Source organism: Selaginella moellendorffii, unplaced genomic scaffold, assembly GCF_000143415.4.
Source record: "Selaginella moellendorffii unplaced genomic scaffold, v1.0 SELMOscaffold_115, whole genome shotgun sequence".
NCBI classification, from domain to species: Eukaryota; Viridiplantae; Streptophyta; class Lycopodiopsida; order Selaginellales; family Selaginellaceae; genus Selaginella; species Selaginella moellendorffii.
Genome location: NW_003314376.1, coordinates 283,653 through 335,447, shown reverse-complemented (window position 1 = coordinate 335,447; position 51,795 = coordinate 283,653). Strand labels below are relative to the sequence as shown.

Below are 51,795 nucleotides of genomic sequence, written 5' to 3'. Positions count from 1 at the left end.
AGGATCCAATAATCAAACATATTTGGAGATGCTCGGTATCGATCCCGGTGCCTCTCGCATGCTAAGCGAGCGCTCTACCATCTGAGCTACATCCCCTTAGCAAAGAAACAAAAATGCTAATCTTTCCTCTTCACTATTCTACTACTCATCCTTGGAGTTTCTGGCATGTTTGTTGCATTTCAAGAGCCTTTTGAGAGATGAGCTTTGGAAAGACCACCATCTCCAGCAAGTTTCTATAGGCACAAGCAGCTGCATCTGCAGGTAACCATGAAGAATGTTACTAATGCTTATAATAATAATAGTAATAGTATTCACAAGAGGAGGACGAAAAGAGAGTGTTATTCAAGAGGATGAGTAAAGCAATTGGTAAAACCAACACAATATAAATTAATTGGTATAATCTTCAGTAGCAATCAAATTGTATAAACACTAATATTATTTGGTATTTTGGTTTGCTAGTAAACATATTTAGCTACATAATTGTATAGCTAAAAGTCTTTTAAAATGAATAACTTTTTTTTTCTTACAAAATTTCAAAATTGGAAATGTCACCTTCACATTTTTTCAAAGTTTATGCGCACTTGTTTTTGGTGTCTCATAGCTGAACAAACAAATAGAGATATTGGGCACTCTTGATCAATTCAAAGAAACTAATCATTAAAAGCTTACTGGATTTTGTTTCAAGGTGGCCTCTCTCCATTCCTTGTATTCCAAGCATGTTGCCTTTCCTGAATCTTGTATAAAAACCAAACTAATGCCTTTAGAACTTGTAACTTGTAACAAGGAAATCAATGCCTTCCTATTGACCTCAAGAATGTACAACTTAATGTAAGCAGATCTGCTAATAAAGAGAGCCAGGTCAACAAAAGGTAAAATATTTTTAAAATTTTCTGGTACACTAAAGAATATTTTCTTAATGTTTTAGTGGCAAACAGGTATTTTAAACAAAGAGTAATTTTAATAATATCTAGACCTGGGTAGCAATATTTCCTATTTAATAGAGGTTTTGATTTCTGAATTAATTTAAAGAATAAATTCACTATATTTAGTATTACTAAATATAAATTTATTACTATAAAATCCATTTGAATGTAACTTTAACAAATGCCATTTGTTATTTTATGTGTAATTTATGAGTAAAACTTTATTTATAAGTATATCAAGTTCAAATAAAATACTAATAACTACTTCTTATCCAATGTCTTTGCTGTTAAGAAACATTAATTTCTTGAGAAAAGTGAGCTTGTTGTTATAGTTGTAAAGTGTTATTTTCAAATTTAAAGCATGTTTCAACTAAAGCCTAAAGCTCCAAATTCATGAATTTCACCTAATTAACCAAATATATGGTATTTTTTTGGTTTTTGGATAATTGACACTACACAGACTATGTGTGCAGAACTTTCATAGGACATAACCATATGAATTTATCACATTGTTTTGGAGGATTGCCATATTGTTGTTATCCATGAAAACAATTAGCTAGAGTATGTAAAGTTTATATAATAATTTGCTTACCACATAATATTCCTCCAATCCAAACAAAACATTTGACTATAGAACTTTCTTTATATTGATATATAACTCATTAAATCTTATGAATCTTTTGTTATTTGATTTAGAAGTAGCTAGGCTTTTAGTTGCTCAAAAGCATTAGTCCTCCATGTTCTATAGTTATATACTCATGTTTGGGACAGTGTAAGTTTCTCGATTGCATGGGCTAACTTACTCATCATTTTCTTCTGATAATTTCAAGGTTTTTATTTGGTTTTATTGCAAATTAAATTCCAAGATCACTTAAAGTTAATCCCATCACTTTATGAGGTTGTGACCAAGAGGTTGTGTCAATGTTGTAGTAAATAACCATTCCACCAAATCCTTAAAATTAGGTTGACTTACTTGGCCTTTTATATAGGAGTGCATAAAGGTCTATTGTAACATAGAGATGACTAAGTCATTCTAGAAAATTTTATATTAAAATATGCATTTATAGTAACTTTTTTTCGATAGTCACATTATATGGCAACTTTAAGTAAGATTTGTTATTAACACTTGGGTAGCAAGTATTTTAAAACTCATTTACTAAAGAAAGAGAATTAATAAAGCAATCAATGTTAGTAGTTCCTTATATGAGAAATAATTAAATTCTTTAAATGTAGAAAACGGCTAAACAACCATGCTAGCCAAGTCTGTAGTTCTAAACTTATTTTCCATGTAAACATTACCTTCAACCCACTAAAACATATCAACTTGTATTACTTATTTGAATCTTCTATAGTGTTTATACCTTTTAAACTCTAGCAGAACCACTTGTGTTTATTATGGTATTCAACTTGAATGCATTTCTCTATGTGTTCATATAAACTTTACTCTCAATGAAGAAAGAAACTCTTCTTTCAAATGATTAAAACCTTATATATACCACCATTATAGAGAATTCTAATATCTCAATTTTTTTTTGTGTTTCATTAGTGATGAAACTGTAAAGCATTGGTACTATTTAAAATTTTATTCCAACTTAGCATATGTTGTTTAAAAAGGAAATTAAAATGACATCTCTCTTAAATAAATATCACCACCAAGGATTATACTCTATATAAAAGGACTTTCTAATAAAGAGAGCTAGTAAATAAAGGAGTTCACAAGAAGATTTTATACACTAAAGAATATTCTATTAAGGTTTTAGTTTTTATATTTTTATTAAACAGGTATTTAAAAAAAGGTATTTTAAATATCTAATATTTGGGGCAATAGTTGCTATTTGATAGAGGTTTTGCATTATCATCTAATTTAGAGAAGAAATTATTATTTAATATTTTATAATTAGTACTTATAATAATTATATAATTTATATATTTACTTTAAGTTTTTATTATTACTATAAAGTCCCTTATAGTGTAACTATAAGAAATGCCCTATATTATTTTCAGTGTAATTTATAGATAAAATTTATTTTAATTTCATATACAATATCAATATCTATTTTTTTCACCTCATATTCAGATGTTATGATGAATCCAAAGTTTAATATTTGGATCCACCCTATGCAAATGTTGAAATACTTTAGAATTTTAACATTTAAAGAATTATGTGTAATTGCAACTTTGTTGTAAAGCATCCCATTTATAGTATCACTTCCATAACTGAGAATTATATACTTGTGATGATAGTTTTGTTGTTTGATGTTGATCCTTTACTTTTAACTATAATGCCCTTGAGTATGTTATCTTTTCTTCCCTTAACCAAGTATTTGTAATTTTTGTATTTTTGTTGTTTCTTGTCTACTAATATGAAATCAAGAAAGATTTAAAGAACTTGAATGTAATTATAAAGTTTGTATATTTGTACAGAGCATGGTTGAAAGAAAAATATAACATCTAATCAACAACAAAATCTCAGAGAAACTTAAGTCCCAAGTTTTAATACAAAGAAGTTTTGGAAAAAAAGTTCTATATACTAATGTAAATACATTTGTGAATAAGCTTGTCTAGATTTAAAGTGACCAAACACTATAGATCTATATTTGGTTTGCTTGAGCAAACCTGTAGCAGTATTGAATATATTTAAATATGCTTGGATTCCATTCCAACAATCTAATAGTTGTTTTTCATTTAGATTAATCTTTTTATTTGTAATTTATAAACTTTCCTAAACACTTTCTAGTATATTCTTGTTTATTCTACTATTGATATGGAATAATATTAATCCTGAATTATAAATTATAACTCAATGAATGATACTACTGCAAATTAATTAAGAGATAAGTATTGTCTCTCATATTTTTTATCCTTCACCATAGTGTGCCAGCTAAGATCCTTTTGTGTCTTTTCAGGCACCATCTTTGTTTGGGTTTCATGGACGGCTCCATCAACCTTGCATCACACTCTTTCCTTGCAAAGTTTACCAACCTCCCGAGAAAAGCTTCTCTCTCATTGAGCAAGCATGCTGAGTAGTGGATTCCATTCAGATTTCTCTCCCAGATCTGCGAGTGGAGCCTCTTCTCTGCTAAGTCGCCGTGTGCCCTGAGTGCCACCGTGAAAGTCTGAGCATTTGGCTGCTGGCTTGCTCATAGCACTCAAGGGCAAAGGTTGTTCTCAGCATATCCCAGGAAACGATGTTTTGCTACCCCATGCAAAGTCTCGGCGTTTGGAGGCAGGCCAGCTTCTCATTGCATCTGATCGAAGACGTGCATGTCCCATGTTGATCGTGTTCCAGGCAACCAACGTCATGTTTATTTGTCCTCCTGAACACTTCTGATGCTTCCACATGTCCACGAGGCTGCTTGCGACGAATGCATACAGCTTTGTATTCACAATTTGCTAGGTAGACCAACCTATCCTGTTCTTCGTCCCATCCTGTTGAACAACCTGTGTTGCAAGCCGCAGTGTAGACTTCGACCATACTTTCACAATTGCACTTGCTTGATTCCCGGCTTATGATGCTCTTGACTCTGGAGAAACTTATCTGGCCGCACTGCCCTGTACTGCTTCTTCTCATCGAAGTTGAGATTTGAGCACCTGCAAGAACAGAGAGCAAAAGTAGTACGTTACCTTTTCTCAAACCTTTCGTCTCAAGCAACTTCTCTGGCCTTTGGAGGCTGCTCCCCCGTCACTCTAGAGGATAGCTCAGTCAAATTGAAACTTGGTAGGTTCTTGCTCTATTTTCCAGTCCATGTTCCGAGCCAGCTGTTCAATAACTTCCAAGTCTGGTGACTTCCACCAGTCGACCCTTGTATGTGATCTTCACCGTCCGTGAGCAAGACCCTGCTGTCTTCTTGCTCTGCAACTTCATCTCCTTGAAGGTTGTTATACACAATCTTCCATGTGACAACGCATGCAACATAGCTGACTTACGCGTCCCTGCCAGTGTTGGCAGGACACTTTGAGGAGAATCCCAGAGTGCCATTGCTGTGCGAACCACAAGTGTGAGCTTCTAGCTGTTTCTTCTCAGTCAGAGAATCGTCCACCACAACTTCGATCTGCCACCCGGGATCCTGAAAGATAGCATTACTGCGCTGTTTCCTTCGAGAGAACATCCATCGCACGAGCAAAAAGCATGCGAGCAGCACCAAGATCGCAACCAAAACCCAGAGAAGAAGCTGGAGCAGCGACCACGGCGTCCTCCGAACCACTGTAACTACTGCTGCGGGTGTTGGTGTGGCCACTGCTGCATCGTGACCCTCGTGACGATGGTGGTGGTGGTGGTGGTGTTGGTGGTTGTGGTGGTTGTGGCGTCCTCCATGGTGGTGACCATGGTGATGGTGGTGAACAACCAGAGGAGCTCCATCACCGTGATGATGATGGTACACTGCTGCTGCTGGAGCTGGATGGTGGTGGCGAGCATGATCAAGGATAGCAGGCGCTGGAGCTAGGTGAGCAGGGTGGCCGCGAGCAGGGTGAACGAAAGCAGCTGGCGCTGGGGCTCGAACTGGAGCGTCACCTTGAAGAACTGGAGCTAACTAGGCCTCCTCGAGGATGGTGTCCATGGTGGTCTGCTTGATGTGCTGGAGCTAGAGCTGGAGGTCACAGGTGTGAAGGTCGGTGATGGCCGCCATGCCAGGGCGCTGGAGCTCGGCGGGCAAGCGTTGGGGCAGCGTGAGTGCAAGAGACCATAGCTTACCTGACAAGAGCTTCGACAATAGAAAAATCCAGGTACTTTTGGTTTTGTGAAAAAAAAACGATTAGCTGGTGACACTGTGGATTGTCAGACTCGAATGTGGGAAAAAGAAACAAAAGATAAATATCTATCCATTGCTGTTTTGATATTCTCATGGTGCAACATTGATATTGATCCACAGCTCCTCTAGAGTAAAATCGGTCAAAACACTTGGAACGATCCAACAATCGAACATATTTGGAGATGCTTGTGTCGATCCCAAAAATCCAATTCTAGTACTCATCCTGGCATTTCAAGAGCTTTTTGAGAGATGAGGTTTGGCAAGTTTCTACTCCTTGCAAAGCTGTTCCAGATCATACCAATTTGATTTATATTGTGTTGGTTTTACCAATTGCTTTACTCATGCTCTTGAATAACATTGCAAAGCAAAACACTAGCCTTGTTCCTCCTCTTCTAGTGAATATTATTACTATAGTATGTATTATTATTATAATTTATAGTAACACTAATATTATTTGGTATTTTGGTTTGCTAGTAAACATATTTAGCTACAGAATTGTATAGCTAAAAGTCTTTTAAAAAGAACAACTTTTCTTTCTTACAAAATTTCAAAATTGGAAACATCATTTTCACATTCTTTCAAAGTTTAAGTGCATTTGCTTTTGGTGTCTTATAGCCCCTAAACAAACAAATAGAGATATTGGGCCAATATTAGCGTAATGGGATTTTAGTAGCGGTCGGATTGGTTTCAATTTGGACCACTTGCTCCTGTATATAAACTATGGTTTTTGAGATAATTGAGATATATATTTTCTATATTCTCTTTTCATATTCTATGCACTCATATTAGTAGAGATGAGGAGCACCTTTGATTGTCCTTGAGGAGTGCTTGGATTTGGGATTTTAGTTTAGATGTAGCTTTTGTATTGTCTAGATCTAACTTTTTCCATTTCTTTTCTTTTGTTTTTTCCTTTCTTAGGATTTTGGTTTAAATCTAGTTTTTGCATTGTCTAGATCTCCTTTTCCTTCAAGCTTTTTTTTCATTTATCTTATTTTGCTCTTTCCTTTTCATTCATCTTCATGGTAGATTAGTAGTTTTCTCCTTTGACTCTGGAGCAGCAGTGCAATTATTTAATGCTCTGCGATTGCAATTTGATAACCAAACTCAATTAATGGTGGCATTCATGGCATGTGGTATAGCTCCTCTTGCCCTTGATGCCAATCCTCGCCTTTGGCCGTGGGAATCTTTGGGATTATGTGTATTATTGGTTCGATCATTTCACAGTGATTGTCATATATCATTCTTGGGATGATGTTCGACATTTGTGTGAGTTTCCCACATGTCTCTAAGGAATGGCATTGCAGTGGTACAATGGTTTGAGCGCAGCCACTCGTGGGGTTTGGAGTGTTCTTCCGGATGTCTTCAAATGCGCATTCGGACATGGCAACAATTGTGATGATGCCTTCCAACAATTGCATCATCTTTGTCAAGGGCCATCTAAGTCGGTAATGGAATTTAACATTTGTTTCCGAAGCCTCTTGCTTCGTGCAAAGTCAAATATGTTAAAGCAGATCAAGCTAGAAATGTTGTGGCCAGCACTTCGTCAATATCTTGTCAGACTTGTGCATGCACTTGCTCTAGCCACCCTTGACGATGCTCTTCGCTTGGCACAACATCATGAGACGTTGTTTGTTTCACTTCTCTCTGCACATCCTTCAACTCCACTTCATGTGAATGGTGGTCCTTTTCCAATGGAGGTTGATGCTGTTGTTGCTTGAGTCTAAGGACAAGGGCAAGGATGTGGTTGTGGCCGTGATATTTATTGCTAAGCGTGTGATGAAGTTGATCACACTTATCGGTGTTGTCAGTGTTTTCTAGATTGGCGACTGCCATTTCTTGGGTGGAGACCTTGGCATCAATAACATTCTGTTGGTGTTGTTGCAGTGGAAGGTCTGGATACTAAGATGCATCCGAGAAATGAGGAGTCACACGAATAACAAAGGGACCTTGCCAGAATAAGTTAGTGACTCCTCCATATTTCTTTCGGGAGTATCATCAAGGGGTTCACTCAGCACTAGTTCATCCAGTGTTTACTTTCCAAGCTCATTTTTATAACAAGTGGTCTCCTATTATTCTCTCTGTCTTTTATTGCTCGACTTGTTGCCACATATTGCCGTCTACACTTGCACTGTGCGGTGGAGCTAGTTTTCATTCTTTATGGCAACGGCCGTACACATGCATGTGCACGAGATGAGGTGGACCTAGTTGTGCATGTAGGTGATTTTGAGCTTGAGTTACAGTCATTGTGGATGGTGCCGAATCAAGCTTTTGACCTCATCTTTGGTATAGATTGGTTGCATTGCAATCATGCCAAGTATGACTTTAAGGCTTCTCCCCTTTGTCTCATACTTCCTTATATTTCATCCATTCCTCTTACTTCCATACCTCTTTGTCCCTCTGCTTCTACCTCTACTTCCATTACTTTTGTTCCCCCACTACTTCCTCTTATATTTCTATATTATTCTACTCTTCCCTTTTCTGATCCCTCCAACAGTTTTTGTGTTGCAATAGTTGACCAGCTGTCACAAATGTGACTTTGGGTATCAAAAGTTACATGTCAGCTGTCCTTTTAGATATTTTTTCCTTACTGCCATGACGATAGAAGGTCGGTATTACTAGTTCCCTTTATCAGCCCCTCTTGTTCAAGTGTTAATAAACTAGGCTTAACACTTGTACTTAGCCAAATGGACATAAGGTAGGAACTCCTATGTGTTTTTAGCTAAGTATACTCAGCCAAGCTCTTAGTTCTCTTTTGCTCTGTCTTTCATTAGCTTGACAAGAACCCTCGCATATTAAGACTAATCCCTCAATATCGTTGAATGATAGTTTACTGTATTTGCTAAACACCCTCGCTATCATGCCTTTTGTGTTAATTTCATTCCGGTCCCAAATGCTATTTATGGAAAGTGTCTAAATTTTCTCATTTGGCATATATACGGAATGTAGAGATTGTCTTGAACATAATGGTGTTTGTCCTGTGTCCAAATTTACAATCTAGGGACATTCCATATTTAATAAGTTTTGAGTTTGTCCCAGAGACTAACTTTTTGTACTAAGAGAGACTTGAGGTGAAAGCCCAAAGCGTGAGTTCCTCAGGGGGTAGGGGAGGGGGGGTTATGAGGGTTTCCAAATGTATAGTAGGGATAGTGGGTAAGTTGGGCATGGCCGATAAACCTGAGGCATAGTTTTAGTTCACCAAGTTAGATCTTGCTTTTGGGTACTGGCAAGTACTAATGGCCAAAGAAGATATTCTTAAGATTATTTTTCATACACCATTTAGTTTATACAAATTCTTAGTGATGCTGTTTGGTTTGAACAATGCTCTAGTAACTTTCTAGAGGATGATGGACGAGGTTTTTTGTAATATGCTAGAGGTGACCGCTGACTTCATTGATGATGTCTTGATCCACTCGGAGGGGACGTGGGAGGAGCATGTCTGTATTATTTATAAAGTGTTGGATCGGCTATGGGATGTTAGTTTAAAGTTGAAGTGGTTGAAGTGCATGTTTGGGTTCAAAGACACAATTTATCTTGGGTACTGTATTTTTCATGAAGGTTTGCAAGTTAATCCTTACAAACTTATGGCTTTTCTAAAGTTCCCTACTCCGAAATGTATGAATGATGTGTAGAGCTTCTTAGGCAAAGTGCAATATCTCGGTCATTTTGTGGATCATCTTTCTGATCGCACTGCACTGTTGCGACCATTGCTAAAGTCATCAACGCCATTTTTCATTTGGTCTCCGAATTGTGAGCGGGCGTTCATAGATCTCAAAGAGCTATTGACAACTCCTCCAATGTTGGCATATCCTAACTACACCCGACCTTTGGGTGGATGCTTCTAATATTGGTCTTGGAGGTGTGTTGATGTAAGAAAGCCTGAGTGTGGTTGGTCAATGCCATCTTATTGCATATATAAGCCGTATGTTACAACTAGTGGAGGTGAACTACTCCATGATAGAGAAGAAGTGTTTACCAGTAGTTTGGGGTTTCGAGAAACTTCATGCATATCTACATGGTTCTCAAACGTTACTAAAAGGTGATCATGTTGACGTTACTTCATTATTGAAGCAAAAGAACCTGGTTGGTCGTACTGCTCAATGGACTTTGAAGCTTCAAATATATGATTTTGATGTTATTCATCGCCCAAGGAGTTCTATGGTTGATGCTGATGCCCTTTCTTGAGCTCCTCTTCCTTTTCCACTCTCTTCTCATGTTTCTGACAAGCCTGGTGTTCCAGCATCTATGGATTTTTTAGACAAGGATTTTGTGCCATCGGCATTTATATTCTCAATATCACCTTACAGACGGCCTTTTTTATTTTGTGAGGATGGATCCTGATGATCATTTACGGCTAGTGGTGCCTTCTATCTTTATTCCATGGTTTCTCCATGCCTACCATGATTCTCCTGTTCTAGGTGGGAATATGGGACATCGTCATGTAACCGAGAAGCTGTGCAGGTCTTTCTATTGGCCAAAGATGCAACGTGATATTATCCGGTATGTGCATAAATGCATTTGGTGCCAAGCTCGTAATACTCCCCCTCGTGCTGCAGAAGGACAATTAAAATCAATTTTAGTTTCCCATCTGTTTGAGTTGGTGGCGTTTGATCTTATGGGACCTTTTTCCACGGTCGGCTACTGGTAATGAATATATTATTATTGCTTCTAATTATTTAACTCGTTGGGTGGAAGTTGGTGCTCTTGTTAATACCTCTGCAACTACTGGATACTTCCTCCTCAATCGAGTGGTATTTCAGTATTCTTGTCTGGAGTGGATTCTTTCGGATAAGGGTCTTGCATTTACGGCTGAGGCATTTCATATTTTGACATCTTGATTAAAGATACGCCACATTTTTATAAGTGCTTATCATCCATAGTCAAATGGTTTGGTAGAATAGCTCGTTCAGACATTCAAAAGGATGATTGCGAAGTATGTGAACTTTTAGCATTCGGATTGAGATGGTTATTTGCCATCTCTTCGGTATGCATATGTCATAGGGGTGCAGAGTTCTGTTGGTGCTTCACCATATAAACTCTTATATGGTCATGATCCAATATTATCAATGGAGCTGGGTTTGCCTTCGCGATTGCCACGAGTTGCCGATGCTAAGTCGTGGGATCAGTATTTGACGAGCATTCTTTCACTTGTCCGAGCAAAGTCTACCGAACACTTAGGCCGTGTACAAGTGGGACAATAATAGCACTACAACTCCCATCATTGTCCATCTGCAAATACCAAATTGGATGACTTAATGTTATTCTGGTACGTGGTTTATCTAAGGGGCTTCTTGCTTAGTGGAAAGGACCGTATTAGGTGTTGTGGCAAGTTGGACCACAAGTTTATGAGGTTAGGCATGACGTCCAACAGGCCAATCCTCCAGAAATTATGCATGTGCAGCGGTTGAAATGCTTCGTACAAAGGGATCAATAACAACTAATACCACCTACAGATTTGCTAATGCTTCCTCCTAACGTTCCTCTATCTACAAAAGAACCCTAATGATCTTCCATTATTTCCGAGAGGAGGAGATGATCTAAAGTCCAATTGTATGGCTACGATGCTATATACTAATATTAGTGTAATAGGATTTTAGTAGCCGTCGAATTGGTTTCAATCCGGATCACTTGCTCCTGTATATAAACTAGGGTTTTTGGGCTAATTGAGATGCACATTTTTTGTATTCTCTTTCCATATTCTATGCGCTCAGAAATTATTATTTTAATATTTAATAATTAATATTATTAAATATTTAATTATTACTATAAAATACATTTGAATGTAACTTTGAGAAATGCACTTTGTTATTTTATGTGTAACTTATAAATAATATTTCAAATTAAAATACAATACTAATATGTAATTCTTTCTCAATGTTATGAACCCCTCATTGTGGTGAATCCAAATTTTAACATTTGGATCCATCTCAAAAGCATTAAATATATAAAATATATATGTTTGTAAGGGATTAAAGACTCACCAAAAGTATAACATTACAAAAAGTAATACAAGTGCAACTTGGGAATTAATTTATTGTGATGTTGTAAATCTTTGTATTTACAATATCTATTTGATAATTGAGAATTATATACTTGTAATGATGAGAAGTTTAACCTCCACCTTCAACTATAATGGTTTTGAGTATGTTGCCTTGCTTCCTTTGACTATGTATATGTAATTTTCACACATTTGTCTCTTTTTTATTTTTAGAAGTTTTTAAGAAAAGTGTTAAGATTGGGTTTGTGGCTATGGTTGTAAATTGTTTTTTTCAAATTTAAAGTTTGCTTCATCTAAAACTTGAGGCTCCAAATTCATCAATTTTACCCTTCTTCAACTAACTAAATACATAGTATAAGTTTTGGTTTTTGGATAATTGACACTACATAGACTATGTATGTAGAAATTTTGTAGAACATAACCATATGAACTAATCACAATATTGTGGAGGATTGCCATATTGTTATTGTCCACAAAAACACTAGAGTGTGTAAAGTTCATGTAGTAATTTTCTTACTATATAATATTCCTTCAATCCAAAAAAAACGTATGACTGTAGAACTTGCTTTAGATCAATGTATAACTAAATCCTATGAATATCTCTTAAATTAACTTGGAAGCACCTAGGCTCTTTGTTGCTCAAAAGCACTAGTCTTCCTCGTTCTATAGTTATATACTCATACTCGAGACAGGGCAAAATTATTGGTTGTATAGACGCGCTTATTCATCTCTTTCTTCTGACAATTTCAAGGTTCTTAACTGGTTTTATTGCAAATTAAATTCCAAAATCATCTAAAGTTGATCTCATCACTTTTATGACTTTGTGACTAATAGGTTGGATCAATGTTGTAGAAGATAAATATTTCCCATTCCAGACAGGTTCTTTTAGTTCGCTAGGTTGGAGTTTGTGTAAGTATATTACACTAAATATCCACAGAAACTAATCATATCTTCCACCAAACCCTCAAAATTATATTAAGTTTTTTAATAACTTGGCATTTTATATAAAAGTGTATGAAGATCTACTTAGGAACCAACTCCCCGAGGTGTCGAAGGCTAAAAGATCCCCAAAAGCACGACCAAAATGATAAAGAGTTCATCAGATGAGACCAAGTCCGAGATCGAGTCCAAAACCGACTCTAAGACTGAGTTCGAGACCGAGTCCAAGATCGAGTCCAAGACCAACTTCGAGACAGGTTCGAGACCGAGTCTAAGACCGAGTTCGAGACTGAGTCTAAGATCCAAGATCGGGTCCGAGATTGAGTCCGAGATCAAGCTAAGATAGAGTCCGAGGTTGGGTTCGAAATTAAGTTTGAGACTGAGTCTAAAGTCGAGTCCGAGATCCAGTCCAAATACTAATACAGGTCGTGGGGTGAAAGCCCAAAGCATGTGTCTCCCAAGAAGGGGGGCTGCAGGGGGTTCCAAAAGTATAATAGGGATAGTGAGGTCTAGAAACCAATCTTGAAAGAACTCTTTAGTGGTGCTTCCAAACTAACTTGAGGTTGAAACTGGGGCCGAGAGGCCTTGGGTGGGAATGAGCATAGACTCGGGTGGTGCCGGAGGGGCCACCTAAGGAAGTGCTCAAGAGCAACTCTCACTTCTGGAAGGGAAACCAATTACAGTGCTCCCAGCTCATATGGAGTGGTGCTCCACTTGAGTACCTTGTGGCTCATTGGTCCTCGCCCTTCCTAGGGGTTTGGACCTTCCCTTCGAGATGGAAGTGGGGGAGTAGGGGTACCCATACCGAGCTGTTAGGCCACAATGTTTCCCCCTGGCATCCCGAAGCAAGTGTTGCACATAAAACTTGGGATTTAGAGGGTCTCATGATCAAATTTTGTTGTACCAAGGGATGTTAGAAACCTAGAGGCTTGGTGTGCTTGGTTGCTTGTGCTTGCAAGGAGTGTAGCCGAACGTTAAGTCCAATTTAACCCGGGGAAGGGGATTGGGAGAGATTGGGAATTTGTTCTATTGTCGAAGCTCTCGTCAGGTAAGCCATGGTCTCTCGCGCTCACGCCTCCTCATGGATGGCTAATGCTCCATTGTTCACGCAGTGAGTAGTTGAGACTAAGTAGGACCAAGTAAGAGATAGTACAATAAGTGGAATCTTGGCGAGGGAACTTAGTTAAGACCAAGGCAGTGTTGGTTGAATAAACAAAGTAAACTGACAAATTGGAAAGGAAAAATTAATGGCTTACACTACTATAGCATAGAGACGACCAAGTCATTGTAGCAAATTTCATATTAAAATACATATTTAGAGAAATTTATTTTTTATAACCATATCATATGGTATATTTCAATAAGATTTGTTATTAATAATTGCATAGCAAGTATTTCAAAACTCATTTACTAAAGAAAGAGAATTATTAAAGAGATCAATGTGAGTACTTCTCTATTTGAGAAATAACTGAAGTCTTTAAATGTGGAAAACAAACAAATAACTATGTCAGCCAAGTTTGTAGTTTTAGAATTGCATTTTTATAAGCATTACCTCCAACCCACTATAAATATATAAATTTGTATTAATTGTTTATATCTTCTAAAGTGCTTATACCTTTTAAACTCTAGCAAAACCACTTGTGCGCATCATGGTGTTCAACTTGAATACATTTCTCTATGCATTCATGTAAACTTATTTCCCAATGGAAAAAGTAACTCCTCTCTCAGCTAATTAAAACTTAGTTTATACCACCATTATATAGAATTCTAATACCTCATCAATTTATTTATGCTTCATTACTCATGAAACTATAAAATGTTGGTGTCCTATTCCAACTTGGTATATGTTGTTTAGTAGTGTTTAAAACAAAATTTAAAATGGCATCTCTTTCAAATAGCTATCACCATCAAGGATTATGCTCTATATAAAATGGTTTGCTAATATAAGGAGCTAGTAAATAGTGAGCCAAGGGAGTCGACAAGAATATTTTGACACACTGAAGAATATTCTATTAAGGTTTTAGTTGCAAACAGTTTTATTAATCAGGTATTTAAATAAAATTAGTAAAGTACCACCATCTAATTTTTGTGGCAGAGGTTTTGTGTTATCACAATATTTTATAATTAGTATTTATATTTTTTTCACCTTATGTTTAAACATTATGATGAATCCAAACATCCTATGCAAAGGATGAAAAACTTTCAAAATTTAATGTTAAAAGAAGTATTTGCAATTGCAACTTGGGAATTGGTTGATTATGATGTTGGGAGGCTCAATTGGATTCAACCAAAATAAGGGTGGTGGTGATGGTGGTGATGGTAACACCAATACAGGTGCTATAGTCACCGTTTGCGATGGAGCAAACGACCTGGTTGATGTGAGCAACAAGGTGACATGCAGTGGCTTCCTCGGCCCAACCGAGAGGATGATGGAGATAAGCCTCGAAGATCTCTCCTAGGCATCCAAGGAGCTCAAAGTCAGCCGCACCGTGCTCAAGAAGCAGTGCCGCGAGTTTGGGATCCCCCGGTGGCCTCACCGCAAGCTCAAGAGCCTCGAGAGCTTGATACACAAGAGCCAGGTTAGTGTTCTTTCCTTGTTCTTGGTTGAAAGTTCTTCCGTGAACTTCTGGCTTTACTTGCCAGGAGTTAGCCAAGGATTCGGATGGAAACACTCCAAACCCGGTGATCCATGCGGTTCACGAGCTGGAGAAGCAGAAGAAGAAGATGGAGGAGAGCCCGGGGATGGAGCTGGATGATCGAACCAAGCGGTTCCGTCAGGCAATCTTCAAAGCCAGCTACAAGCAGCGGCGGCCAGCGGTAGCTCCCTGTAGAAACGGTGGCAGTGGCGGTGGAAACTCTGATTCTTCCCACAACGATGGATCCACGGAGCAGCAGCAGTTAAAAGATTCAGGGGCTCCCTTTAGTCCAAAGGTGACCATTTTGTGACCATGTTTTTTTCTTGTTTTTTCCTCCCCTTCAAGCTAACGGCAGCAAAGCTTTGGAATTTCGCAAGGAAGAGAGATCAAACCACGCAGTCCATCATAGAGAAGAATTTTTGTTCGCCTCTAATTTTTAACCAAACGAGAGAGAGAGAGGAGTACCTTTTCATTCAAGTTGGCTGTGGCGGGAACAAGGAAGTGTGCCCTAATTCGTTGTAAGAGGAAAGGGTTTTCGGTTTTTTCTTGCGCGATCGATCAATCAATCGGTGGCTAGCTATGAGATCGGCGAAGAGGAAGATCGTGGAGCAAGAGCATGAGTATGAGCAGCAGCAGCAGCAGAATGGACAGGTGGGTGAGGATCGTCATGAAAAGGATCTGGTGAGGAGCACCAAGCGGAAGAAGGCCTATCCCCAGCTCCGGCACTGCCTGGTTGAGGAGAGCTTGTTCCAAGACCTCGATCACAGCGAGGATGACGATCGGAGCGCCGGCGACGACGTCCAGCGGGCCGGGGGATGCAATGGGTTGTATGCGCTGAGGGCAAATCCTAAGAAGAACCTCAAGTTTGCGGAGGAGCAGATCAAGAAGAAGAAACTGAGCAGCAAGGGCAAGGATCACGAGTGCCCGGAGTGTGGCAAGGAGTTCGTATCGATCAAAGGGCTGTCGGGACACATGCGATGCCATCCGGAGTCGCGGATCGCGAGGGCCGCCGCCGCTATCGCTCCGCGCAGCCCCGCGAAGATCAAAATCAAGGAGGTGATCGAGGAGCCCGACTACGAGAGCGACACGAGCCTGGAGCAAGTCTATCTCCGGCACTGGGCCAGGGAGGAGGAGGAAAAGAAGAAAAAGATGGGAGCTTTGATGGTCGAGAAGGTGGCCATGGAGGAAGAGGGGGAGGAGAATTCTTCCAAGGTTGTGATCCATGACGATCCATTGCCGTGGCAACCATTGAAGGTTAGGATCAAGTGCTCCTCCCGGGCTCTTGATCCGACTGGCGGCGCCGCCGCCGCCACTGTGGCGGAGGGATCTCGTAAAGGGGATGGTTGCCGTCTTGAATCGACTGGGGGAGCGGCGGTTGTCGAGTGCTCCCGTTGTAAGCTCGCGTTTGAATCGAGCACGGCGCTGGCTGCCCACCACTGCGTGAGGAAGATGTCGCGCAAGAGCAAGATCATCAGCACCAAGATCGAGGACGCCTTGCCCCCCAGCAACGGCGATCCAGGCGTGGTCAACGTGCCCGTTGACATTATTGCTGACGAGGAGGACGAGGTTGTGTGCATTGACAAGGGGTTGACTGAAGGTTTTAAGTGCCTGAACTGCCACCGGGTTTTTGCGACCGGAAAGGCTCTCGGGGGTCACAAGCACAGCCCTTGCGGTCTAAAATGCTTTGTGTAACTTTAATTTCTGTAAAACCTCTTGCCAACCTTTTAGGGTTCTTCAACTTCTACTCATAATAATATTTAAACTCGCCTAAATATAAAACAGCTTAAACAAAATATAAGATTATTTCTTAAACATTTTCTAGAATTTAAATAGCTTCTTCTTACATGACTAATTTACCTATAATCTCCATTGTGAATTCTCCCATTTACAATATCACTTTCTTAACTCAAAACTATATACTTGTGATTATGGTATTGTTGATTGATATTCATATTTACTTTTTAACTATATTGCCTTTGAGTATATTGTCTTTGCTTTCTTTGACCAAGTATTTATAATCTTCATATGTTTGTTGTTTCTCTTCTACTAATATGAAATCAGGAAAGATTTAAAGAAGTTGAATTGTAATTATGAAGTTTGTATATTTGTATAGGGCATGGTTGAAAAAAGAATATAACATCTAATCTACAACAAAACATTGAAAAAACGTAAGTCCCATGTTTTTATATCGGTTTAATGATATAAGTTTGGGAAAAAAAAGTTCTATATATTAATGAGTACACAAGTTAATGAAATAGGTTTGTGAATAAGCTTATGTAAGTTTAAGTGACCAAACACCAATTGGTTTGCTTAAGCAAACTTGAAGATGCTTGGATATTCTAGGATATTCTATTATCTAATGGTTGTTGTTCATTTAGATTAATCTTTTCTTTATAATTTGTGAACATGTTTATAAGTTATAAAATTTCCTTCTAGTATATTCTTTTCTATTTCACTATTGATATAATCTTGATTTATAAATTATAAATATTTTTATCAATATTGCTCAATTAAATTATTACTACTATCAAGTAAACCAAGAAAATTATTTATGAGATAAGTATTTTCTCAAATATTTTTATCTCTTCACCATGGTTCCTTTTGCTTGTTTTCAGGTTGTTTGGGTTTGATTGACAGCTCCATCAACCTTGCATCACACTCTTTCCTCACAAAGTTTACCAACAAGCTCCTGAGAAAAGCTTTTCTCTCATTTTGATTAAGTTCTTTGGAATTAGAGCATATTCCTTCAGTGATACGATGGAGTTCCCTCGTTCTGACACAGCACTCTTAGTTCTCAGGCAACTCCCAAGCACCTAAATGAAAAGTAACCTTCCAAAGCAACATGAGTAACACCTCCCAATACCCTCTCCACAATAAAATTGTATGTCCATTCCCATCCTTGAAATAACATGTCATTGATGAAAAAGTCAAAAAAGATGTGTAAAGAGATAAGCTCCAAAGCCTCCACAGCTTTTCATTGCCAAGCTTCAGTTTCCTCAAAACAACTTAAAGATAGGGACTTCTAACTAGCTCGACCATCTTGGCCTAAAAATTGCATAAACTAAGTACCTTGTGAAGGCTATAAGACAAAACAAAAAAGCTATGAACTAGTGAAAAACTATAGTACCTATGACCATCATGCTTCGTAGGGCGCTCTCTAATTACTCCAAATGAGTAGTGCAAGAAGAAGTGTGTCATCGTGACAGTGACGCCAGAGTACTTCTGAACTTGGGGCGGAAAACTAGGCATATCTCCACACTGAGCGAGCACGTGAGTAGTGGATTCCGTCCAGATTTCTCTCCTGGATCTGCGAGTGGAGCCTCTTCTCTGCTAAGTCGCCACGTGCCTTGAACGCCACCATGAAAAGTCTGAGCGTTTGGCTGCCGGTTTGCTCGTAGTACTCAAGAGCAAAGGTTGTTCTCGGCATATCCCAGGAAACGATGTTTTGCTGTTCCATGCAAAGTCTCAGCGTTTGGAGGCAGGCCAGCTTCTCGTTGCATCTGATAGAAGACGTGCATGTCCCATGATGATCGTGTTCCAGGCAACCAACGTCATGTTTATTTGTCCTCCTGAACACTTCTGATGCTTCCACAGTGCACGAGGCTGCTTGCAACGAATGCATACGGCTTTGTTTTCACAATTTGCAAGGTAGACCAACCTATCCTGTTCTTCGTCCCATCCTGTTGAACAACCTGTGTTGCAAGCCGCAGTGTAGACTTCAACCATACTTTCACAATTGCACTTGCTTGATTCCTGGCTTATGATGCTCTTGACTCTGGAGAAACTTATCTGGCTGCTATGCCCTGCACTGCTTCTTCTCATCGAAGTTGAGATTTGAGCGCCTGCAAGAACAGAGAGCAAAAGTAGTACGTTACCTTTTCTCATACCTTTCGTCTCAAGCAACTTCTCTGGCCTTTGGAGGTGCACTAACGTCTGCTCCCCCGTCACCTCTAGAGGATAGCTCAGTCAAATCGAAACTTGGTAGGTTCCTGCTCTACTTTCCAGTCCATGTTCCGAGCCAGCTGCGCAATAACTTCCAAGTCTGGTGACTTCCACCAGTGGACCCTTGTATGTGATCTTCACCGTCCGTGAGCAAGACCCTGCTGTCTTCTTGCTCTGCAACTTCATCTCCTTGAAGATTGTTTGTACACAATCTTCCATGTGACAAGGCATGCACTGTGCTGACTTACGCGTCACTGCCAGTGTTGGCAGGACACTTTGAGGAGAATCCCAGAGTGGCATTACTGTGCGAACCACGAGTGTGAGCTTCCAGCTGTTTCTTCTCAGTCGGAGAATCATCCACCACAACTTCCAGATGATTCGTCACTTCGATCTGCCACCCAGGATCCTGAAAGATAGCATTACTGTGCTGCTTCCTTTGAGATAACATCCATTGCACGAGCAAAAAGCACACGAGCAGCACCAAGATCGCAACCAAAACCCAGAGAAGAAGTTGGAGCAGCGACCACAGCGTCCTCCGAACCACTGTAACTACTGCTGTGGGTGTTGGTGTGGCCACTACTGCGTTGTGACCTTCGTGACGATGGTGGTGGTGGTGGTGGTTGTGACGTCCTCCGTGGTGGTCACTGTGGTGGTGAACAACCAGAGGAGGTCCATCACCGTGATGATGATGGTACACTGCTGCTTCTGGAGCTGGATGATGGTGGCGAGCTAGTGAATTATTTGCTTTGGAGTGTTATTCAAGAGGACGAGTAAAGCAATTGGTAAAACCAACACAATATAAATCAATAGGTATGATCTTCAGTACCAATCAATTTGTATAAACACGAATATTATTTGGTTACTTGACATAATTGGAAAAAGATTTTTAAATTAATATGGTGCATTTTTTAGAAAAAGGTTAGTAGTACCTTTCTTAAAAGATTTAGACCAAAGATGCCTATGCCCCAATTCTTTTTCCTTTCCTTAACCTTTTTTTTTCTCCGCCTCCTTTTTATCTTTGGCGACTATTAATATTAGAGGGATCCCCAAGTTTAATTAGGTCTTTCTATGCGTCATGGAAAAGTTGGATTTTAGGGTATTTTTCGCTTGGGTGCTGTGTTTCTTCTTCATGGCCGACGATGACGATCGAGAGCGAGTCATCGGCAACCAGCGATCCTGCCTGGACGGACTCCTGGAGGAACTCGGTGAGAGCGCGACACACCAGATCGTCAAGGAGCGCCTCGCCAAGATGGCCTTCCAATGCCCTTATTGCCTCTCTCACGACACACAGTTCGAGTACTTCAACAACAAGCAAAGGGGGAAGGGGTTCCAGCCCAGATACCGCTGCCGGAGTTGCAAGAAGCAGTGGACGATCGGTGGGCGGCTAAACCGGAAGAAGGATTTCCCGGCGCAGAAGAACGAGGCGCACATCCACTTCGATTGCCCAAGGTGCCAGTCCTCCGACACAAGGTTCGATTACAACAACAATGGCAGCGCAAACCAGCCGTGCTACTTCTGCAAGTTCTGCAAGACGAAGTTCCGGCCTTTCTCCAAGCCAAGGGTGAAACAGGAGCCAAAGCGATCGCCTTTACCCTTTGATCTCAATCTGGATCCCGAGCCTGGGAGAGCTCCATCGCCGCTGCGATCCGGAAGCTTGGCTGATCAAAGGCCATCGCCCGGCTTTGTTTGTGTGAATAATAAGCAAGATAGTTTACATTGACACTATAGCAAATGCCTGCTCACAATCTTTTTGGGGAAGAACACTGGAACGAACAAGGGTAAAAAAGGATGCTCAAGGGTGTGCTATGGTTGCTCCCCGCCACCATTGAACTTTGGCTATGGTACTTCATCCAGCTCTCCACCATCGTGTGGATGATTCCAATCGCCGTGGTCTCCAGCGTTATAATACGGATACGATGAATTACTGTCCTCGATGATACTTTGGTCGTGCCATGGTAGCAATGGATTGTTGGGCTGTGGGATCATGTTTATGTCGATTCCAAGCGGTGGAAACAGCGAAGGGTGGTATGGAGCTGTGTGATCGATGAATGATCCTAGCACCGGAACAGTGGTGGTGGAAGGGAGATAGATGTGATCGTCCTGGTTGTGGATGTGAGGACTTGTGGGATTCATGGGTGGTGGTGGCAAATCAAAGCCGGGATTGAGAAAAGGGAGGAATGATTTGGGGGTGGGGAGCTCCTCCGCCAAAACGCTGCTGGGATCGATCGATGGGGATGGAATCACGAGATGGTCTTGCTGCTGCTCGAAGCAGCTGATTCGATCGAACGTACCCCGGAGCTTGTCGAGCAGGCAATCCGCCAGGCGCTTGAGCTCCTCCAGGTCGTAGCCATCGATGCGATCGTCCCATGCAAGGTTGTAGGCCCTCTCTTGCTCCAGCTTCCAGTTTTGATCCAGCTTCGCCTTGAGCTCCCGGCGGAGCTTCTTGATCTGCTGCTCCAGCAAGCTCGTGTTGTCCAGCTTCTTCTTGTCGCGCTCCTCCTTGGGCAGCCCCTCGAATTTGCTGATCACCGACGACACCCCCGGCATGCCCCAGCTGAATGGCACCGCCGCCAGCGATGGATTCGCGCTAGGCGGCGAGGAGGAAGACGAAGACGACGATCCCGCGGAGGATTGTGGCTGCTGATTGCTGCTGCCGATCGATCCCGGCGTGGAATTGGGCTGCTTGCTGGATGATCCGGCCGAGGAGCTCGCGGGGCCATAGCAGATCATGCAGACATCCACACCGCAGAGAATCGCGAGCTCCTCGGCCTTCTTCTTCATCCCTTTCTTGCGCTTGTTGAATGTAACCTGGCGCGAGGCATCGTTCTTGATCCAAGTGATGGGGATCTTGGACCGCCCCATGGATCGCAATCGCGCAATCGTGATGTCGATCGAGAGGGAAGAATGGAAATGGAAATTTAGGGCTCTTGGAGAGAACTGGGTGGTTTTTCAAACAGTGATTCATTGACTAAGTACCAGTTTCTATCTTGAGTTGGCATTGTCACTCAAACATTCTGTTTTCGCGTCGCGATTTTAACGGGCCCTTGTCACCTTTTAATCGTTACTTTTTACCATTGAGATGTTAGGGTTCTAGGGGTTTAGTAAAGAATTTTTAGGGTTCTAGCGATGGAGGAGATCGCGCTCGTGCCAGCGTCGCTGCCGGAGGTGGATATGGCGGCATTTCCCGCATCGAACTGGGTGCGCGCTAGCGTCGTGCAAGCGTCGACGATTTACGGCGACACTCCTGCAACGATCGGTGAGGTTTCTGGTCGATCGCTTTGGTTTGGGAATATTTCGCATGAAATGGATGAAATGTTGTGGCAGCCAAGGCCGAGAAGCTGATCGCCGCCGCCGCGACGCTGGGATCGCAGCTGGTAGTCTTTCCAGAGGCGTTTGTGGGAGGCTATCCTCGAGGATCCACGTTTGGCACTGCTGTTGGATATCGATCTTCGCAAGGCCGTGAAGAGTTTCGTCGATATCACTCGTGTGCTATCGATGTCCCAGGTGAGAAACAATACTAGATCTCCTAAGAAGAGGCTCTTTTCTTCCAAAGTTCTGGAAAAGGATCTTATCATTTTTCTCGCAGGTCCGGAGGTTGATCTTCTCGCGGCTGCTGCTGCCAAGTTTAGAGTGAACTTAGTCATGGGCGTGATCGAGCGCTCGGGTGGTACACTATACTGCAGCATTTTATTTTTCGACTCACAGGGTGTTTTCCTTGGCAAGCATCGTAAGTGCGTTCCTACCGCTGCCGAGAGGCTGATCTTTGGCTATGGTGACGGCTCCACTTTGCCTGTTTACAAAACCGAGCTTGGCCGTGTCGGCGGCCTTGTTTGCTGGGAAAACCGCATGCCTCTTTTGCGAACAGCATTATATGCTAAAGGTAACGGAAGTCCGATTGTCTTAGTGTGCTCTAACCGGTCTTTGTGTACAGGTGTGGAGTTTTACTGTGCACCAACAGCTGATTCGAGAGAAGCCTGGCAGGCTACAATCCGGCACATTGCTGTCGAGGGCGGATGCTTCGTTTTGTCCTGCAACCAGTTTTGCCGGAGAAGGGATTATCCTCCAAGCCCAGACTACACATTCGCGGGATTCGCTGAAGAGGCATCTCCAGACGAGGTGGTCTGCGCTGGTGGTAGTGCAATCATATCCCCGTCCGGCGACATTCTTGCGGGACCACACTACGAAGGCGAAGCCGTTTTATCAGCCGATTTAGGTACGTTGTCACCACTTCCTTGCGTGCTTGAATGCGGAACTAATGACCGCGATCAACTTTCAAGCAGACGTGGGAGAGATCATCAGGACCAAGTTTGAGTTTGATGTGGTGGGTCATTACTCGCGGCCAGAGGTGCTAAGTCTCACAATAAATGAGAAGCAATATGTGCCGGTGACTTTTGTTCCAGACGAAAAGAGGGCTGATTATAAGCTAGGCGAGGCGGGTAGTCCCATGCTACCATAGTTACAGGGATTACGACCCCGCTTCAGTTTTGTACAGTAAGTGTGGCTCCTGTCTATACTTGAATGACTAAACAGTTGTGTGTGACTACGTGCATTTGCAAAGCTTCCCAGGACACAGCAAGCATGGCTCTCGCGAGAGAGATCACTGACGGGAAACGTTTCCGAGAAGAAAGAAGCAGAGAAAAGAGAGAAATTTCAGCCCAGGTGTCTGTATCGGTGGTTACTTCCTCTGTGCAGCTTCACTGAAAACGACGACGCCATGGTGGTGGAGCGATTAAGAGCACTGAAAAGGCTTTTAACAGCTTACTATAGGGCCCGCGGCTTGGATTGGACCTGGTCGCCGGATGCTTCTTTCAACCACTTGCCGAGGTAAAGGAAGCCTTGCATTGCTCTTTGAGTTTGTTAAGCCCTTGCTAACTTTTTCATTGTTTTCTTTGGTTGTCCAGGAGGAACTCCTCCTTCCTCTGGTTTCCTGAAGAGTCTCCTTTCCTGGCACGCAAAGGCAGTAATTTACAAGTAGGTGTGTCCAACGCCTTGCAAACAAATGAAAGGTGGGTGGAAAGCTTCCATCTCTATAGAGGTATAGCATGTAGCAACTATATACAAACTAGGAGATAGACTGATGGTTACTTCTTTCTCAGGCAGGGGCCACGCGTATATGCCACTCACATGGCTTCGTAGGTAGGCAGTACCATGTACAGCGTCGTCCTCCTTCCCAGGTACAGTGCAAGCATACCAAACAGGCTTGGCTTGAGCTATGGCACCTAACTACAGCTTACCTTTAAGGCCTTCGGCTTTTGGAGCTAGCTCCTACGGCTAAGTAGTGATCAGATGAAAAATTCTGGCTCCTGGATGGATTGACTGATTGATTTCTCTTACTTCTTTGTCAAGAGCTTTCAGTCTAATCATTTAAAAGCAGGTCTCCTGGTGGGCGATCGCTGTCCAGGTAATCAGTGGTTCTCTAAATGACTTGCTCGTTGATCTTCTCTTTGGTTTTTGGCAGAAGCAGCATCCCCGCCGCGCTCGCTGGCTGTGCAATCACTGTCGAGCTGTTGGAGCATGGATTGAGAGGCGGGGGAGACAATCAAGGTGAAAAGCCGTTTTTTATTTGCTCTCTTTCTTTTCTTTTTTGAAAGAAGCTATGCGAAGCCGTCGCGTATTCACCGCTGCTTGCGTCGCACTGCACGGACTCAGAGAAGAACAGCTTTTTAAGTTATATCTCGCAACAAATCGATCAATCAGGCAGGCAAGGCACAGACAGACACGGCCAGCGGTGCTGCCAAGTTCGTTCAAACATCACAGACAGCATTGTTTATACGTTTTTCAAGCTATCACTCACTCACGAGTCACTGCGCAAGGTAAGAGAACTTCCATTCTCGTTCGCCCGCGCTCCGAGCTTCATTTAACACTCGCTTCTTTTTTGTATAGATTTTGGTTTTCGCCAGCCAGCTTGAAACTTTGAGCTCGCCAAAGTCAAACATAGAAACGCCCGCTCGCCTCGCGCTTTTTTCTTTGAATTTTCTTTGCTTTGCATTGCTTACTGAGCTTTGGTCCCGAATCCCGGTAACGACATCGGCGTGTGAGCGTAAACCAACGCCCACGAAAAAAAAAAAAATACTGCAAAGAAAGCAAAGATAACGCGGTGCTTGTAGCATAGCTCTGTCAGTATACATGCATACATACATGTACACATACAAGTTATGGTACTAAGATACATACTTGATTGAATGTATGCAGGACGTACACATTACGTCTCAAATCCCAATACCAGCCTACGAGCAGAGCACGCGTGTCCGTACATACGCTAGAGAGTATGTACGCTCGCTCGCTGGCGGTTGCGGACGGGAATCGAACCCCCAACTGGCCGGCGTACATACGGCTTTGGCGGGGTATATATACAAAAACGATGGGAGTTCTACGCTGGGAGGGATTTTTTAGGGTTCTTGGCTTGGCTATGGTCGTGACCGGCGTGCGGGCGTGCGGATTGTGCGTGCATGCGTGCGCCATGGCGAGGCAGCGCCAGCGCCAGCGCCAGGGCAGGGATTTCCTCGGCGAGAGGGGAAAATTCCCTCTTTCTCCTCTCTCTCTCTTTTCTCTCCTCTCTCTCTCTCTCTCTCCCTCTCTCTCTCTCTCCCCTTTCTCTCGCTGGCTGTGCTTGCTGCGGGGGACAGATTTCCAGGGAGCGCATTCATTGATTTCCATGTCGTAGTAGTATGCGCGTGTGTGTGCGTGCTGGGCAGGAGCTAAGATGTATAGGCGAGAGAGAGGGAGCTCCAGGCCTCCCAGGAGAGGCTACAACTGCTTTTTCTCCTTGATCTCTGTGTGCTTGTCGCAAATCCATGGCCAGGGAGGAGGAAATCCCAAATTCACACCCAATTCTTCTAATCCCAGAGCCGGTCCAGCCAGGGGCTGATTCAAATCCGCCTCTCTTTGATTTTCTCTCCTTTATTTTTTTTCTCTCCTGTGGACTGCCAAGGAAGAGCTAGCCCTGTCTCTAGCAAAGCTGCAGTGGTGTGAGTCGCAGCAGCTATTTAAACGTGCGCTGCTCGTTCTCGTTTCTTTGACGATTGTCACTTCCGTTTCATTCCTCTTGCGTGGTTCTCGTCCGTTCTCGTGCTTGCGATTTTGGTGTGAGCTTGCATTGCATCATCCTCTTCGTTCGTCCTAGTGATTCGAGTTTCCTACACGCTCTCTCTTTTCGTCAGGAAGGAGTGTGTGAGACCCAAGAGCTCGCAGCTCGTGATCTTCGCTTTGTCGCGAACAATTTAAAGTTTGTGAGATGTCACGGCTCTCGAGCAAGTCCGACTACTCTAGATATCTAGGAGAGAACCGAAGAATCACTGCCAAGTTTACTCATTTCAAAGAATCCTCTCATGCTTTTCCACGGCTTTCTTGAACCTGGTGCTCTTCCAAGGCAGGAGGATCAGAAAACGTTGTGGTATTTCTCATCTCCTCGTCTCGTCCTTGGTCTCCCCTTGAAAGAAACTCACCAGTAAGAGTACGAAGTTCAAGAAAGCTGTGGGAAACAATGGCCGGATTCAGAAGCTTGTGAATCATTTCGACGCTATAGCCGTGATCTCTACTCCATTTTTTTGTGTGCATCTTTAGCTCGTGATCATTGAATCGTCATACTAATCCCACTTGTGGTCTTGCTGTGATTGCAGCCAGCGAGAGCAAAGCTTCCAAGTCCCGCGATTCAACTTGGAGCAAGGAACTCGCAAAAGCTCTCGAGATCTTCTGACGATCACCGACGAGAGAGAAGTTTGGTTTTGTCGTTCTTTGCTCTTGGTTTTCGGTTCGCTCACTTTGTTTTTGGCAATTCCCCGTCGCCGTAGGTGTCACCTTGGCCAGGTAGAATTCGACATCGCCACTACAACTATACGTGTACTTGTAGGTATTTTCTCGCTTGCACTAGTTACTAGACTAACAAAAGCTGCTCGCTCGATTCGTATGTCGTTTTCACGCTTGGAGTGGGCTGCGCGATGGTTAACTTGTGTAGACTGATAGATATATGGCTTTGCTTTCCTTTCCCGTGCTCGCTCCGCCAAAAGGATGGATTTTCGCAGGCACCGTCTGCCGGAACAAAGACTGGAGCCCGGTCTGAGCGATGGAGCGTACAGTAATCAGTGCTCGCGTCTCCAAATCATCAGGTATCTAAGTTTGCGTTTACACTCTCCTTGTATTCTCGGACGAAAACTTCTCGTCGTGTTTCTAACTTTTTTCGTGGTCTTTGGGAAGGCCAGACGTTCTTAAGTTGGGATCCAGGACACTTGCTGGTGGCACTGATGCTTTTAGTGCGCACCGTTTTGGAAGAGAAAGGAGAGATCCCTCTGCGAGGCGCTAGTACCGCGTACAGTGAGGTTTGTGGAGACTTCTTTTCTTTTCTAGAGGGCGAGAGACTCGGAGAGAAATCATGAAGCATGACGCTGGCTACGAATGATGACGACGCTGCTGGTATTAGTTCTCTTTTTTTTTTCTACTGAGCTCGCAGTGGCACAGTTTGATCGATCAAAAAGCAGGCTTTTGTGAAGTTTTCGTGAGTAGAGCTCACGCAAATCTGTAAAACTATGTAACATGGAGAGCTTTTGTGAAGTAGAGCTCACGCAAATCTACGTTCTGGGCTGAAAAAACTCAAGAACTTCGTAGATCATCATGTTAAACAGAGATAAATCGAAAGTCCTCTTTGATTCAATCGAAAAAATCGAGTTTTTGGCTCTGGAAAGCCTTGAAAGTTTTTCTAAGTACTGTAGAAGAAAATGTGTAGTGTTTCCACGATAGAACAAGGATCTTTGTCCGCATGCTATAGAAATCATAGGCCATCGTGGCCGTCCACCGCGACACCACATCGAATGGACCAGCGCTGCCGTGGCCACATTCAAATGCTTCCTCCTCCATGCCCACTTCCTCTTTTTCGCGGCGATGGCAGCTACGGCGATCCATGGCAACGCCGCCGCCGCTATCTCTACTAGCGGCGCCGCCAGATTTGGCAGCCCCGGGGGCGATTTGCCGCGGCATTTGAATTTCAAGGGTTCCTCCTCCTTCTCCTCTCTCGTATTTCGGGCAGATTTCATGGCGAGCACGCTGCGCGGGGGGAATCGACTCGAGGTCGTGCGCGCGGTCACCACCGCCGCCGCTGCTGCTCCAGGTAGTGGCGATGCGAGTTCCAGGGTTTAGGGTTTAAGTGATCGGCAATGGCATTGCCGGATTCGTGTTGCGCTGTGCAGCGATCGATCCCACGCTGCAGGACTCGCTCAAGCGTGCCGTGGCCAAGCGGGCTGTGGAGCTCGTCAAGCCTGGGATGATTGTGGGGCTTGGCACTGGCAGCACTTCTTCCATGGCGATTCAAGAGCTCGGGAAGCTCGTCTCGCAAGGAAAGGTTTGGAAGTTTTTTTCTTTGCATGCTTTCTCGGGGCTTAGTGAGATTTTTTCGTCGTTTGTTTGTGGTAAGAACAGTTAAAGGACGTCGTGGGTGTGGCCTCGAGCTATCAATCCAGGATCCTTGCTCGTCAGTATGGCGTGAAAACTGTGAGTCCGAGAAAGTAGAGAACTTTTTCTTTTCTTCTTTCGTGGCACTCGTAAATCATCCACTGTATCAGGTTGATTTGAATGACGTGAATGTGATCGATTTTGCCTTCGACGGAGCCGACGAAGTGGATGCCTCCATGAACTTGATCAAGGTAGCTCTGAAAATCTTTGCTCGCCTGGCTTGGCTCACCCGTAGAACACGAATTTTAGGGAGGTGGTGCTGCTCATACAATGGAGAAGGTGACTTCTCTTTTCTTTGGTCTTTAACTTTTCTTTATCTGGTCACGAGTTTCTCGTTTGTGGCACAGGTTGTCGATGCCATGGCTAAACAATGCATAATTCTGGTCGATCAGTCCAAAGTCGTCTCAAAGCTTGGATTGACATTTCCTGTTCCTGTAAGAAACTTTCTCTAACTTTTTTACTCTATAGATCGTGTTTGATTTGATCGAATATATCCAGGTGGAGGTTCTTCCGTTTGCCATTTCACCAGTTCTTCGAGCCTTAGTTGGGCTTGGTGGAGGTAAGTTCTTTTTCTCTGTCTCTCTTTTTGTTCCGTATTGCAATTTGCTGCTATGAACAGTTCCTGAGATTCGCAACGCTCTGAGAAAAGATGGACCCGTTATCACGGATCTTGGAAACATGGTGGTCGACGTCAGGTGTGGAAAACTTTTAAGTTAACTTCCAACGGCATTGGTGCCAAAAACTCAACCTGAAAAACTCACAGGTTCCCCGATGGAGTAAAAAATCCCGCAGAGATGGAACGCTCAATCAACATGATTCCTGGCGTGGTGGAAAGCGGTAAGATCTGTGATCCAAATCTCTCGAGAGAACTTTCTTTTCACCGTTTTGTCTTTCTTTTTCCATGCAGGTCTTTTTGTGGGGATTGCGAACACCGTACTCGTTGCAACCCGCGATGGCGACGAAATCACAATCGTAGAGCTAGCAGATTTTGTGAGGAGCTTGAAAGAAGCCACGGCCAGCGGGTGACGAGACGACGCACTCGACTAAATAACTCACTCGCCCGCGACGCGACGTCTACTAAAGATTTTAACAGCCAGGTTCTCTTCGGTTACTTCTCTTCTCTTCCTTGATCGAAAGCAAGAAAAAAAAAAGAGATTCTTTGCAATCGCTTTCTAACAATCGTGCACGGCAGACAGTGTAGAGCTCAAAAGCCGAGAGATCCAAAGAATGATCGCGAGAAGAAGTAGAAAAAAGAAAGAAGCTTCGGCTTTTTTGAGGAAATGGCTCGATCGAGAATAAAGTTGCGGGGTTTGTTTCTTTCATTTCTCTTCGTTGGTTGGTTCGTTCTTTTCTAAACCTTCTATAGTTTGGTGGATCGTGCACGGCAGAGATGATCAAAGAGAGAGACGAAGAAAAATATAAGAAAAAGGTCGATTTAAACTTCCAACATTTGAGTCAGGGCTTGGAGCTTCACATGTAGCGGTTTGAATGCGAAGTGTTATAAAGACACATGGGAGGGAATATTATTTAGTCGGACGTGGAATCTTGTGGCCCCAGGAGTCGAACCCTGGACCTGTCTTTGTTTCTTTCTGTGAAAGCAACTCTCTCCAATATGGGTGGCTCGGGAGAACTTTGGAGAGATTTAATCGATTGGATCGAATTTATTTCATATGGTTTCTAGGAGCTTTGGAGAACTTCATATGGATAGATCAAATTTAATTTCATATGGTTTCTAGAAACGAGATTTTTGCTCCTGTCCTCCTCGTTCCATCCAGCTTCGTTGTGAGACAGATGGAAACATGGGGTTTTTTCTCACACTGGGGCGGTGATCCTGATTGAAACCGATGGATTGATGGATGGAATTGATTGATTGATTGCAAGACAAGAGAGTGAGACAAGAACTCACAAGAACAAAGCTAAGCAGCCAAAGCCACAAACTGGATTTACAAACAACCTGGATTTGGCAAAAAGTTTCTACTGTTTGGTCATGCAAGCTATGCAAGAGGAATCAGGACTAGTACCGACGACTAAAGCAAATTGGCGAGAACGAATCTCTGGGATTTTGTTCTAAGATGAACTTATCACCTCAGGAAATTTTCTTACTTTCTCCCCTCCAATTTCAATCAAGTTGGAGGGGGGCCGAAACAATCAATCCAATTAACTGTACTGTGACATTGCCTTGTCTCTCCTGCGACGAGCATTTCTCTGCCAGAAAAGAGAAAAAAAGAAAAAACACAGAAAAAGCAAAAATAAGCACCAATGCTAGAGAAAAGAGAAGCAAAAATATATAAGAACACAAACTCGCCACAGGGCCACACAAACTCAAACGAAGCCTCTACGTGTCGCGCCTCGTTTTAAGTTCTAGGTGGATCTTCAAAGATCAAACTGTTAAAAATCTCCTCGATCCAAATGGTAAGAGCCTTGATTGTCGAATCGAATCATACTCGCCACGAGCTATCGAGCGAGCAGCAGCAGTAGCAGCAGCTCGCCAGGTCCCCCATGTGCTAGCCTCCATTTCTTCTTTTTAATTCCATTCCAGCTTGTTCTTTCTTCTTCTTCTTCCAGTTCTTCGGAGAGCTCCAAACTATTTCGTCTTCGTCTCCCCTAGTGTTCTTCGCTGCCTCGATCTCTAGAATCCAATCCTCGAGCCCTGGGAGATGGAGAAGATCGCTGCTCGGGCGATGGAAGCTCCGGAGTGGCGTCGTCACTGCCGTAAGTAACTCGTTCCATCGTCTCTCTTCTTCTTCTTCCTCTTCTTCTCTTCTCTCCATCCTCGAGCTATGCGGAGCTTGAGCTGGGACGAGCTAGATCAAGCCCAAGCTCCACGCCTCCCGGATGGCACTGACGACCTCTGGATCGACTTCCAGCCACTCCCAGCCTCCCTGTTCCAATCCTCCGCACCACCACCGTCCGGAGCAGCAAAGCCCACGGCCTCAAACTTCCGTAGAGACGACGACGACACAACCACTGCCAGTGCCGTGTCATTCGCGTTCATCGCAATCGCAGTCCTCGTCTCTATGTTCCTCGTCATCGCCATCTTCGAGAGGATCCTTCGGCCCCGCCGGAGCCTCGGCCAGCTCCATCACCCCCATGACCTCGACATCGAGTTCTCGCAGATGTCTCAGCGGCCACTGCAGTGGGGCTCTTCCGGAATTGTTGCCTCCACCACCATTGGGAAGTCTCCAACTGTAAGTTCTCTCCTTCACAGTTCTTCCTGTAATTCTTCCTGTAGTTCTTCCTGACCTGTGCTCTTTTCTTTTTTCGAACTTCGCTGGGCTGACTGCCTTCTTCTTTCTCTGTCTGTTGGTGGCTCTGTTGATCGCTTGAGCAGACTTCTTACGGGAAAGGAGTGTCGGTCCTGATGCCTGGCCATGTGTTCCCAACCTTCATAGCTCATCCCGCACCAATTGTGGCCGAGACAAAAGCTGCAACTGGAACAGAGGTCTGAATGAGTGCTGCTGTCTTTGAGCCTATAGTGCGACCTGTAACCAAAGATAAAAAAAAAAAAAAGGAAAAGGAAACACCAACAACTGTTCAGCCAAGACAAACGCCAATCAAGGAACCTGGTTCGGAGAACTCTTTCGGCTGCGGAGTACTTTATGTTTCTCCCTTCCTCTCACATGGCCAGCCACCAGAAGGAGCAGAAAGCAGCACCGCATTTGAATTACAACACACACCAAAAGTTAAGAGAATATTTTTTTCTTCCAGAGCAACTCATCAGTTCTAGAAAAGGCTCAGGAAGCCCCCCTTGTAAATGAACTAACCACATGTTCTCGTAATCGTCATCAATCTCTCGACGAGCTTGCCTTCTCGGCAGGCTTTTTACCCGTGTACCGCTGCAAGAGGGCCAAGCTTACTACGGCGACACGAGGAAAGAAACTCATAGAAAACGATCTCTCTTACCTGCTTGCCAACTGAAAAAGGAACATACTTATACTTGATCATGTGCTTGATTTGCCGCTTCATCGTAAGAGCGAAGAGCACCACCCAGTAGAGCAGCAGGATGGGCCAAAACACCGGCACGTCGAAGATCGAAAAGAACGTCAAGGCAAAGGCGACGCAGAACGCCTTTGTCAATGCATACCTTGCAAAACCAGCAAGAAAAAAAATCGCAATTGGTATGTGACTTCTTCGGACGATCACTCTGTCTAGTAACAAAAAAGGGGGAAAAGGGAGAGCTCACCAGAATTTAAACTCGGGAAGCATACGTATGAAAGGTCTAAACTCGTCGCTGCCTTTGGTGGGCAGCATCGGCCCCTCGCTCTCGGGATCCACTTGCGGCGACAAGAACCCTATGAGAAGGTTGAGGATATAGATACCCACTCCGTACGAGACAATGTAGAAGCCCTTGAGGTAGTAGACCCGGGTGCAGTAGATTAGAGCCGCGACGAGCGAGCCGAGCCATCGCAGTGCCAGATGCGGAGCCGATTTGTCAAGATAGACCTGGAACTTGCGCGAAATATCCTCCTTCCACTTCATCGCCGGCTTCACAGCGCCTGTGACGGGATCCATGTCGCCATAGCCGTCCATAGCTGCGCGCCGCGGAAACGCGAATCCCACACCCCTGGCGCGCAAAACCTAGCCCCGAATCTGCTGCTCTCTTTGCGCCATTTGCCTTGGCGCCGTGAGGAACCCTAAACCATTAGGTAGAGCCCAAATTTTATGCGAATCTTACGGATCTGGATATTCCACCACCGTTAAATTCTCCCAGATCCTACGGCTGTGGGAGAAACCCTAGGAGGGCTTTTCGAGCAGCTACCCCGGCGGCGAGGCTATGGCGATCAGCTTCGACGATCTTGGTTCCAGTGCCGGGCTCAAGAGTCTCGATGAGTACCTCCTCAAGCGCAGCTACATCTCGGGGTAAGTCGAGGAAAGGGTCGAGGAATCGATGAAATATCTTGATTTTGGCTTGTTCGCGCAGCTGTCAAGCTTCCAGGGATGATCTGCTCGTCTACTTGGCTCTAGCAGGCGCTCCATCCCCCGATCTCATCAATTTGTCGCGCTGGTACTCGCACATCACCGGATTGATCGAATCCAGGTATGCCTGGACTGAGATTTTGATGGAGAAAGATCTTTTCTTGATTGTTCCACGAATTTAGCTTCCCTGGATCTCCAGTCGGGGTGTCTCTCAAAGGTGGTGCTGCCCCAGCTCCAGCAGCTCCAGCTACGCGCGACGTACCTCCACCAGCGCCACAGACTCCGGTCGCTGCAGCGGTAAAAATCTCTTTTCTTTTTTTTTGCCTTGAAGCTGACTTGATTCACTCAATAGGACGATGATGATCTCGATCTCTTCGGAGAGGAAACCGAGGAAGAACAGACTGCCGCTGCGGAGAGGGAGGCTAAAGTCAAGGCCTCCGCCAAGAAGAAAGAGTGTAAGCCATAGCTTCTCTTCTATGGTTCTTCGAGCTCACTCTCTCTTTTGTATAGCTGGGAAATCGTCCGTGCTTATGGACGTGAAACCATGGGACGATGAAACCGACATGGTGAAGCTCGAGGCGGCTGTGAGGGCCGTGCAAATGCCCGGGCTCTTGTGGGGTGCTTGTAAGTTCTCGATTTCTTCTCTTCGTTCTTGGGATTGATAGCGAGTTTGTTGCTTGCATTGCAGCCAAGCTTACACCCGTGGGCTATGGGATCAAGAAATTGACGATCATGATGACGGTGGAAGACGAGCTTGTGTCTGTGGACGGTTTGATCGAGGAGCACTTGACAGAGGGCCCGGCGGCGGAGTACATCCAGAGCTGTGACATCGTCGCGTTCAACAAGATATGATCTACTCGGCCATCTCCTTTTTTTGATTGTGTTCTTCACTGCGAGAAAGGAAGAACTCTCGTCGTCGTTGTATTCCCTCCAGCTTTCTACAATCTTAAAAAGTTTTGTATGATCCATCCATCGTTCCAAATAAAATTGGCGCTACAACGCCAAGGTTGACTATAGTTGACGTAAAGTAAACCATTAGTTCGTTTATCTCTAACCCTCGCGGTTTAGATTAACTCGTTATCTTCCCGCCTATTTCCAAACGCGAGGTTCTTCGCGCGCCATGGAGATGAAGGCGCTGGAGCGGCGGCTGGGAATGGCGGCCGATCGCGAAGTGCTGCGCAAGGCGGAGGAGCTGCTGCGCCTCTGCCGGATGGAATTTGATGCGGCGGCATTTGGCATTGTGAGTGTGCTTGCTTCTTTCTTTCCGCCTGTGACTTGAGGGTATGCAATGCTCTTGTGTGTTATTCCAGGGCGATGTCTGCCGATCCGTGCTCTGTTTCGAGATCGCGTGCTCGATGTAAGTATCCAGATCTGCATTTCTTTGCGGGTGGAGTTTATTTCTTTCTTTTCTTCTCGGACAGGATGCAAGTTCCATTTGATCGGCAAAAGGGAATCAAGCTGAGTGGTCTTTCTGATAAGGCTTACAATAGATCACTCACCACAGTCCAGAATGCTCTTGGTATCAGGTATTTCTTCAAAGCCAGGAAGAAAAGAGATGGAAAAAAAATGTGGGAATAACATTTTTTTTCTTCAGGACAAGCTTGAATGTGCGCGAGCTCGCTGTGCAATTTGGATGCGTGAGACTCATACAAGCAGTCCAGAGAGTCTTGGCAGCGTAAAAGCTTCCTCTTTCCTTTTAGTTTATTTCTTTACGGGCTCTCTCTACGTTTTGCTCCAGATACAAAGAGCGATTTTTGGCCACTTTACCAGAAGCACGACGTCGAAGCGCTGATTTCGATCGCCCTGTATTCACCAGCGTCGCGTTTTATTTATGCGCGAGAAAGCAAAAGGCAAGCAGTTTCCAATGCTTTTTTTCACGGTTTTACTGTCTTTTTTTTGTATGTTTCAACAGCTTAAAGTTGACAAAGCTAAATTGATGGAGGTGTCTAGCACGTCGGACCCTGAGTTTTCCAACGTAAGCTCCAGCGAGCAATTGTATTGCCAATTCTAGATTTTATTTTTCTACAGGTTGCCGCGTCTATGACAGATATCTGCTTCGATTTGGTCGGTGTTGAGAAAGAGAAATCCGAATCAAGAACTAGAGGATGCAAGAGAGGTATGCAAAGAACTCGATATTTTTTCTGCAAGGCCTGATCTCACAGTGCGAGCATTTCTTCTGCAGCTCTGTCGGATGCCACGAATCTCGAGGTCAGTAGGAAGGCGTCGATCTGCTTGTTGCAACTTCCAGGTTCTAAAGACATTAGTTTGGTTTGCATGCAGGATCCAGGCAGGACAACATGCCTAGAATACGAGGAATGGAAAGAGGCCGTTTTGTCATCCTCGAAACAAAATCCATCACCTGGTAAGCTTTTAGTGATTAGTTTCTTTGGATTGATCAAGCGTGCCCGATTTCTCCGTTCGTTTGTTCAGGGGCTGTCAGAGACCGAAAGCAAACGCGCTTAAACTTCGAAAGAATGTGATTTCGATATTTTGTAAAAAAGGCAAAAGTAAAGTTACTCATTTTTAAAAAACTTCTAAATATGTTTACTAGCAAATTAAAATACCAAATAATATTAGTATTTATTTGGTACTAAAGATCATACCAATTGATTTATATTGTCTTGGTTTTACCAATTGCTTCTACCCATCTTGAATAACACTGCAAAGCAAAATAATTCACTAGCCTTGTTCCTCCTCTTGTTTGTACTATTACTATATGTATTATTATTATAAGCATTAGCAACATTCTTCATGGTTGCCAGCTTTGCAAGGAGTGCCCTGTCGTACGCATCAAGCAACCCATCCTGTGGATTCCACACGCATCTCTTTGATTCTCAGGGGTATGCTCCACAAATCCCTCGGCCTTAAACCTGGAGCACTTAATAAGACGTTGCCAAGATGAGATCTCATGACCTTGAGTATTTTCCTCCATAGCTAGAGCTCTAGAATCAATCAAAAAACGCTTGAAATGTGACAAAATACGCTGGAATCTCCAAGGATGAGTACTAGACTGGTGAAGAGAAAAGCTTTGCATTTTTGTTTCTATTCTAAGGGGATGTAGCTCAGATGGTAGAGTGCTCGCTTAGCATGCGAGAGGCACCGGGATCGATACCCGGCATCTCCAACTATTTTCAATCATTCCAAGCATTTTGACCGATTTTACTGGTGTTGACTATGGTTGACCACTTGAGGAGCTAGGGATCCAACAACCGGATGGTGCTAGTTCCCTCCACTGTTGGGTCACTGGATTGCTGCTCTACCGTCTGTGACAAACTGGCCGATTTTACTGGTGTTGACTATGGTTGACTACTTGAGGAGCTAGGGATCCACGATGAAGAAGTACAACCGGATGGTGCTAGTTCCCTCCACTGTTGGGTCACTGGATTGCTGCTCTACCGTCTGTGACAAACTGGCTTTTATTCCAGTACCCAGATGGGTTAATTCTTTTGCTTTTGCCTCTGACATTATGAAACTACTTTGATATGTTGTGTCTGCAATAGAGGCAACCATAATAAGAGACCTCCACCGGCCGAGAAAAAGAAGACTGGTAGGCAGGAGCGTGAAGACAACAAGGATGCCATCTACATGACAAAGATAATCCAACTTGCATTTTTGCATCTATCAGTCTCATGCTTTCGGTTGGGCACCGTGAGACTATCAAAACAGCAATGGATAGATATTTATCTCGTGTTTCTTTTCCCCAGTTTTCTGTAGAGGAAGTAGTTTGTGCACGCTGATGGCTTGTGTCTCCATGATCCCATTCAATGAGTGCTAAGTTGAAAAACGAGAAAAAAAAAGAGTTTCGTTATTCAAAGTATGCAAAGTGGCGTGTCACTGCAAGTAGGACATTAGGATTGGAAAGATATCCATTTCTCTTTTTGAAATATCATACCTATACTGTGGAGAGCATTTGGTGATTGAGCGATGCATGTTATCTCAAAGGAAGCAGCGCAGGAATGCGATCTTTCAGGAGCCCGGGTGGCAGATCGAAGTGACGGATCATCTGGAAGTTGTGGTGGACGATTCGCCAACTGAGAAGAAACAGCTGGATGCTCACACTCGTAGTTCCCACAGCAATGGTACACTGGAATTCTCCGCAAAGTGTCCTGCCAACACTGGCAGTGACACGTAAGTCAGCACAGTGCATGTGTTGTCACAGGGAAGAATGTGTAGAATCAATCTTCAAGGAGATGAAGTTGCAGAGAGGCTCTTGCTCACTGACGGCGATCTCACCCAGAGATCACATACAAGGCTTGACTGGTGGAAGTCGCCAGACTTGGAAGTTATGACACAACTGGCTCGGAACATGGATTGGAAGGTAGAGCAAGAACCTACCAAGTTTCGATTTGATGAAGGATTTACGAGCTATCCTCTAGAGGTGACAAGGGAGCAGACGTTGGTGCACCTCCAAAGGCCAGAGAGGTTGCTCGAGACGAAAGGTTTGAGAAAATGTAACGTACTACGTTTGCTCTCTATTCTTGCAGGCGCTCAAATCTCAACTTCGAGAGAAGAAGCAGTACAGGGCATAGTGGCCAGATAAGTTTCTCCAGAGTCAAGAGCATCATAAGCCGGTAATCAAGCAAGTGCAATTGTGAAAGTATGGTCGAAGTCTACACTGCGGCTTGCAACACAGGTTGTTCGACAGGATGGGACGAAGAACAGGATAGGTTGGTCTACCTATCCTGGAAAGCAACACTCTCGCCTCACAAATTGTGAATACGAAGCCGATGCATTTGTCGCAAGCAGCCTCATGGACATGTGGAAGCGTCAGAATTGTTCGGGAGGACGAAGAAACATGCCTGGAACACGATCATCACGGGACATGCACTTCTTCTATCGGATGCAACGAGAAGCTGGCCTACCTCCAAACGCTGAGACTTTGCATGGAGCAGCAAAACATTGTTTCCTGGGATACACCGAGAACAACCTTTGCTCTCGAGCGCTATGAGCAAGCCGGCAGCCCAACGCTCAGACTTTCATGGTGGCGCTCAAGGCACGGGGCGACTTAGGCGAAGAGGCTCCACTCGCAGATCTGGAAGAGAAATCTGGACGGAATCCACTACTCACGTGCTCACTCATCACATTCTATAGGAAGTGTGGAGACGTGGCTGCCTCTCAAGAAGTTTTCTGCCCCAAGTTCAGTATTACTCCGGCACTTCCTCTTGCACTACTCATTTGAAGTACCTGGAGAGTGCCTTATGAAGCATGATGTTCATAGGGACTATAGTTTTTAGTTCATAGCTTTTTTGTTTCATCTTATAGCTAAAACAGCTTGAAGTCAGAGACTTCTAACTAGCTCGACCATCTTGGCCTAAGCATCACGTAAGTCAAGTACCTTCTTGTGAAGGCGAAACTGAAGCTTGGTAGTTTCATGAAAAGCTGTGAAGGCTCTGGAGCTTATCTCCTTACACATGGTAAGTATCTTGTTCTTTGACTTTTTCATCAATGACATGTTATTTCAGGGACGGGAATGGACATACAATCTTATTGTGGAGAGGGTATTAGGAGGTGTTGCTCATCTCGGGAGCTTGTTGGTAAACTTTGTGAGGAAAATGGAGAAAGAGTGTAATGCAAGATTGACGGAGCCATCAACAAAACCCAAACAAAGATGAAAACAGGCGAAAGGATCTTAGGGGGCACACCATGGTCAAAAGATAAAAATATCAGAGACAATCATGCTCTGGATCATATTTCACAAATGGTTATTTATATAGGAAATTATATATCTATGGTGTTTGGTCACTTAAACTTAACTTGAAAACTTGGGACTCAAGCTTCTCCAAGTAGATTAGATGTTACATTCTGTCCTGTACAAATGTACAACTTTGTAACTATGATTCAAGTTCTTTAAATCTTTTTTGATTTCATGATAGAGAGTTGTCCAAAGTAAATTGTGTGCTTTTGTCTTGCTGATGCTTGGCAAGTTTCTTTGTGCCTTCTTTCAGCTGATCTAGACAAGGTCGTTAATACATTTAAGTTTCGTGATGGTTGCACGTTTTTCTTCTATTGAAGAATTAACTCTCTCTTTGAGTGAAATTATAAGAAATGCCCTATATTGTTTTCAGTGTAATTTATAGATAAAGTTTATTTTAGTTTCAAATACAATACCAATATCTATTTTTTTCACCTCATGTTCAGATGTTATGATGAATCCAAACTTTAACATTTGGATCCATCCTATAAAAAGGATGAAAGATTTCAGAATTTTAATGTTTATATGTAATTGCAACTTGGGAATTGGTTGATTATGATGTTGTAAAGCTTCCCATTTATAATATCACAGTAAAAATTGATCGAATCTAGCTCTCTTGTCTTTTAGCTCAGTGGTACTTCCTGGAGAGACTTCCATACTTGAGAATTATATACTCATAATGATGGTATTCCGGCTTGATGGCTATTTTTTACTTTCAACTATAATGATTTTGAGTATGCTATGTTTGCTTCCTTTGACCAAGTATTTGTAATGTTCATATGTTTGTTGTTTCTCATCTACTAATATGAAATTAAAAAATATTTAAAGAACTTGAATTATAATTATAAAAGTTATATATTTGTACAGAGCATGGTTAAAAGAAAAACATAACATCTAATCAACAACAAAATCTCGGAGAAACTTAAGTCCCAAGATTAATATGGGTTTAATCAAAGAAGTTTTGGGAAAAAAGTTCTATATAATAATGTAAATAAGTTTGTGAATAAGCTTCTACAGGTTTAAAGTGACCAAACACTATAGATCCATAACTGGTTTGCTTTAGCAAACCTATGGTGGTATTGAATATACTTAAACTATGCTTGGAGATTCTAGGATATTTTAATATTTAATAGTTGTTGTTCATTTAGATTAATCTTTTTGATTATAATTTATAAACTTCTGTATAAACACTTTCTAGTATATTTTTGTTTATTCTACTATTATATTAATCTCAAATAGGTTTATAACTAAATTACTCAATGAATGATACTACAGCAAATTAATTAAGAGATAAGTATTGTCTCTCATATTTTTTATCTCTTCACCAAGGTGTGCCAGCTAAGATCCATTCGCATCTTTTCAGGTACCATCTTTGATTGACGGCTCCATCAACCTTGCATGACACTCTTTCCTTGCAAAGTTTACCGACCTCCCAAGAAAAGCTTTTCTCTCATTGAGCGACCACGCTGAGTAGTGGATTCCCTCCAGATTTCTCTCCCAGATCTGTGAGTGGAACCTCTTCTCTGCTAAGTCGCCGCGTGCCTTGAGCGCCACCATGAAAGTCTGAGCGTTTGGCTGCGGCTTGCTCATAGCACTCAAGAGGTTGTTCTTGGCAAATCCCAGGAACCGACGTTTTGCTGCTCCATGCAAAGTCTCAGCGTTTGGAGGCAGGCCAGCTTCTCGTTGCATCTGATAGAAGACGTGCATGTCCCATGATGATCGTGTTCCAGGCAACCAACGTCGTGTTTCTTTGTCCTCCTGAACACTTCTGATGCTTCCACATGTCCACGAGGCTGCTTGCAACGAATGCATTGGGTTAATTTGCGAGGTAGACCAACCTATCCCGTTCTTCGTCCCATCCTGTCAAACAACCTGTGTTGCAAGCCGCAGTGTAGACTTCGACCATACTTCCACAATTTTGCACTTGCTTGATTCCTGGCTTATGATGCTCTTGACTCTGGAGAAACCTATCTGGCCTCTATGCCCTGCTCTGCTTCTTCTTATCGAAGTTGAGATTTGAGCACCTGCAAGAACAGAGAGCAAAAGTAGTACGGTACCTTTTCTCAAACCTTTCGTCTCAAGCAACTTCTCTGGCCTTTGGAGGTGCACTAACGTCTGCTTCCCCGTCACCTCTAGAGGATAGCTCAGTCAAATCGAAACTTGGTAGGTTCCTGCTCTACTTTCCAGTCCATGTTCCGAGCCAGCTGCGCAATAACTTCCAAGTCTGGTGACTTCCACCAGTGGACCCTTGTATGTGATCTTCACCGTCCGTGAGCAAGACCCTGCTGTCTTGTTGCTCTGCAACTTCATCTCCTTGAAGATTGTTTGTACACAATCTTCCATGTGACAAGGCATGCACTGTGCTGACTTACGCGTCACTGCCAGTGTTGGCAGGACACTTTGAGGAGAATCCCAGAGTGCCATTGCTGTGCGAACCACGAGCTTCCAGCTGTTTCTTCTCAGTCAGAGAATCGTCCACCACAACTTCGATCTGCCACCCGGGATCCTGAAAGATCGCATTACTGCGCTGCTTCCTCCGAGAGAACATCCATCGCACGAGCAAAAAGAATGCCAAAACCCACAGAAGAAGCTGGAGCAGCGACCACGGCGTCCTCCGAACCACTGTAACTACTGCTGCGGGTGTTGGTGTGGCCACTGCTGCGTCGTGACCCTCGCGACGGTGGTGGTGGTGGTGGTTGTGGCGTCCTCCATGGTGGTGACCATGGTGATGGTGGTGAACAACCAGAGGAGCTCCATCACCGTGATGATGATGGTACACTGCTGCTGCTGGAGCTGGATCGTGGTGGCGAGCATCAGGCGCTGAAGCTAGATGAGCAGGGTGGCCGCGAGCAGGGTGAACGAAAGCAGCTGACGCTGGGGCTCGAACTGGAGCGTCACCTTGAAGAACTGGAGCTAAAGCTGGCACTGGCTCGTGGGCTCCTCGAGGATGGTGTCCATGGTGGTGTGGTGGATGTGCTGGAGCTCGCGGGTGTGCAGCTCGGTGATGGCCGCCATGCCGGGGCGCTGGAGCTCGGCGGGCAAGCGTTGGGGCGGCGTGAACGCGAGAGACCATAGCTTACCTGACGAGAGCTTCGACAATAGAAAAATCCAAGCGAGAAAGATTATAACCTAACCCTTGACTTAGAAAATAGAAAATAAAGAGGTACTTTTGGCTTTGTGAAAAAAACAAGAGCTTGTGACGCTGTGGATTGTCGGACTTGAACTGAGCATGCCAAAGAGCCCAAACCTAGATGTGAACAGCGATTTAATCTCACAATCACGAAATGCTCAATATTTCAAAAAGGTAAGGCATCTTTAATTTGATGGCAACTCCTTTCCAGGCTCAATCCTAATGTACTTGCAGCGAACGAAACTTTTTTACTCGTTTGCAAAAAAGTGGGAAAAAGAAACACAAGATTGCTAGTCTCACGGTGCAACATCCATCCATAGCTCCCCCAGAGGTCAACACCAGTAAAATCGGTCAAAACGCCTGGAACGATCCAATAATCAAACATATTTGGAGATGCTGGTTATTGATCCCTAAGCGAGCGCTCTACCATCTGAACTATCTCCCCTTAGCAAGGAAACAAAAATGCTAAACTTTTCTTTTCACCATTCTAATACTCATCCTTGGAGATTCTGGTAGCTTTTGTTGCATTTGAAGAGCCTTTTGAGAGATGAGCTGTGGAAAGCCCACCATCTCCAGCAAGTTTCTATAGCCAAGAAGCTGCATCTGCAGGCAACCATGAAGAATGTTACTAATGCTTATAATAATAATACATATTATAGTAATAGTAATCACAAGAGGAGGAGGAAAAGGGATAGTGTTTTGCTTTGCAGTGTTATGCAAGAGGATGAGTAAAGAAATTGGTAAAACCAACACAATATAAATCAACTGGTATGGTCTTCTGTACCAATCAAATTGTCTAAACACTAATTTTAATTGGTATTTTGGTTTGCTAGTAAACATATTTAGCTACATATTTGTATAGCTAAAAGTCTTTTGAAATGAGTAACTTGTTTTTCTTACAAAAGTTCAAAATTGGAAACGTCACCTTCACATTCTTTCAAAATTTAAGTGCATTTCCTTTTCTGAACAAATAAATAGAGATATTGGGCATGCTTGATCAATCCAAAGAAACCAATTATTAAAAGCTTACTAGGTGATGGATTTTGTTTCAAGGTGGCCTCTCTCCATTCCTTGTATTCCAAGCATGTTGTCCTGCCTGGATCTTTTACCAAAACCAAACTAATGCCTTTGGAACTTGTAAGTTGTAACAAGCAAATCAATGCCTTCCTACTGACCTCAAGAATGTACAACTTAATGTAGTCCTATACAGATCTGATAATAGAGAGAGCGAAAGGAGTCACTAAAAATATTTTCAAATATTCTGGTACACGAAAGAATAATTTCTTAATGTTTTCGTGGCAATATTTTTATTAAACAGGTATTTCTTAAAACTTAAAATTTAAATAATATTTAGATCTGAGTGGCAATATTTCCTATTTAATAGAGGTTTTACCTTCTGACCTAATTTACAGAATAAATTCACTATATTGAGTATTACTGAATATACATTTATTACTATAAAATCCATTTAAGTGTAACTTTAAAAAATGTCCTTTTGTAATTTTATGAGTAATTTATAAGTAAATGTTTATTTATAAATATATATCAAATTCAAATAAAATACCAATATCTAGTTCTTTTCCAATGTCATAAACCCCCCATATTAAGATATTGTAGTGAATCCAAATTTTAAGATTTGGTTCCATCCCAAAAGCCATATAATATATAAAATATATATTGTGAGTGCTCAGTATAAAGGATTAGGCCCCTACTTATATACAAGAATGGATGGATCAGATTTAGTCCCAAATGAACAGTCGATATGTTATACTACTATAATTAGTGTATTACCTAGGTAGGGTAATACATATATATACATGGGAGTTTGCTTGGTTCGCATTGTGTCGACTCTTCAGCGCTATTGAGAATGCTGTTGTACCTGTGATGCAAATAGAAGGAAAGATATGAGCACTCTTTCTATACCCATGAACACACTCTTCTTGCTTCTTTTGTGGGCACTCTCTTGTCTACTTGCTTTCTTCTTGTTTCTCTCAATTGGTGTGTTTCTTAGAATCTAATGCACTCGTTTGAGATGGGTAAGGGTGCTTAGCTGATGATCACTCTCTAATGCACTTGTGATCTCAAGATTTGCTTTCCACTCAAGCTTACCCTTGTGCTGTTCTAGTGCACGTTTCCTCGCCGTCAGGGTTGTTTTATTGTTTCGTTCATATGGTGTTCTTGCATTTTCACTAAGTCTTTGATTGAGTAGAGTTGTTTGTAATTGTTGTGGATTTGTTTTGTGGACAACGCAAGTTGTATTTGTTTCATTGGTAGTCAATTCCAGCATGGTGTGCTTGGCTTGCATATACGCTATACTTGGTTCTTGATATTTTCTCGAGATTAACTATTTGAATTTCTTTATTATCGAGTGTCGCTAAATGAGCTGTGCCAGGTGTTTGCATGCTTGTGATCTTGAATGGTCGTTCCCATTGGTGTACCAATTTGCCTCCAATTTTGTCGACATTTCCTCTATACCATAGAACAAAATTTCTAACTTCAAATCTATCAATTTTCTTTTTAATTTGTTTTCTATCGTGATAAGCTTTTCTCCTTGCTTGTATGGCTTCAATTGTCCATAAAGCATATAATCTTTCTTCATCTAACTTTTCTAGCATAGCCAATCTTTTCTTGATCGATTCTTTTTGATTAATTTGCAGCTGAATTGCCATTCTCAAGGATGGTAGAGTATATTGTAATGGTGTCAAAGCTTTAAGTCCATAAGCTAATTTGAATGGAGTTGAATTTGTTGAAACTTTATATGCTATTCCCCAAAGAGCATCATAAACTCTATTATCCCAATCTTTAAGATTGGTTTGCACTATTTTCTTCAATATATTCTTGAGTGTTTTGTTTGTGGATTCAGCTTGGCTGTTGCCTTGAGGATAATATAGTGTATATTTCTTATGTTTGATGAAGAATTTGTCTAGTAAAATCTTGATTGTTTCATTGAGGAAATGTGTTCCTCTATCCATTACTATTTCTCGAGGTAATCCATATCTTGTGATAATCGTTTCATAAAGAAACTTTACTGTATTCCTTGCTGTCGCTTTCTTGAGTGGTTGGGCTTCTGCCCATTTTGTCATATAATCTGTTGCCACCAAAATATATTAATTTCCATTTCTGCTCTTTTGTATAGGTCCTACAAAATCTAGGCCCCATCTTTGGAAAGGTTCCATTGCTATAGTTAGATTTAGTTCTTGTGTTTGTTTCTTGGGTGGAAATTGTGTACACTGACAAATATCACAAGTTTGACAAAACTGTGAAGTGTCTTTCCATAATGTAGGCCACCATAGGCTTGCTTGCAATATTTTCCTTGTTGTAATTTCTTCTGCAAAATGCTCTCCAAAACAACCAATATGAGCCTCTTCTAGTAACTCGTGTATCTCTTCTTGTGAACGTACACATCTTCTTAATATATTATCACATCCAATTCTATAGAGTCTTCCTCCTCCGACTGAGTATCGTCATGTCCTCAAGATGAATTGTTTCTTTTGATCTTGCGTGGTACATGATGTGGGAAGTTTTGTAGTAATTAAATAATGAAAGATTTCTTGAAGTGTATCGTGGGTGATAATCTTAAAGAGATGCGAATCAGGTAAGTCATCATTGGGGTCTTATATATTTTCTCCGGTTGTAATTATGCTAAGTTGATCAGCTTGTTCATGGTATTTGCCAGGTTTGTGAACTATTTCAAAATTGAATTCTTGTAATAACAAAAACCATCTTTCTATTCATCCGCTAAGGATGGGTTTGTTGAGTAGATGAATCAATGCTTGATGATCAACAAATATTTTGACTTTGTTGGAAAGTAAATAATGTCGGAATGTTGTCAAGGCATATATCATGCCTAAGGCTTCTTTTTCTATAGTTCTATAATTCATTTCAGGTGGAGAAAGTTGTCGACTTGCATAATATATGGGGTGATCATGATGATTATCTTTCCTTTGGCAAAGAATTGCTCCTAATGCATAGTCAGAGGCATCAACTTGTACAAGAAATTCTTGAGTCTAGTTTGGTTGAACCAGAATTGGTGCCTATGTAAGTTTTTCTTTGAGTACCAAGAATGTTTGCTGACATTCTTGAGTCCAATGATAGAATTTGTCTTTCTTAAGTAATTAAGTTAATAGTGTAACGACTTTGGCATAGTCCTTGATAAATCTTATATGGTAACCCATTTTGCCCAAAAAACTGCGCAAGCTTTTGAGATTGTGAGGTGGTTGCATTTTCATAATGACGTCGGTTTTAGCTTTATTGATTTGAATGCCTTGAGTGGAAACAATGTGGCCAAGTAGTATGCCTGATTTAACAAAGAAAGTACATTTTTCAGGATTCAGAGCAACTTGGTTTTGTCTGCATTTGATAAAACATTTCTCGAGGTATTCAAGGTGTTTGTCTTTATGTCCAAAGACACTAAAGTCATCCATAAAGACTTGCATGAAATCTGTGAGATAATCTTGGAAAGTATCGGTAATGATTCGTTGAAATGTAAATGGGGCATTGGTTAATCCAAATGGCATTCGCATGTATGCATATGCTCCCTATGGACTTATGAAAGCTGTTTTATGTTGATCCTCAATAGCTATATGTACTTGATTGTAGCCAGAAAAACCGTCAAGAAATGGGTACATCTCATGACCGGCAACGGCATCAAGTATTTCATTTGAAAATGGGATGGGAAAGGCATCTTTCATAGTGGCATCATTTATCTTCTTGTAGTTCACATAGATGTGTAATTTCCCATTTTTCTTGGGTACAATGACTAAAGGTGATAGCCATTAGGCATTTTGTATTGGATATATAAATCCTGCTTCAAGGAGCTTGTTGATTTCAGCTTTTACTTTCTCAGCAAATGTTGGATTCATCCGGTAAGTAGTTTGTTTAATGGGTCGAATTCCTGGAAGTAATTCGATTCGATGTGTATATAAATCAAGTGGTATACCCTTGAGGTCTTTATATGACCAAGCAATGACATCCTTATACTTAGTAAGGAGTGCAGTAGCACCAAGTTTAAAAGGTTTGTCGAGCTGTGTAGCTATTAAGACGTTTTGCGGGTTTGAGGGAACCCCTAGATTTAATTCTTCAATATCTTCATTAATATTTATGCGAAGTTTGAATTCTTGATTTTCAGTGGTGAGTGCTGGTTCATCTTGTATATCTAGGTGATATTCTGTAGTTTGTAGTTGTTCTGGTTGTATTGCTGGTCTTGCTTTTTGTATGGTGGTTTTTGTTGTATGTGTCTTCTTTAAATTGGGTTGTTTTGAATCTTCATAGTCTTGACACTTGGTTACAAGAAGTATCCTGTTGAGGTCAATTTCTTGAATTACCTTAAGTTCAAGATATGCTTCAAATAATTTAGCTTCTTCAAGATCGTCTAAGCTTTCTTGCCAATTGTATTCTTGAACTTGTGTTGGTCGGAAACTTCTTGAGATTTTCTTACTTGTCATTGTTGATATTTTAGTTTATCCTTGTTGGGATTGGATACATATCTCATGTTCCATCCAATACTGTGCAGAAACAACTTTGTTAAGCCAAGGTCTGCCTAACAAGATTTCATAAGAAGATTCTTCAATTGGCATTTTTAACACAACAAAGTTAACTTTAAACTTATGTCCTTTGACTGTTATAGAGACATGACCTACTGGTCTGACAACTCTTTGATCAGCCATGCGTACATTGAATGGTGCAATTTGTATATTGCTCAATCCTAAAGCTTTGCATAGTGCATATTCAATGATATTAACCCCGGAACCTCCATCAAGGATAGCTCTTTCAATATGATTTTTGCCGATGTGTACATTGATACAAGGTACATTATCATCATAATCACTGAGTTGGATTATTTCAACTTGTTCTTGTTGTGTTGGTTGAGATTGGTGTTTTTCTTGTGTACGAGCTTCAGGGATCCTTCGAGTATATATCTTTAAGATTTGGTCTTTCATATATGGTGCTATTTGCAATATCTGTTATAGGGTCAAAGTAATTCCCTGATGTAGTATGTGCTCGGCAATGGTTGTATGCTCTTCTTAAGTAAAGCTTAATACTTGAGTTTGGTCATCTCAATTGTATATTTTATCATTAATAATTTCGGGATCTTTGTTTTGAAGCTCTTGTTGAATGGTGTTAAGTATTTTCTTACTCTTTTTCCACTCGGTATTCTTGATTTCTAATGTGTGATCACTTTCATTTTGTTCTTCATAATTATCAGATTGTTGACATTCATATTGTGTTCTTGTGATTGCCAAAACTTTTGGTTTTTTAGTCCTTAGTTGTTCTTCATCTTCTACATCAACTTCTGCTTGAATTACTCGTGCTGCTAGTAGTCTTTCAGCAGGAGCTTGATTGACTCTTTGGTTTTGTGGATTTTATTGTTGTCGAATTTGATTTTCTTGTGGTTGATTTTGTCTTGGTTGATAATTCTGTTGCGATGCTTGATTGTTGTAATTGTTATATTGCCTTTGTTGGCTTTGGTTGTAGTTGTTCCCTTGTGGACGTTGATAATTGTTTTGGTGTCCATTGTATCCTTGTTGGTTGTAATTGCCTCTATAATCATTTTGTCCTTGACTATAGTTTTGATTTTGTGGGGAATTATATCCACGATTATATCCTTGATTATATTGTTGATTATCTTGGTAGTAATAGTTTCTTGGTGGTTTTTGTTCTTGGTTGTTGTTTCCTTGATAATTTTGTCGTGGTGTTCCTCGTTGAACATTTTCCACTTATGTAACTTCGGTGGTATTCCTATATCGACAATTTTTGGCTATATGTCCTTCTCTATCACAAATCTGACATTTGGGTAAATGGAATTTACAATCTGAAACAGAATGTCCTTCATTTTTGCATTTTGTACAAAAGACTCCTTGTTTAAGTTCCGTTGAAGCTAACTTCTTCAATACATGTCTAATGTATTTGCCCTATGTTTGTTTCTTTTTGGTCCTGATTAGTATTTCTTCCTCTTCATCATCCGAGTCATCATTAACATGAGAAGATTCACCTTTAGTGAACTGCTTAAACCGTTTCTCAAGTTTTAAGACTCCTTGAGACAGTGAATCAACACTTTCTTCATCAGGTGTATCAGCCAATGCGATCATGTTGCAATAGGCTTCTCATAATCTTTGTATATAAGACAAACTCTTGCCTTTGTTGATGATGAGATCTTTACATTTCTTTGCATGTAATTTGAATCGTCTAATATAGTCTTGAATTCCTTCCTTTGGTCGCTGTTTTATATTCTTAATTTGCTCATAATGCTCCTCCAGTGTTCCTCCGGTTGGGAACTATTCCTTGAATAGTTCAAGTTTCTCGTCATGTGGTACAGAATCCTCTAGAGTATTATACCACTCAAATGCTTTTCCTTTAAGTGTGTATGGGAAAAGTATGGCATGATGCTGTTCTTGATTGTTCATCTTAACAATCTGGTTGAATTGTTTTACATGTAATTCAGAATCTTCTGTCTTACTGCCTATGAAAATTGGATATGTAATCATGCTTCCAATTGTACTTATCGAGTTGATGATTGCCATAGGTAGTTGTAGACTTTGTTGGTTGAGTTGTTGTTCTGGTGAATCCGGATTCGAGTAAAACTCTGGTGCTATGTATTCTGCTTCTTCAAATGCCTCAAACTCTGGAACGTCTTTGATATTCAGTTCTTTGTTATCTTTAACTGGGTTGCTCGACTCGGCAACTTGAATTTGTTTATCCTCTTTGTCATACTTGTTTAAAATTGTTTCTAAAATTTGTTGCTGTTGTTATTCTAATTTCTCTTTTACTACCTCTTCCTTTTTCACTTCTCGATTCTTTTGTTGAAGATCTCTTTCCCGGATCTTGATTGGGTCTGGTTTCTATTTGTACATTCAGTTTGCTAAGTCTTCTCAACTTGAATGTCGAGGTAAGTTTCTTGAATTTGTGTTTTGCCTAAGTGATCTTTTGTCAATTGTTGTTCTTCATAGATTGCAAAGTCAAGCTCTTGTGTCTTGAGTCTTCTGCAAGTTTGGTTTTGTTGTTTAAATGTGAAGTCAAGCTCTTGTATCTTGAGTCTTCAATCGAGTTTTTCTTTCTCGATTCTTCTCGAGTTTTATCTCAAGGTCACTTTCCTGAGTCTAGCTCAGATAAGGTCTTGTATTTGAAAAAAAATCTGATGGTGTAAGCAAGCATGATTTTGTTTGTTGGAAGGAGGTTTGTTTTGTCATAAATTGATCGATTTAGCTGTTTGCTAGTAAATTTGGTTACTGCTCGCCAACTTTGGGATCGAGTAGGTATGCAAATGATTGCAATTCTTTCTAGTAGTCCAATCTTGAACAATTGTTTTAATCTCTTACAATGTATTAGTTGTTTTGGAATGCAAGCTCTCACTATGAGCTTTTGTGCTTCCTAGCCGTTGGTAAGATTTGAAGATGCTGAATACAACAGTGGTTGTATTTTTTTAATGTCCTAATTCTTGTATGTTTCTTGTCTCAAGTGACGTCCACACGTCAAAGTATGGATTCTAACAGATTCTTGTTGCTGTAAGCCTATGTGTGCGCAAATCTATCCAATGCGTTTTTCTCTATGGTCGATTTTGTCATGGTGCATTTCCCTGAGGCAGTTCTTGCCGGTCTTGTTCTACTTCCCTCTGTCGTATAGCACGTTCTCTTCCACGATTAGAGTCGATTGCTTCACAAACTTCCCAAGGTATAGTCTCAATTAATATTTTTGCATTGTAAGTTTGTAACCTTGACATAGGATCTCCTAAAATACTCCTTAAAATGTTGAAATTCCTTGGACGCACTCTTCCTTGTTGGTTGTGAGTTATGTATATTTCTAAGCTGGGGTTTCGACGTTGGACCTTAGTGTCAAAGTTGAAATTTGTTACTGTATTTAATCTTGGCCCATTGTGATTCCGTCTTAAATTTCTCCTCCTTCGATTTGTAATCCTTGAGCTTCCAAGATGTTCCCTTTAACTTGTCACAAGTTCAAGTTCCCATCGGTTTCTTGAACTCAAATTCTCAATTCGAATTTGTTGATTGCCTTGTTCTTGATTCCTTAATTCTCCAGCTTTTCTTGTCCGTTCTAAACAATGCCAATATGCTATAGTGTATAGTTCGTTAAGAGTGCTTGTTGGTAGCATTATACCCAGAGGACTTTGAAGAATTCGGTAAAGTAATTTTGCATTCTCTTCAAAATCTCTAAATCTAAGTGTGTCAATAAACCAACGAACTTGTGGTTCAAAGGTTCCATACTCTGTTGCTACTAAAACTCTTGTCAAATCAGTGTTGAAAATAAGCGTTAATGGTTGAAAAGTTTCATATTTATGTATGCCTAGGAATTCGATAATTGTTTGTTGAAAGATGTGTCCGCAATACACCCAAGTCAGGGTTCTTCGAGTTGCAAAGAAATCGAAGTAAACATGTTTTTCTTTCAACATTTCCTCATTTTTGTATTCTTCCTATTTGC

The 51,795-nt window shown here is 42.1% G+C and overlaps 6 protein-coding genes, 1 long non-coding RNA gene and 1 other non-coding gene across 13 annotated transcripts; 7 read left to right on the top strand and 1 right to left on the bottom strand.

Moving 5' to 3' along the window:
* Positions 1 to 22,298: 22,298 nt before the first annotated feature.
* LOC9635086 (bifunctional nitrilase/nitrile hydratase NIT4A) lies at positions 22,299 to 25,369 on the top strand. 6 transcript variants are annotated; one of them, XM_024664880.1, is made up of 10 exons: positions 22,299 to 22,442; positions 22,511 to 22,690; positions 22,773 to 23,066; positions 23,118 to 23,399; positions 23,467 to 24,010; positions 24,088 to 24,192; positions 24,283 to 24,360; positions 24,561 to 24,587; positions 24,645 to 24,999; positions 25,070 to 25,369. In XM_024664880.1, exons 1-5 carry the CDS (start codon positions 22,313 to 22,315, stop codon positions 23,640 to 23,642), a joined length of 1,062 nt encoding a protein of 353 aa, XP_024520648.1. In that variant the 5' UTR covers positions 22,299 to 22,312; the 3' UTR covers positions 23,643 to 24,010; positions 24,088 to 24,192; positions 24,283 to 24,360; positions 24,561 to 24,587; positions 24,645 to 24,999; positions 25,070 to 25,369. The 6 variants fall into 6 exon arrangements, with proteins under 6 accessions (XP_024520648.1, XP_024520647.1, XP_024520646.1 ...); XM_024664879.1 differs by having other exon boundaries at positions 24,428 to 24,587; XM_024664878.1 differs by having other exon boundaries at positions 24,416 to 24,587.
* A 207-nt stretch (positions 25,370 to 25,576) lies between these two features.
* On the top strand, positions 25,577 to 27,842 carry LOC112342696. The gene is made up of 2 exons (XR_002991052.1): positions 25,577 to 26,902; positions 26,977 to 27,842. It is a non-coding gene; the product is annotated as an uncharacterized LOC112342696 (long non-coding RNA).
* Positions 27,843 to 28,020: 178 nt separating this feature from the next.
* Positions 28,021 to 29,949, top strand: LOC9635085 (ribose-5-phosphate isomerase A). Its single transcript, XM_024664892.1, has 10 exons — positions 28,021 to 28,286; positions 28,366 to 28,517; positions 28,595 to 28,666; positions 28,738 to 28,818; positions 28,877 to 28,906; positions 28,975 to 29,061; positions 29,126 to 29,186; positions 29,247 to 29,322; positions 29,391 to 29,464; positions 29,535 to 29,949. Exons 1-10 carry the CDS (start codon positions 28,061 to 28,063, stop codon positions 29,651 to 29,653), a joined length of 978 nt encoding a protein of 325 aa, XP_024520660.1. The 5' UTR covers positions 28,021 to 28,060; the 3' UTR covers positions 29,654 to 29,949.
* Positions 29,950 to 30,893: 944 nt separating this feature from the next.
* LOC9635058 lies at positions 30,894 to 32,368 on the top strand. Its single transcript, XM_024664858.1, has 2 exons — positions 30,894 to 31,815; positions 31,959 to 32,368. The coding sequence occupies exons 1-2, from the start codon at positions 31,408 to 31,410 to the stop codon at positions 32,073 to 32,075; spliced, it is 525 nt and encodes a 174-aa protein (XP_024520626.1). The 5' UTR covers positions 30,894 to 31,407; the 3' UTR covers positions 32,076 to 32,368.
* LOC9635084 (protein RER1A) lies at positions 32,265 to 33,279 on the bottom strand. The gene is made up of 3 exons (XM_002991076.2): positions 32,811 to 33,279; positions 32,531 to 32,711; positions 32,265 to 32,463 (listed from the first exon to the last, which is right to left on the bottom strand). The coding sequence occupies exons 1-3, from the start codon at positions 33,155 to 33,157 to the stop codon at positions 32,413 to 32,415; spliced, it is 579 nt and encodes a 192-aa protein (XP_002991122.1). The 5' UTR covers positions 33,158 to 33,279; the 3' UTR covers positions 32,265 to 32,412.
* Positions 33,280 to 33,343: 64 nt separating this feature from the next.
* On the top strand, positions 33,344 to 34,558 carry LOC9635083 (elongation factor 1-delta). The gene is made up of 6 exons (XM_024664856.1): positions 33,344 to 33,487; positions 33,549 to 33,665; positions 33,727 to 33,841; positions 33,897 to 33,999; positions 34,055 to 34,168; positions 34,233 to 34,558. Exons 1-6 carry the CDS (start codon positions 33,402 to 33,404, stop codon positions 34,394 to 34,396), a joined length of 699 nt encoding a protein of 232 aa, XP_024520624.1. The 5' UTR covers positions 33,344 to 33,401; the 3' UTR covers positions 34,397 to 34,558.
* Positions 34,559 to 34,631: 73 nt separating this feature from the next.
* On the top strand, positions 34,632 to 36,075 carry LOC9635082 (origin of replication complex subunit 6). Its single transcript, XM_024664855.1, has 10 exons — positions 34,632 to 34,784; positions 34,855 to 34,901; positions 34,966 to 35,070; positions 35,139 to 35,219; positions 35,283 to 35,394; positions 35,457 to 35,519; positions 35,573 to 35,660; positions 35,727 to 35,752; positions 35,825 to 35,906; positions 35,975 to 36,075. Exons 1-10 carry the CDS (start codon positions 34,665 to 34,667, stop codon positions 36,022 to 36,024), a joined length of 774 nt encoding a protein of 257 aa, XP_024520623.1. The 5' UTR covers positions 34,632 to 34,664; the 3' UTR covers positions 36,025 to 36,075.
* A 520-nt stretch (positions 36,076 to 36,595) lies between these two features.
* TRNAA-AGC lies at positions 36,596 to 36,668 on the top strand. The gene has a single exon. It is a non-coding gene; the product is annotated as a tRNA-Ala (tRNA).
* Positions 36,669 to 51,795: the final 15,127 nt, after the last annotated feature.

Bases quoted from the DNA above. Each gene is read 5' to 3' on its own strand.
- LOC9635086 (XM_024664880.1), top strand. From the start codon at position 22,313: ATGGAGGAGATCGCGCTCGTGCCAGCGTCGCTGCCGGAGGTGGATATG. The intron at 22,691-22,772 runs GTGAGAAACAAT...TTTTTCTCGCAG, and splicing joins GTGTGCTATCGATGTCCCAG to GTCCGGAGGTTGATCTTCTC. The intron at 23,400-23,466 runs GTACGTTGTCAC...ACTTTCAAGCAG, and splicing joins CGTTTTATCAGCCGATTTAG to ACGTGGGAGAGATCATCAGG.
- LOC9635085 (XM_024664892.1), top strand. From the start codon at position 28,061: ATGGCAGCTACGGCGATCCATGGCAACGCCGCCGCCGCTATCTCTACT. The intron at 28,907-28,974 runs GTGACTTCTCTT...TTTGTGGCACAG, and splicing joins CTGCTCATACAATGGAGAAG to GTTGTCGATGCCATGGCTAA. The intron at 29,465-29,534 runs GTAAGATCTGTG...TTTTCCATGCAG, and splicing joins TCCTGGCGTGGTGGAAAGCG to GTCTTTTTGTGGGGATTGCG.
- LOC9635058 (XM_024664858.1), top strand. From the start codon at position 31,408: ATGCGGAGCTTGAGCTGGGACGAGCTAGATCAAGCCCAAGCTCCACGC. The intron at 31,816-31,958 runs GTAAGTTCTCTC...TCGCTTGAGCAG, and splicing joins CCATTGGGAAGTCTCCAACT to ACTTCTTACGGGAAAGGAGT.
- LOC9635084 (XM_002991076.2), bottom strand. From the start codon at position 33,157: ATGGACGGCTATGGCGACATGGATCCCGTCACAGGCGCTGTGAAGCCG. The intron at 32,712-32,810 runs GTGAGCTCTCCC...TGGTTTTGCAAG, and splicing joins CTTCCCGAGTTTAAATTCTG to GTATGCATTGACAAAGGCGT. The intron at 32,464-32,530 runs GTAAGAGAGATC...GCCCTCTTGCAG, and splicing joins CTTTTTCAGTTGGCAAGCAG to CGGTACACGGGTAAAAAGCC.
- LOC9635083 (XM_024664856.1), top strand. From the start codon at position 33,402: ATGGCGATCAGCTTCGACGATCTTGGTTCCAGTGCCGGGCTCAAGAGT. The intron at 33,488-33,548 runs GTAAGTCGAGGA...TTGTTCGCGCAG, and splicing joins AAGCGCAGCTACATCTCGGG to CTGTCAAGCTTCCAGGGATG. The intron at 33,842-33,896 runs GTAAAAATCTCT...TTCACTCAATAG, and splicing joins AGACTCCGGTCGCTGCAGCG to GACGATGATGATCTCGATCT.
- LOC9635082 (XM_024664855.1), top strand. From the start codon at position 34,665: ATGGAGATGAAGGCGCTGGAGCGGCGGCTGGGAATGGCGGCCGATCGC. The intron at 35,395-35,456 runs GCAAGCAGTTTC...ATGTTTCAACAG, and splicing joins TATGCGCGAGAAAGCAAAAG to CTTAAAGTTGACAAAGCTAA. The intron at 35,520-35,572 runs GTAAGCTCCAGC...ATTTTTCTACAG, and splicing joins CGGACCCTGAGTTTTCCAAC to GTTGCCGCGTCTATGACAGA.